Here is a 71,787-nt window from a genome sequence, read left to right as displayed (position 1 = left end):
CGGAGCGAACATCCATCCCCCGAAGTTCGACGGAGACTTCGCCACATGGAAGTGCAAAATGGAGGTATTTTTTAAAACTGAATTTGATATTCTTTTAATAATGAAATATGGATATGCAGTTCCAAAAGATAAGGAGGAAAATACTTAAACAAAAATGGAGCAAGCAGATTTCGTCGCCAACGGAAAGGCTGAGTTCCACCTACTCAGCGTTCTATCGCCGCAAGAGGTAAATTGGATCAGAAGCTACGACTCCGCGAAAGATCTCTGGGAAAAATTCCTGGAGCTTCACGAAGGTACCTCCGAAGCGAAGCCAGCGAAGCGCGACATCTTCCGGAACCAGTTGATGAACCTCCGGATGAACCAAGGCGAGAAGGTAGCGCAACTCCAAGCGAGAATCAAGGAGCTGATAACGCAACTAACGAACCTTGGAGAAGAGGTAACCAACCGGGATTCTATCCGATACGCGCTCAATGCCTTCCCGAGAACTCCAGGGTGAGCCTCCTTAGTAGATGCGTACTACATCTCTAAGGACCTCGAGGTAAGTACTTTAGAACAATTATTTTCCACTTTTGAACTTCACGAATCTCGAGTTTCAGAGCCCAATGGAATAGAGAAGATCAGTCAGAACATTGCCTTAAAGGCAAAAATGAACAGTTCTGACTCCGAAGCATCAGTCGACGAATCCGAAGCGGCACTACTGGTAAGACGCTTCAATAAGTTTTTCAGTACTAATAATTTTAAATCGCAGAGGCATCATCGAAAGAAGAGGACGGTTCGTTGCTACAACTGCAACGAAGAAGGGCATATCAAGGATGACTGCCCAAAGCTAAAGAGAAAGGAGAAAGAAAGGGAAAAGTCAAAATACAAGAAACCAGAACCCTCCAAGTACAAGAACCTGAAGGCTACTTAGTCAGATTCATCATCCTCTGAGTCAGACATTGAAGAATTCTCGGGGTTAGCGCTAATGGCGAACCATCAGCCGGAAGAAGACTCAAGCTCATATATGAGCATGGATAAAGGGGGAGGAACATCAGAAGAAGAAAGCAACAGTGAAGGGGGAGCGTCACTAGATCAGGTAAGTAAGGTACGCAATCTAACCCCGAATCAATCTTTTAAATTTATCAAAGCTCTTTCTAAAGAATTAGATAAATTAGAAAAAGAAAATGAAAATTCGAAATCAGAAAATGAAAGTTTAAAATTAGAAATTGAAAAACTAAAATCTGTTGCATGCTTAAATCAATTTCCAAACTTAAAATTAAGAATTTATAGAAAATTGAACTGGTACATTAGAAACCATCAGGGTCAACTTAGAAAAGTGCCTAAAATTTATGTACCCCCTAAATATCTGATTAATCCAGTAGGAAGGAACCTTTATTGGGTTCCAAAATCTATGCTAAATTAATTACTTTTAAGTCAAAAGCTTTACAGTGAGAAAATTAAACATTGAAATTCTTTATGGAAGCTTTGTCTAAGGAAGTGGTTGTTGCTCCAATAACCAAGAAGGCCTAGTGCCTCGCCACAACCTGGAAGCTAAAATATTGAAAGAAAATGTTTAATTAACTTTCTGAAAAAGCATTAAAAATAAGAATTAAATAATGCTTTGAAAGTTTATCAAACATTTTTTCTCTTAGAAATTTTTCTTGAAAATTCTAACTTATAAATTTTTTTAGTTAGAAATTCTTCCTAGAGAAATTCTAAATAACTTCATTTAACTTAGAAATCTTTTTGGAACATTCAAAAAGTTAGTTTACTTAGTTTTTTTTTAATTAATTGACTTAGAAATTTTTTTTTAAAATTCAGTTTAACTTAGAATTTTGTTTTAAATTTCTAAAAATTCATTTTTTTCTAAAAGTTCAATTTAACTTAGAAATTTTTTAAAAAAATTTATTTTTGCTCAGAATTTTTTTTCCTACCTTATTAATTTGCTTAATATTCTCTTATTGGTACCCTATTTTTGCTGTGTGATCAAAGGGGGAGAGAAAGGTACAAGTTTAGGGGGAGTTTAGGGGAGTTAGGAAAATTAAAATTTTACCAATTTTTTGAAAATGTGTTGCAATTTTAATTATTGCAAATTTATGCTTAATATGTTAGTTTAGTAATTTCCTTTAAAATTACTATTTATGTCTATTTGTAAACCCTAACTTGAACTTGGGTTGATGCACATCAAAAAGGGGGAGATTGTTGGACCCCGTGGTAGTTTTGTTGTGATCAACCAAGTTGGTTAGGTCCTGCTGTGTTTAATCCCTGTGTCTGAGTGTGCAGGAGCTTAGGAGCACAGGAAGTCGAGCGGAAGACGCAGTTAGCGAGAAGGACGGCACGGGAAGGGAGCCGACGGGCTCGGTGCGTCCGAAGGACGAGAGAGCTGCGGAAGAGTACTCCGGTGGGCGTGAAGAGCGTGCGCGGCGTTCGAGGGATGTTAAGCCGGGACGGAAGGCTGCTCGAGGAGAAGGCCGGGAGTTGGGTTCGGGTGAGCCCTATTCCGGTTGGCCGCAATCACCCAAAAGAACGGAGCGTCGGAAGCTGAAGAAAGCAAGTTGGAAATGGAGCTGCCAGCTTGGAGGTGCCTCCATCAGGCTTGGAGGCGCCTTCAACCTTGTTGAAAGCGCCTTCAACAGGTCAAAGTGACCGTTTCAAGCTACGGATAAAGTTTTATCCACTCACCTCTTGGAGGCGCCTTGGACCCTCGAGATCAGATTTCCAGAGGCTATTTAAAGGCCCCTGGAGCTAGGAATTCACAACAACTCAAGCATCCAACTTGTAATCAATTCCTAGCAACTAAGTGAGCGTTCTAAGTGTAAAAAGGCTTCTCCGCCTACAATAAAGGAGATTTTTGTTAGTGCACTTTTTCATCGCCTTTGATTAACAACCCTCTTGGTTGTAACCAGGTTAAATTCTGTTCCTGTTTCTTTTTCTATCTCCTTAATTTAGTTGCTGTTATTTTACTGCTTATTTTATTTCTGAGTTGAAATCCGAGAAGGGTATAGTTTATTTTTGATTTCAGCAATTCACCCCCCCCTCTTGCCGGCCTCCGCGACACCTACACCCTTGACCTGCTCGGACTCCCTCGCCAAGTATTTGGTCAATCCCTTTGACCCACTTGGACTTTTCTCCTTTTGCCAAGTATCCGGTCAATCCCTTTGACCTACTTGGACTTTCCAACACCAGATGTCTGATCAGCCTTGATCCATCTGGATTTCTCCCGTGCCTGGCTTCACTCACCAGGACTTCCCTTCTGCCTAGCTTCACTCACTAGGACTTCTCTTCTGCCTGGCTTCACTCACCAGTTCTTTCACCTAGCTTCACTCACTAGGATTTTCACCTGGCTTCACTCACCAGGATTTTCCTCTGCCTGGCTTCACTCACCAGGACTTCCAAACTACCTAGCTTCACTCACTAGGACTTTCAAGCTGCCTAGCTTCACTCACTAGGTCTTTCACCTGGCTTCACTCACCAGGATTTTCCTTCTACCTAACATCCCAGTTAAGACTTCCCAGTCAAGTATCTGGTCAACCTTGACCTACTTGACTCTTCTTCACAATCTTCCCACATGAATAATTACACCTGCAATCTTCATGTGTTGTCTACAAGTACTGTCAAACATCGAAACCCAATCATCAAGACTCGAGCTTGACTCACTTCAAGCCCAGTCAAACAGGTCAACCTTGACCTAGGGAATATTGCACCAACAATCTCCCCCTTAATGAGAGCTCTATTTTTCTTATCATTTAATTTGAATTAGTATTTTGAATTTGTCCTACTCTCCCCCTTTGCCATATATCAAAAATCCTTTGTAGGAAGAAAGAGACAAGATGAAAGGTCTAAGTTTTTAAAACCAATAAATTACGTTTTCAACCAAAAAGTTTTACTTAAAACAACATTTCTTGTAGCTTTTAATTTAAAATTACTTTAGTTTTGAAGAACTCTTTTTACTTAGCCAAAATTTGTGCAAACTTAGGTTAAATTTTGAAAAATTGAAACAAACGATTTTTGAAAGGCAAGTTTTGAAAATAGTTGGCTAAGTTTTGCAATTAAAAAGATTTTGAAAGACTTTGTTGAAAAAATATTTCATTAAATTCGTAAAGCCTTTTAACAGCCATTAATTTCGAACAGCTTTTTTTTTTAATAATTTTAAAAACTTCTAAAAAGTTGGGTTAACTTGACACCTTAATTGTAAAAAAAAGTCTTTTGATATGACTTAGTTAATTTTATAGAAGTCAAAATTTTAAAATTTTTAAGAATTTGAAAATCCTTAAAGGCAACAGAGGAGCAATAAACTTAAAACCCTAATGTCCAAGCATGAGTTGAGTTAAAAAGATTGTAAATTAATCAATTTCCTTTAGCAAGGTATCAGAGCCCTAAAGTGCAAGCTGAGTCAATTTGAATTTTTAATATCCTTAACCAACTGTCTAACCTTTAGCTACTGGCTGAATACCTAGAGGGCAACAGTTTTCACTTGGTTAGTCAAGTTAAGTTAGTAATCCAGTTAGATTTGACTAGGGCTGGATCATTTAACTTAATTAATGTAAAGTTAATTTTTAACGTCCATACTCACTATGATGCACAGAGATAAGTATTCTGGAGTTCAGGTTGTACCCTATGCATCTCACGTCGTTCTAAGTTTCTTTCAAACACAAACAAGTTATGTCTAGTGTGTTTGTGAGATGCTCTGGCTGAAGCTAGGGGAACATGATGTCTAATGGGAAGATCCTAGGCTAAGTCCAAATTTTGAAAAACTAAAAAGATTGGGATTTTGAAAATATTATTTTTCCTAGAATTTTGAAAGATAATTTTAAGATGAAGCAATTTTGAAGATAAAAAAAATTTAAAATTAGATGTAAGAAATTGGTTTGAAAGTCAAGATCTATTCTACCCAACACATTTCTATGTGTGCAGAATTAAGCAAAAAGAACATAAAAAACTAGTAAGCAGAAATAAGCAGAATAACTAAATTCTACTAAGCACAAGTACAACTAGACCAGGAAATGAAAATGTCTGTGTCCAAAAATCCAAGGTACAATGCATGAAATGATAGCGTCAAAGAGTAGGATCATCAGCTAGAGGGTCGTCAGCTGGAGGTGGTGCAAGGGGTTGCTCGGGTGCAGGTTGTCCCTGCCGACGTATCTCATCCCGGAGAGAGGCAAATCCGGCAACTATCTCGGATCGGAGGGATCGGAGGGAGCGATGGCTATCTAGAACAACTCGTCGCGTCTGAATGGACTGAACCTCGAGACGAGCGAGTCTGTCCTTGATGGAGAGTGGTGCCGAAGTCAAAGGCCCGGCTGAAGTGGAAGGCTCGGAGGAGGTGGAAGGTAATGGATCTCTGAAAAACTCTTCGGCTAAGAAGTCGTGTCACTCCTCTCCCTCGCCCGGGACAATGTCGGGAGGTGCATCCTCGGCCTCTGGATCAATCGGAGCAATGGCTGGCTATGGTCGACCCCTCCAGGCTAGAATCCCCTTATCGGTGATGTGAACACGGGTTAATCTTGTTGGTGCGGTTAGCACTAACGGTCTAACTCAGGTTTTGATGAATGACAAATCAAGTTAAGTTAGGTGTGTTGTTGTCTGACACCTTTATCAAGTGTGCAGGAAAAGTCCAGCTAGGTCGACGGGCTGACCGGATAGCTGGCGAGAAGTCCAGCTAGGTCGACGAGCTGACCGGATAGCTGGCGAGAAGTCCAAGCGGGTCGACGGGCTGACCGGACGCTTGGCGAGAAGTCCAGACGGGTCGACGGGCTGACCGGACGTCTGGCAGGTAAGTGAGGTAAGTCACTGGAGGGGAGTGACTGCGAGAACGCGTTCCCGGGTAGGGAACATTAGGCGTCGATCCGGCTTAGATCCATTTTGGATGTCTAAGTCGAGATCGTGACTAGATTCCGGTCTCGGAAAGACGGAATCTAAGTCATACTTTGCTCATCTATAAAACTGTGCTAACATTCTTTTGCTGCAGGGTACATTTGCCTCGGACTAACCTTTTCTTGCAGGAGAAGGACTTTCTGGAAGAGGGGTCCTGGCACCCGGAAGGCATCCGGGCGCCGGGAGTTGGTCCGGACGCCCGGAATCGATTCGGGCGCCCGAAGGCAAAACTCTATCCTGTCATCAACGAGAAGCCGCTGATTGGCCGGACCTATACTCTGCTGCTCTGTGCTCGCGACGCTAACAAAGCTCCGACAAAGTGCTTCTTGCTTTTTAATTTTCTTTTCTGTCGGTACATTTGTTTCATTAAGCATTTCTGTATTCATTCCGTAATTATATTCGAATTGCTAGTGATTGCCCAACGAAGTGGTCAAGGACCACGGGCCTTCGAGTAGGAGTCACCAGCTTCGAACGAAGTAAAAACAACTGTGTCTACTTTACTTTTTCAGCGCTAATACTCTATATTTTCGAATCGATATTCACCCCCTCTATCGAACCTATCGGTCTTACAAGTGGTATCGGAGCGCCTCGATTTGGTGCAACCACCAATCGACAGGGGTGAAATATTTTTAATTCCAAACGATATTATTATCTTTTGGAAGATTTTTTTCGTTACACTTAGAATTTCTATTTTTTCCCGCACTGCTAATCCAAGACGAAGTCTTGGAATTTTTTTCTAGTTAATTTAGTGTGTGCAGGATAAGATGTCTCAACAAGAAGGCTTCAGCACAGTTCGTCCTCCCCTATTCAACGGGGATGATTTTTCGTACTGGAAGAGAAGAATGGAGGTCTACATGAAGACAGACTACGACCAATGGATGAGCGTCACAAAGGCTTATAAAATTCCAGTAGACAACTCCGGGAAAATAATAGACCCTGAAGAATGGACAAATGATTTAAAGAAAAAGGCATCAATGGAGAACAAAGCCATCAACACTCTACACTGCGGACTAACACGAGAAGAACTGAACCGGGGACCGCATGAAAACGCTAAGGAGCTCTGGGATAAACTGATCGAGCTGCACGAAGGAACAAGCGACGCGAAGGTAACAAAAAGAGATTTGCTGTTAAATAAAATTTTTAATATAAAAATGCAGGAAGGAGAAACGGCAAGTCAGCTCCACGCGAGAATCAAAGATATCCTCAACGGTCTCCACGCGATAGGACACCAAATGGAGAACCGAGACTTAATAAGGTACGCGTTAAATGCTTTTCCGCGAAATAATTTGTGGGCATCAATTGTAGATGCTTACAAAATTTCAAAAAATCTATCTAAATTAAAATTGGATGAACTCTTTTGTGAATTAGAACTTCATGAGCAAACTAACGCCGGGGTCGAGAAAGGTGTAGCTTTAATTGCAGGTTCCTCTAAAGAAAAGAAGAACAAGCCCGAATCTGAAGAAGATTCCGATCAAGACTCTGAGGACGAAGAACACCTGGTGAACCTGGTAAGGAAGATGTTCACCAGGAAAAAGAGAAGCTTCAACAAACAGGATCTTCAGAAGATCAGTTCGCCAGCCGACTCAAGAAATGTCACATGTTTCGGATGTAACAAAAAGGGGCACTACAAGAACGAATGCCCAAGATTGAAACTTGACAAACCAAAGTCAACAAAGAAGAAAGCCCTCAAAGCAACATGGGACGATTCCTCCTCAGACGAATCGGAGGGAGAAAGGCAAAAGCACCAAAGTCACCTCGCGCTGATGGCTCGCGAAGCTGAAACGGAAGACGGGTCCGAACCCGAATCGAGCCACGAGTCCGCACTCGTTTCCGAAGGTTTCGAAGAGGTATACCTAAACTTAAATCGTAAATTCTTTAGAATTATCTCGTGTTTAAATAAAAAATTAGTTAAATTGGAAAATGAAAATAAATCGCTTCTTGAGGAAAATCAAAACCTCAAGGAACAATTAAAAAATTCGAATCCAACTCAGGACCGAACACTTGAGGAGGAGAATATATCATTAAAAAGTGAAATTGATAAGTTAAAAGAATTGTTGGAAAAATTCACAACAAGATCTAAAAATTTAGATTTAATTCTAAATAACCAAAAGGCATGCTATAATAAAACCGGACTTGGATATAAGTCAAAATCAAACAAAACCTTTAAATCATTATTAACCCAACACAAAGCAACTAAACAAGCTTGGGTTCCGAAAGCGTGCTTAACCACGCAAGTAGGACTTAATCAATTCTATATACCTAAAGATAAAATACATTATATAAACTTGAATAAATCAGATCAAAAACTAAAAAATAAATTTAACTTAAAATCAAAATTCAAAACTCAACAAAATTTAGACTATCACCAAGTTGATTATAACTATAAAAAGAATCGACACAAACCCAAAATCTAAATTAATGGCCAATAATTCAGGGGGAGGCTCCAGAATAGCTGGCACCTCCAAAACTAACATACCCGACAGGGTAACCCAAAACAAACTAACCCGACAGGGTAATCAGGATTAGTTAAAAAGAGACCGAGGTTAACCTGACTCATGGTACTGGTGAAGTTTTTGGATGATAGTACGTTAGGGAAGCTTGGGCATCGCATGTCTAGAAAGATATGGCTTCGATCTGGTGCATTTGGCCAAGTGGAACTGACCGAAGCTACCCTTAAACGAATCCTAACCAGTTAGACCAAGATTTAGTACTAAGTTCCGTGGATAGGACTATTCGGAAAACTTCGAAAGGTTGGTTACTTCTAATGATGTCCCTGTGACTCACCAAGCTTAGAAGTTTATCCGAAGAATGCCTATTTGTGGAAACCAAAACTAAATCTGAATCTAACACAAGTTAAACCAAAAGTCTGTAATCAAACCAATTTCATCTCACAAAATCATAGGATTCCCTGATTGATAATATAGATCGGGTGAGATGAATAAGGCTTAACTTAAGTTTAAATTTTCAAAAATTTTAATTTTAAACTTAAAAATTATTTTCAAAATTTTAAACTTAAAAATTATTTTCAAAATTTTAAACTTAAAAATTATTTTCAAAAATTTTAATTTTAAAATTAAAAATTATTTTCAAAATTTTAATTTTAAAACTTAAAAATTATTTTCAAAAATTTTAATTTTAAACTTAAAAATTATTTTCAAAATTTTAATTTTAAACTTAAAAATTATTTTCAAAATTTTAATTTTAAACTTAAAAATTATTTTCAAAATTTTAATTTTAAACTTAAAAATTATTTTCAAAATTTTAAACTTAAAAATTATTTTCAAAAATTTTAATTTTAAACTTAAAAATTATTTTCAAAATTTTAATTTTAAAACTTAAAAATTATTTTCAAAATTTTAAACTTAAAAATTATTTTCAAAAATTTTAATTTTAAACTTAAAAATTATTTTCAAAATTTTAATTTTAAAACTTAAAAATTATTTTCAAAAATTTTAATTTTAAACTTAAAAATTATTTTCAAAATTTTAATTTTAAAACTTAAAAATTATTTTCAAAATTTTAAACTTAAAAATTATTTTCAAAATTTTAAAACTTAAAAATTATTTTCAAAAATTTTAATTTTAAACTTAAAAATTATTTTCAAAAATTTTAATTTTAAACTTAAAAATTATTTTCAAAATTTTAATTTTAAAACTTAAAAATTATTTTCAAAAATTTTAATTTTAAACTTAAAAATTATTTTCAAAAATTTTAATTTTAAACTTAAAAATTATTTTCAAAATTTTAAACTTAAAAATTATTTTCAAAATTTTAAACTTAAAAATTATTTTCAAAATTTTAAACTTAAAAATTATTTTCAACTTAAAAATTATTTTCAAGATTTTAAACTTAAAAATTAATTTCAAAAATTTTAATTTTAAACTTAAAAATTAATTTCAAAATTTTAATTTTAAACTTAAAAATTTATTTTAAAAATTTTAAAACTTAAAAATTATTTTCAAAAATTTTAATTTTAAACTTAAAAATTAATTTTAATTTTAAACTTAAAAATTAGTTTTAAAAATTTTAAACTTAAAAATTAATTTCAAAATTTTAATTTTAAACTTAAAAATTAATTTTAATTTTAAACTTAAAAATTAATTTCAAAAATTTTAGTTTTAAACTTAAAAATTAATTTCAAAAATTTTAATTTTAAACTTAATATATATTCTTTATATACAGTAAGAAACGAACAAATACTGGTGCTGGACCCTCCAATGCTAGTACAGACCCTAGGTTTCCCACAGACGAACTTAGGATTAAATTTGAGTCCACCATCTATAAGGCCATTAGGACTACCTGCATAGATAGAGCGTTCTTCCTAAGGTCATGTCCCTCTGCCTTAGAGGTTATAGGCCACTACAATTTAAGGAACCTTGTAGAGTGTATCAGTCCAATAAACATAAGTCTATGTGCCGAATTTTGCAATAACTTAGTAAAAGTAGATGACTTCACCTATACCACTAGGGCAGCAGGCACTGATATCGTATTTTCCCCTACGACTATCAGAGAGTTTTTAGAGTTGCGTCCTTCTACTTGCCCTTTTTTGTGCTATCCTCCGAGGGATCTACCGTTCGACGATCCCTACTCACATATTACTCTCGATACGATGTATTCGTATTTTTTTGGGGGAGAGAGAGATCCCACTGTGACATAGTTTAGGTCAGTAGAACTTAGAGTCCAGGACTACGCTCTTTATAGGGTTGTAGTTCTTTGCATTTTACCACTGACCACTCGGGACATCGCTGTGATGCGCCCATTCCATTCATTCCTACTTTATGCCCTGATTCATAGGTTGGAGATTGACATTAGCCTACATATCTTCTCCACCATCATTTACGCAGCCGGATACATGACTGACAGTCGAGTCCATATGCCATTTGGTCACATTCTGACAGCCTATATGTCCTCACTGCACATTGATGTCACTAGAGGAGACGTGGCCCATATGACCGAGTTCGATGTTATATCCTCTCGGAACTTTTCCCTAGCCGGCATCCAGGTAGATAGAGATGACGGGACTATGACTTGGCGGAGGGGGGCACAGCACCAGCCCGATCCAGACGCACAGATGGACGAGTTCATGCTCGCACTATTTCCGGAGGAAGCCGCACCGGCTCCACCACCACCCCCAGCTCGAGCACCACGACACGCTCCCCGCACTCTAGCCGACCGTATGACCGGACTAGAGAGAGCCATGGCGAGTCTCCAGCAGGAGAACTCCGATTTTCATCGGGACATACGGCGAGAGGTTGCCGAGTTACGAGCTGTCGGGGACACCCGCCACACTGAGCTGATGACACTTCTTCGATCCTTGGGATCTGGACCACCCCCTTCATCATCTCAGTAGCTTTAGTGATGACCTACTTCTGTAGCTACGCTATTTGTAAAATATTTTGGATTTATCTAGTGACATTTCAAACTTACATTGAATATGTTCTTGCTCAATAGACTAGGATCCTTCATAAATACTTTCAAAACTGAGTTTATCAACTTATAGGCTAAACTTGTTTGTTTTCAAAATTTCCATTTTTAGACTTTCAAAAACAGTTTTGGCCTTAGACTAGGTTTACATCCTTAGAAAGCATGTACCCATAGGACTAGTTTTTGAGCATCTCACCAACACCTTAGGTTTACCTTGCTTGTGTTTGACAAACATAGAAAGGGGTGAGATGCATAGGCCATCTGTCTGGACTTAAGATGCTTATTTCAGTGCATCAGTATAAGTCTGGACGTTAAATACAATTCAAATATTAATCAGATTAAAGTTCATCAGTCAAGTCAAACACTGACTGATTATAATTAACTTAATCTGACTAACCAAGTGAAAGCTACTATTTTCTAATAGTTAGTTAGTACCTAATTGGTTAGACAGCTGGTTAAAGTTAGATATCAAATTTAGGGGGAGAAATAAACTACTTTAGTTTTCCAAATTGAATTTTAAACTTAATTTTGAAAATCAGAGTTTAAAAATAATTTGTTTAAAATTGTGAAATTTTTAAACTCACAAACTCTTTACCTATTCTTTGAAAACTGAACTTTTCAAGTATTTTAAACCATGGTTTTGAATCTAATACTTTTAAACTTTGAAAAATTTGATTTTGAAAAACAAATTTCATCTTACGTTTACCAAGACTCCTTTGAAAACTAAAAGTAAAGATTTAAACTTAATTTTACTTTGAAAATTGTCCTGAGTCTACTTCTTAAAAATTTGACTTTACTTAATTTTGACAATTTAATTTGAAGGATAAATTTTACAAAATAAGCTTCTCAAAGTTATTTTCCTTGTTTTGAAAATTAAATCTTGTACATTTAGTGTTGAAAAATAAATTTCAATTAGTTTTGAAAAATAGACTTTTCAAACTTAGCTTTGGGATTTTGGTTTTGAAAACTTATGTTTAAGTAGCATTTCAAAGTTGAAACTTGTTTTGAAAATTTTTTAGACCTTATACACTTATGTTTGAAAATTAACCTATCTAAACTTAGCATTTTTTTCTAAAAGCTAAAAGCTAATGCTTTAAACAAATTTTCAAAACTTTATACTCCCCCAAGTCAATTTGATCTTCTCTTGGATTTAAAAACTCAGTTATTGTTCAAGGTATTATTGTTTTCGGTATTTCTCACTGTGATTGTTTACCCTTGTTTTTTGATGAATGCCAAAGGGGGAGGGTTAGGTTGGTTAAGTTAGAGCAACTAAATGCAAACAAAAACTAACTAACTTAAACCTTAAAAACCTCAAAAATCATGCCTATTTTTGCATATTTTTATAACTAACTTAACCAGGTTGTCATTCCATCAAAAAGGGGGAGATTGTTGGTGCGGTTAGCACTAACGGTCTAACTCAGGTTTTGATGAATGACAAATCAGGTTAAGTTAGGTGTGTTGTTGTCTGACACCTTTATCAAGTGTGCAGGAAAAGTCCAGCTAGGTCGACGGGCTGACCGGATAGCTGGCGAGAAGTCCAGCTAGGTCGACGGGCTGACCGGATAGCTGGCGAGAAGTCCAAGCGGGTCGACGGGCTGACCGGACGCTTGGCGAGAAGTCCAGACGGGTCGACGGGCTGACCGGACGTCTGGCAGGTAAGTGAGGTAAGTCACTGGAGGGGAGTGACTGCGAGGACGCGTTCCCGGGTAGGGAACATTAGGCGTCGATCCGCTTAGATCCATTTCGGATGTCTAAGTCGAGATCGTGACTAGATTCCGGTCTCGGAAGTGCTAAGTCATACTGCTCATCTATAAAACGTGCTAACATTCTTTTTTGTAGGGTACATTTGCCTCGGACTAACCTTTTCTTGCAGGAGAAGGACTTTCTGGAAGAAGGAGGTCAGGGCGCCCGGAAGGGATCCGGGCGCCCGGAAGGCAAATTTCATCCAGCCGAGTCGTCGCCACGTGGAGCATCATGGTTTGTGCAGCTACGTCACATTCCAGGCGCCCGGAAGGGATTCAGGCGCCCGGGACAGCATATAAAAGAAGCCCCAGGCAGGAGCTTCAGAATCAATCATCAACTAAGAACTTTCGACTGCTGGTCCCACTGCTCTACGTTCCTGCGACGCTAACAAAGCTCCGACAAAGTGCTTCTTCGTTTTTGGTTAATTTTCTTGTCGGTATTACTTTGTTTCATTAAGCATTTCCTGTATTCATTCTGTAATTATATTCGAATTGCTAGTGATTGCCCAACGAAAGTGGTCAAGGACCACGGGCCTTCGAGTAGGAGTCTTCACAGGCTCCGAACGAAGTAAAAAACAACTGTGTCTACTTTACTTTTCCGCTGCGCTAATACTCTATATTTTCGAATCGATATTCACCCCCCCCCCTCTATCGAACCTATCGGTCTTACAAATCTAAGATTGTGCTGTCCAAACTCGTCATATAGGGTAAGAGGGATCACTGTCCCTCTGGTCGTGTCTATCCTAAGGGTCGAAAAGATGTAGGTCAAAACATAATAGTAGGGCATATGGACTACATGGGATGTGACTGTACTAGATGCATAAATAATGTTCTGAAACATATGTAATGCTATGTCTATGTCTAAACGGTGACTCAAGGCATACAAAAGGAATGAATGCCATGGTCGCATCTTCCGGACGTCCCGAGATGAGATCGGCAAGATACAGGCTGTCAGGACTCTATACATCACATAGTCTTGAACCCTAAGAGAGATTGACTTGAACTCAGTCAAGCCAAGTGGTCTCTCCTCCCCGAAAAAGTACATATAGATGGTATCTAATGTAATATGGGAGTAGGGATTGCCAAATGGCAGATCCCTACTAGGGTAGCATAGAAAGGGACATGTAGATGCCCTAAGCTTTAAACTAGTGCGGATGAGTGAGGGGGTAAACTGGATGTCTGTCCCACCAACTCTGGTAGAATAGGTACTATCATCAACCCTCTCGAGGTTGTGATAGAACTGTACACATAAATCATGATTTACTGCATTACTGCAGTAAACTAGTCTACCTAGTTGGTAGTACTCTATCATCTGGACTGATGGGTGACAAAACTGATCAAAAAATGACCTTCTTAGATACCAAGGTTTGATGGTTTCAAATGTGTATCTAGCAAAGTTAATCTTATGTTGTTCTGAGAGGAATCTGGGATCCGTGGATGGGATTCTTGCCGGAGTAGGATCAACATTGCGACGTTTCCTATTTTTGGCAACATATAACTAGGAAAAAGTGCATAAAAATAACATATAAGGACAATAGGATGGTTTAAGATATACCTAGGAGGCATTGCAGGATAATTGAAGGAGTTTAGACGGGGAGAATCCGCATGAAGGCGCCTTGGATCGAAGAGATTTGGTGAAAAAATGACGAACAAAAAGTGTTCTGTTCGCTGGATATTTCGGCATTGAAGGTGCCTTCAAGCCCTTTTAGGGCGCCTTCAATACCGTGTTTAAGGCGCCTTAAACTTGGTCTGAGACACCTTGAGGTTTTCGGCGGGAATTTTCCCTCCGAGTGTCGAGGGCGCCTCCGATGGTATATTTGAGTTTTCTCCTTTTTTTTCTTCTTTTTTTAACTTTAATTTTGAGAGATGAACTTTCAGTTAATTTATTTTAAAAAATATTAAGTTAATTAAATTTGAAAAATATTAAGTTAATTAAATTTTGAAAAATATTAAATTAATTAAATTTGAAAAATATTAAGTTAATTAAATTTCAAAAATATTAAGTTAATTAAATTAAAAGGAATATTAATTTAACCGATTTTCAATTTAATTGAATTGAATTAATTTATTTTCAATTTAATTTAATTTAATCGAATTTCAATTTAATTTCAATTCTAATTCTTAATCATCTCACCCGATCTAAGTTTTTCAATCAGAGGATCCTATAATTTTGTGAGATGAATTAGGTTCAATTATAGGGTTTGGTTTAACTTTATGTTAGATTCAGGTTTAGCTTTGGACTCAACAAATAGGCATTCTTTGGATAAACTTTTGGGCTATGGTGAATCACTTGGACATCATTAAAGTAACCATGCCTTCGAGGTTTTTCAAATAGTCCTATCCACTGAACTTAGTACAAAACCTTAGTCTAACTAGTTAGGATTCATAAAGGGTAGCTTCGGTCAGTTCCACTTAGCCAAATGCACCAGGTCGAAGCCATATCTTCCTAGACATACATAGACTAAGCTTCCCTAATGTACTATCATCCAATACTTTACCAGTACCATGGGTCAAGTTAAACTTAGTCCTTTTTATTCTAGTCCTAATTACCCTGTCGGGTAGGTTGCGTTTAGTTACCCTGTTTGGAGGTGCCAGCTATTCTGGAGCCTCCATTTTTCCTTTTAACTTGTTTTTAAAGTTTTAATTATATTCCTTTTAATTTTATTTGTTAAGATAATTTTTATTTATTAATTTGTTAAGATAATTTTTTATTTATTAATTTGTTAAGATAATTTTTCTTTTTGCTCTCCCTATATCATAGCCTCGATAAGGTCTATCAAGGTAATGTACTTGATCCTTGGGAACCCAATACTTACCAAGTCCAACTTGATTGACCAAGTTGGACTTGGGTACCCATGTTTGGACTAGTTTACTATTTGGTCTATTGACTAAGGATAGATAGGATCGATATTTCTTCTTGGTTTTGAAACCTAGTCCAGTTCTATTGTAAACAGCTCTTTGTGTCCCAAGAATTAGGTCAAGGTTCTTGGACTGCAAAGAAAACCGTTCTAACGTCTTCTCCAAATCCTTAACCTGAGTTTTCATACTAGAATTTTCTTCCTCAAGTTTTTGGACTTGAGTTGAATTTTCAGTCTGAACTGGGTCAGGTAAGGTTATGGAGTTAGTTGCTTCTTTAAGGGAAGTTACTTCCTTTAGAAGCGACTTGATCCGAATTTTGGATTTAGCTACTTTATGCATTAAGTAATTAATTAAACTGTATAAACGGCATTTACTTACAGAGGAGTTTAGCCCTTCAGAAACAGATGCGGATCCGCGGCTTCTCTCAGACTCTGCTTCTGATTCGACCTCGCTTTCGGATTCGTTGGTGTAGTCCCTGGCCGTCAATGCGTGAAAGCTTGCCTGCTCGACTTCTTTGTCGTTAGATTCCTCGGAAGATGACTCATCCCAAGTTGCCTTCACGGCCTTTTTCCTCCTTGGTTTCTTTGGATCCTTTTGGTTCGGGCAGTTCGCCTTGATGTGCCCCTTCTGATTGCACCCATAGCAAGTCACCTCGAATTTGACCTTTGAGTTTGGTTGGGCTTCTTTGGACTGGATGACCTTTCTGACATCCTTTTTGTTGAAGCCCTTCTTTTTGTAGAGTTTCTTTACCAGGTTGACTATTTCGGTTGTGAGCTCGTCATCGTCGTCCGAATCTGTTTCTTCTTCTGACTCTGGTTCAATTCTGTGTTTTGTTCTTGATTCGCGCGCTCTGCCTATACCTGCAACCAAAGCCAACACTTTCTCGGCAGGGCGTGCATTAATCTGCTCATGAAGTTCAAATTCTGCAAAAAGTTCATCTAATTTAATGGTAGATAGATCCTTGGATACCTTGTAAGCGTCTACCGTTGATGCCCATAAGGTATTCCTCGGAAAGGCATTTAGAGAATACCTGATGATGTCCCGGTTATCTACCTTCTGTCCAATTGCATGAAGCCCGTTGAGTAGATCTTGTATCCGGGCGTGGAGTTGGGCAACCGTCTCACATTCCTGTAATTTAATATTAAATAATTTATTGAATATTAGGTCTCGTTTACTTACTTTGGTGTCGGACGTTCCTTCGTGAAGTTCGATGAGCTTCTCCCACAACTCCTTGGCACTGGTGAAGGGGCCGATGCGGTTAAGTTCTTCTTTTGATAGGCCACACTGGAGGGTGCAGGTCGCCTTGGCATTTGCTTCCACCTTCTTAATCAGTGACGTGTCTCAGTCCTCGTATAGTAGTGGCTTGCCAGCGCCATCAGTTGGTAGTTGGAGCCTGGTTTTGATGATCATCCAGACTTCAAAATGAGTCTGGAGATACGCCTCCATCCGACCCTTCCAGTAACCGAAGTCGTCTCCGGTGAATAGCGGGGGGCGAGCTGTACCGTAGCCTTCTTGAAGGGTCATTTTAGATCTAGTATGTAGAAGATAAACAACAAGAAAATTCCAGGACTTGATCCTGGATTAGTAATGCGGGAAGTATATGAAATGAAAAACGAACTCGGGTGGTGTTTCACCAACCTTGAGCAAGAAATCCGATTACGAAATAAACGGATTGGAAAACGGCAAGAATACCGATTCCGATCGACTCCAAAAAAAACATAAAATACCACGAAAGATGCTTGATTGGTGGTTGCACCAAATCAAAGCTACCCCGCTCTGATACCAATTGTTGGATCGACTCAACGCCTATTGTTCCCTCTACGGGGAGTGCGTCCTCACCTACTCCCCTAAGGAGAGATTACCTGGTGCCAGTCCGGTCCTCCATGTTGGTGCAACCTTAGGTCAAGGTTGACTTGGTTGACCTGACTCGAGTTGGTCAAGGGTGACCTGACTCGAGTTGTATTTTGATGTTTGACAATGTTTGACGAGAGTAGAAAAGTTGTATTCTGATGTGTTGACAAGAATACAAACTTGGTAGATTGTTGGTGCAACCGTAGGTCAAGGTTGATCTGGTTGACCTGAAAAGTCCAAGCAAGGAGCTTGGCACTGGAAAAGTCCAAGCAGGGAGCTTGGCACGCGAAAAGTCCAAGTATGGAGACTTGGCACGGGAAAAGTCCAAGTATGGAGACTTGGCACTGGAAAAGTCCTGGTGAGTGAAGTCAGGCAGTGGGAAAGTCCTAACTGGGATGTTAGGCAGTTGGAAAGTCCTGGTGAGTGAAGCCAGGTAGTGAGAAAGTCCTAACTGGGATGTTAGGCAGTTGGAAAGTCCTGGTGAGTGAAGGCAGGCAGTGAGAAAGTCCTAACTGGGATGTTAGGCAGTGTGGAAATCCTGGTGAGTGAAGCCGGGGAAGTCCTGAGTGTAGATTAGGAGAAAGTCCTAACTGGATGTTAGGCGGTTGGAAAGTCCCGGTGAGTGAAGCAAGGAGAAAGTCCTAACTGGATGTTAGGCAATGTGGAAATCCTGGTGAAGGTGAAAGTCCCGTGAGTGAAGCTGGGCAAGGAAAATCCAGATGGATCGGGATGATCGAACAGTGGAGAAGAGAAAGTCCAAGTGGGTCAAAGGGATTGACCGGACACTTGGTGGAGAGTCTTAGCGGTCAAGGGACTGACCGGATGCTAGCATGATGTACCAACAGTCAAAGTTGACCGGATGTTGGTTTAGGAGACTTGGGACTTGGTTTGGGCAAAACCAAGCTCGGATCGGTCCGCAGATCGATCCGATACGTTAGGTATCCGATCGATCCGGTGACCGATCGATAACAAAAAGGGTTCATGAGACATCCGATCGGTGCGAGACCGATCGGAAGAGTTGAGCAGAGATACGCCCACCTCTCGAGAGGTGGGATCGTCCGGGACCGATCGATCGGGCCCGATCGGTCCCCATGATCGATCAGCAGGCTGATCGGTCCACGGACCGATCAGTATGCACTCAGAGTGCTGCAACTGTCGATTCTGATCGGTCCGGGACCGATCAGCATAGAGCCTGATCGGTCCTCACGACCGATCAGACCCGCATCGATCGTGGTGATGCCGATCGGTCCACACCAGCCGCCGACACAACGGCTAGATTCTCGTCTTCTTTGCAGTGCGGTATAAGACCTCTACGGAGATGAAGAAGAAAATAACTCTCTTCCTCACGACATCGCGATTTGAGCTTTCGAGCTCCTCTTTCGAAGCTTCGCGTGAGCTTCGTGCTGGTTTTCTAGCTGCTGGCATCCGTGAAGCTGCTGCTTCATCAACGGACTCCAGACGAGAAGGCAAACTTGTTTGTTTTACATTCATATTGTTCTTACTCTTCTTTGTATCTCCTGTATTGCTTTTGCAAAAGATTGTGGCGAGGTTTCTCCACCCATAAGGAGTTCTTGTTAGCCGGTTTTCCGGGGACTCATCCACCGACGGATTGATAGGCTTCGTCCACCTTACGGACACGCCGAGGAGTAGGAGTTCATCTCCGAACCTCGTTATATGATTTGTCTTTCTTCTCCTATTTTCTTTCTACGTTGTATTTCCGCTGCACTAACCTAATCGTAGGAAGAAACGAGAAAGATTGGGGTCGGCTATTCACACCCCCCTCTCTAGCCGTACGAAGGATCCTAACAAGTGGTATCAGAACGAGGTCGCTTTTCATCGGATCAACACCCGTGGGAGCAAAGCTAGAGAATGGATCTCTATGGAGAAGACATCACCATTCCACCCTTCTACGAATGCGGTGACTTCGCGTATTGGAAGGTAAGGATGAAGTACTTTCTTATGACTAACATAATGAATTGGTTTTGTGTACAAGAAGGTTTTATTCCTCCGGTGGATAAGGAAGGAAAACCACTTGAGAAGAAGGAGTGGACAAGAGAACAAATTCACAAATCCGAAATCAATGAATAGGTAACGAGAATAATTGAATTTTCATTGCCTTCTAACATCTTGTGTAAGATAGGTTACAACAATGCCAAGGAATTATGGGATAACTTGGCCAAGTTCCATGAGGGAAGCTCGAATTCAAGCCATGAAGAGGAGCTAAGTGAGCCAAGTAGCTCACATCATGGAGGAGAGGAATTAGAAGTTGAGGGTTACTCAACATCTAAGGACGAAGAGGAGGAGAGTTCTTCTTCAAGTTCGGAGCAAGAAGAAGAAGCTTCTACCTCCGAAAGGGATGAAGAAGAGAGCTCGCATCCACCCTCAACCCTAGGTAACTCAAGCAATTTAAGTTCAATTAAATTACACATTATGTGCTTTGAGTGTAGGGAACATGGACATTACAAGAGTAAGTGTCCGAAGAGGGTAAGAAAGACTCCACCGGCACCAAAGGTCAAGGAAGCCGGAGTCCCAACACGCAAGGGCAAGGAGCACGTGGTGTGCTTCCAATGCAAGCGAAGGGGACATTATCGGAGCCAATGTCCGAGAGGGAGGCAATCTCACAAGGACAAGAGATCGAGCACATGTATAGGGGGAGCTAGGGCAAACCCTAAGGTAATCTCTAAGGCACATTCTTGCAATTCTAGTAGGATGCATGCTAGTAGCCTTATTGCTATTGTCAAGAATGATAAGCATGTTAATTATAGAAATCGATACACATGCTTAGGTGCCAAACATGTGAGCCTAGATAAGGATAACACTAGGAAAGCCAACCCTAGAATTAACTCATCTAAGGCTAAGGAAAATCTAGGTAGAAATCCCAAATCATCTAGACATATGCCTAGGAATACCTCAAAGAAAAATGACAAATTAACACTTGAGGTATTAGAGAGGGAAAATCAAGTCTTGAGGTCAAGACTTGATAATTTAGAAAAGGCTCTTAAAAACATGGAGAAGTCATCTCTAGGGTTTAAGAGTCAAAACCCAAGTCCAAGGACAAGAAAGGTTTGGGTCACAAACCTAAGTCCCAAGTGGTCAAGCCCACTTATCATAGTGTTCCATTCGATTATGGAACAAAACCTAGGGCTAGGAAGACCATTACCAAGGTCACAAGGGAAGTCACCCCTATAGTTGACCTTGATGAGACCCAAATGACCAAGGCTTTAAAGCCTAAGAGGGTCATTAGGAGGGTTGCTAGGGAAGTTATCCCTAGTGAATATTTAGTGAACCCAATGAGCTCTAATAGGTATTGGGTTCCTAGGAGCATCTTCTCTACCCCATAAATGGGTTAGAGAGTGTCAACTCCAATAAGAAGGGTAGTTAACCCAACTTTGAGGAATTGACACTCAAGGAGCATTTTCAAGGTTTTGTGAACCTTTGAAAATGAAATGGAATTATCATTTACTCCTTGGAAGAGTAAAATGTGCCATTATGGAAAAGAATGATTTTAATTGGCACAATTTGGGAAAATCTAGAGAACTCTCGAGGAAAAATGAAACATGCCAAGTTTTGAGGATAAATTTGATCTTTAAGTGGCATGAATTAATCTAGAGTTCAAGAAGTGTCAAAATTAGGATTTTGGCATTTTAGGGCAATCAAGGGTTAAATTCTAGGTTAGCAAAGTGGTTAAGGATACTTAGATAGGTAATCTAGGTATATTTATTTGTGCTAACTTGCCATGATTGGTTGCCATATGCCATGCCATGACATCATATTTATTTTATTATCATTTGAAATGTCATGATAATACTTAGGCTAGTTTATATGTCATGCTTTATTTAAGTTTTCAAACTTTATGCCATGACATCATGACATTGGCACATGTTATTATGTATGACATCATTATATGCCATGTCATCATCTTGCGCATTAATGATCAATGAAATTGATTTAAGGATGAAAAACATATTTTGATATTGAGATCAAATTTGTGTTTAGAAAATGCATGAGAACTTAGCCTAAGTTGACCTTAATCCATATCTCACATCAAATTGACTTGAATGTGGTTTGATACACCTTAGATGTGTGTGAGATATTAGGATCATGAGTTAGGATCAAGGTGCATAGTCCTTGTACCTAGATGACCCTAATTCAAGAAATTGAGGATCATAGGGAAAGCTTGTGTACAAGTCATGTACATCTAGCCCTAAGATTATGGTCCCAAATTCAAATGGTTTTAAAAGTATTTTAAAATTGATTTGAAAAACCTAGATGAAGTTTTCCTAGTGATAGCATTCATCATTGAACATTGTGATACAAAGTTGAGTTAAACTTGAACTATTTCAAAGTTTTTGAACTTTGTATCAAAATTGAAAAATGGAAGTTATTTTCATAGAAAACTATTTTTCCATGATAGTATATGCTATGAGGAATGTATCCTCAAAATTTCACAATTTTTCGAATTTTCTGGAATTTTCTAGGAGTTTCTGAATTTCGGGAAGGAAATTTCAGAAATCTGCCTATCAGAGTCTGGATCGGTCTGGGGACCGATCCAGGTAAGTCCTGATCGGTCTGTGGACCGATCCAGTGAAGCATGGATCGGTCTGCAGACCGATCCAGTGAGATCCAGAAAGCGTGGATCGGTCTGGGGACCGATCAGTGCGTGCCAGTTTCTGATTTTCAGCTGTTGGTCTGAAATTTCAGCTGGAAGTTGGGTTTTGTGGATTTCTAAAGTTTTGAAACTCTCCAAGACATTGTTGGTGCAATGGTCAAGGGGGAGTTTTACCTAATTGTCAAGGGGGAGTTGACTTTTAGGGGGAGTTTTTACTCCAAAATACTTTTGAGGATTAGTGATATGGGATTATCACTAAGTTGATTGTTGAGTTTAGTATCAAGGGGGAAATTAAGAGTTTCAATGAAAGGTATGGGACTTTCATTAGGAAGAAACTCTTGACCTTGATACCCTCCTTTTTCTTTTTGATGTGTGTCAAAAAGGGGAGAGCGTTCATTGGAGAATTATTGGAGAACCCAAGTTAGGTTATCGGGTTAACCTAAGCTAGGGGAAGAATGTTCAAGGAAGAACATTGGAATTCTTTTTGATGTGTGTCAAAAAGGGGGAGAATTATTGGAGAACCCAAGTTAGGTTATCGGGTTAACCTAAGGGGAGAATGTCCAGAGAATGTTCAAGGAAAGAACATTGGACATTGGAAGATGGTTGGAAAACCTAAGTTAGGTTATCGGGTTAACCTAACTTGATTTTGGATTTTGTCAAACATCAAAAAGGGGGAGATTGTTGGTGCAACCTTAGGTCAAGGTTGACTTGGTTGACCTGACTCGAGTTGGTCAAGGGTGACCTGAGTCGAGTTGTATTTTGATGTTTGACAATGTTTGACGAGAGTAGAAAAGTTGTATTCTGATGTGTTGACAAGAATACAAACTTGGGAGATTGTTGGTGCAACCGTAGGTCAAGGTTGATCTGGTTGACCTGAAAAGTCCAAGCAGGGAGCTTGGCACTGGAAAAGTCCAAGCAGGGAGCTTGGCACGCGAAAAGTCCAAGTATGGAGACTTGGCACGGGAAAAGTCCAAGTATGGAGACTTGGCACTGGAAAAGTCCTGGTGAGTGAAGCCAGGCAGTGGGAAAGTCCTAACTGGGATGTTAGGCAGTTGGAAAGTCCTGGTGAGTGAAGCCAGGCAGTGAGAAAGTCCTAACTGGGATGTTAGGCAGTTGGAAAGTCCTGGTGAGTGAAGCCAGGCAGTGAGAAAGTCCTAACTGGGATGTTAGGCGTGTGGAAATCCTGAGTGAGGCAGGTGAAAGTCCCGTGAGTGAAGCCGGGTAGGAGAAAGTCCTAACTGGATGTTAGGCGGTTGGAAAGTCCCGTGAGTGAAGCCAAGGAGAAAGTCCTAACTGGGATGTTAGGCAATGTGGAAATCCTGGTGAGTGAAGCCAGGTGAAAGTCCTGGTGAGTGAAGCCAGGCAAGGGAAAATCCAGATGGATCAGGGATGATCGGACATCTGGTGTAGAGAAAAGTCCAAGTGGGTCAAAGGAATTGACCGGACACTTGGTGGAGAGTCTTAGCAGGTCAAGGGACTGACCGGATGCTAAGCATGATGTACCAACAGGTCAAGGTTGACCGGATGTTGGTTTAGGAGACTTGGGACTTGGTTTAGGCAAAAACCAAGCTCTGGATCAGTCTGCAGATCGATCCAGCGATACGTTTGTGTATCTGATCGATCTGGTGACAGATCAGATAACAAACAGAAGGGTTCTGTGAGACATCTGATCGGTCTGGAGACCGATCAGAAGAGTTGAGCAGAGACACAGCCACCTCTCGTACAGAGAGGTGGGATCGGTCCGGGGACCGATCAGACTGGGGCCTGATCGGTCCCCATGACCGATCAGCAGGAAGCCTGATCGGTCCACGGGACCGATCAGGGTACGCACAGAGAGTTGGGAAACTCTCTGTGCTCTATTCTGATCGGTCCTCACGACCGATCAGACCAGTCCCAGACCGATCAGGGTGATGCCTGATCGGTCCACACACTAGCCGTTGCGACACAACGGCTAGATTCTGTGTCTTCTGTGTCTTCTTCGCAGGTGCAGGTATAAGACCTCTACAGGAGACGAAGAAGAAAATAACTCTCTTCCTCACGACACTGCGATTTGAGCTTTGCTGAGCTCCTCTTTGCTGAAGCTTCGCGTGAGCTTCGTGCTGTTTTTCTAGCTGCTGGCATCCGTGAAGCTGCTGCTTCATCAACGGACTCCAGACGAGAAGGCAAACTTGTTTGTTTTACATTCATATTGTTCTTGCTCTTCTTTGTATCTCCTGTATTGCTTTTGCAAAAGATTGTGGCGAGGTTTCTCCACCCATAAGGAGTTCTTGTTAGCCGGTTTTCCGGGGACTCATCCACCGACGGATTGATAGGCTTCGTCCACCTTACGGACACGCCGAGGAGTAGGAGTTCATCTCCGAACCTCGTTATATGGTTTGTCTTTCTTCTCCTGTTTTCTTTCTACGTTGTATTTCCGCTGCACTAACCTAATCGTAGGAAGAAACGAGAAAGATTGGGGTCGGCTATTCACACCCCCCTCTCTAGCCGTACGAAGGATCCTAACACTCCAGACCGACTGGACTTTCTGTCTAGAGTTACCACCCCCTATGACCTAGGGTTACCGCCCCTAGGGTTTTTCTCCACCTAAGGTTACCACCCCTAGGACCTAGGGTTACCGCACCCTAGGGTTTTCCTCCACCTAGAGTTACCTCCCCCTAGGACCTAAGGTTACCGCCCCTTAGGTTTTTTCACCTGCCTAACCGCAGTTAGGACTTTCCTGAAACCTCATTTAAGCACATTAGATAACAAGGAATCTTAACTTTGAATCCCTTTGCCATTATCAAAACTTAGGTTCGATCGTCGGATGCTTCCCGCACCAACACCAAGGCACTAGGCCTTCTTGGTTATTGGATCATCAACTACTTCTAGACAAATTCGTTTAATGAATTTAAACATTTAATCTACTATCTGAAAGCCTAACGGAAATCTTAACTCAAATATTCTTTAGGAGTCCAATATAGGTTCCTTTCTACTGGGTTAATTAAAAATTTACGGGGAACATAACTTTTCAGAATTTTTCTAATTTGACTTTTATGAAATCTAAGACACCAGTTCAGATTTCTATATTTCCTAATATTTTCAGTGTATGAACATGCATGATTTTTTAGATTTTCTATTTCTGTTTTTAATTTATCATTTTCTATTTGCAGATTATCATATAAATCTAATGGGCATGCTTTGGACAATTGTATTTTCATATCTATGTTTTCTTTTTCTAACTTACAACATTCTTTAGTTAATAACTTCACAAATTTAAACAATTTGTCAGGTGGGAGAGATCGTACCTTACTTACCTTGTCTATCTCGTTGTCAGTAGCTCCCCCTGAACTGCTACTTTCTTCTGTTGACGCTCCCCCCTTCATCGATGCTCTCGATGCTCATTTCGGACAAGCTTGCTTCGTGTTCGTCTTCTTAGTAACTTGCCATCAACACAAGTCCGGTGAAATCTTTGACCTCTGATTCGGACGATGTTTCGTCCCACGTCGCCTTTAGGGTCTTGTGTTTGTTTGTTTGAACGGGCTTCTTGTCTTTGCCTTTGTCCTTCTTCTTCAATTTAGAGCAGTTATCTTTTACATGCCCTTCTTCATCGCAATGGTAGTATTTTATTTTCCTTCTTCTTCTACCCTGCACTTGGTTAAATTGTTTAGATTTAAATAATTTTTTAAATTTACGTACCATCAGCGTTGTTTCATCATCATCGAAGGAGGATTCTGACTCTTGTTCATCCATTTTTTCTTTAAGAGCAATATTGTGTTTTGACTCATTCTTTGAATCTGCACATCTTATTTCATAAACTTCAAAAGTAGAGAATAATTCATCTAAAGTAACAGATTCAAGGTCCTTAGAGATATAATAGGCATCCACTAATGATGCTCATTCTTTATTTCTAGGGAAAGCATTAAGTGCGTACCTTAGCGAATCTCGGTTGCTTACCTTTTCTCCGAGATTCGAAAGACCGGTGATTAGTTCCTTGATCCTTGAGTGAAGATGTGCTACAGTCTCATCTTCTTCTAATTGGAGGTCGCTGATCTGATTGCGAAGTAAGTCCCGTTTCGCAAGTTTTGCCTCCAAGGTTCCTTCGTGAAGTTTCAGGAATTTTTCCCAGAGCTCCTTGGCGGAATCGTAAGCTCCGATCCGGTTGACTTCTTGTAGCGGTAGGACACTCAGCAGATGAAATTCTGCTTTACCATTTGCCACAAAATCGACTTGTTCCTTCTTTGTCCAGTGGAATTTATCTTTACCTTCGGGTGTTGAAAAACCAACCTCCATTATCAAAAATAAATCAAAATCAGTCTTGAAAAATATCTCCATCTTCTTTTTACAGTTGGCAAAGCCCCCTTCAAACTTTGGTGGGTGAATGCTTGATCCAGCCATATCGTGTGTTTCGTTCGGCGGTTAATCCTCCTGAAGCGAACTTGGCTCTGATACCAATTGTATGTCCGGGTAGGCCAGCTAGAAGGGGGGTTGAGTAGCCTGAAAATAAATCAAGACCTTTCTCGAACTTTGGACTCGGGTTAGCAGCAATAGTATAACAAAAATAAACAATAAAAGAACTGAAAGAAGACACTCAGAATTTTACTTGGTTACAACCAGGGTAGTTGTTAATCCAAGACAATGACAGCACTAGAAAAACTCCTTCGTGTAGGCGGAGAAGCCTCTTACAATCTTTGAACGCTCAGACTATTGCTAGGAAGTTGATACAAGAGTTGATTGATTATTTCCTAGTTCTAGGGGTCTTTTTATAGCTCCTAAAAATTATATCTATAGCTTGAGGGCGCCTCCCAAGGGTATGGAGGGCACCTCCAGTGAGACGGTACGGATAAAACTTTATCTACTGCAAACGGTCACTTTGGCCAGGTCAAGGGCGCCCTCAATGCATGGAGGGCGCCCTCTACCTGCGGCGTATAAATAGCTCCAGCTTTCCTTTTGATCTTCCGCTGCTCTGTTCGCTTAGGTGATTGCGGTCAATCGAAATAGAGCTCATCCGACCCTAATTTTTGGCTTTCTCCTCGAGCAGGCTTCCGCTCCGACTTCTCGTCCCTCGAACATCGTGTACGTTCTTCTCGTCCACCAGTGTACTCTTTCGTGACATCTCGTCCCTCAAACACACTGAGCTCATTGGCTCTCTCTCATGTTGTCCTTCTCGCTAGCCGCGTTTTCTGCTCGACTTTCTGTGCTCCTAAGTTTCTACACACTTAGACACAGGGATTAAACTAAAACAGGACATAACCTAACTTAGTTGATCACACCAAAAACAACCTTAGGAATCCAACAGATCCAACAACAAATAATAGAAGTATTGAGTTGTTTAATGTTCGATCTTTTATTTAGATATCATATAAAGTAAAAAAAATATATAAACATATATGTAAATACATAGTATATATTGGATGCTTGTTCTTTTTTTATTATTATTCGGTAATCGGCCTAATCTTTTTTTTAGGAAAAGGCTGGGCCAACTTTAATTGGGACTTAACTCTCCACTTCTTATGGGTACTACTCCCAACATAAACTCAATTGACCCCGGATCCAATCGGATATCCGGGACTCAACTCGCCACTTCTCACGGACATAACTCCCAATAAAAACATGATCTATCCCAGAGCCGGTTAGATCTCCAGGGCTCAGCTCTCCACTCTCAAGGGCATGGCACCCAGCAAAAATCTAATCTACCCTAGAGTCGGTCAGATCTCCGGGACTTTGCTCTCCAATTCTCATAGTCATGGCTCCCATCATAAACTCGATCAGCGTAGAGTCGATTGAATCTCCGAGGCTTAAGTTCCCATTTCTCATGGACTTAACTCCCAACATAAACTCGATCAACCTAAGAGTTGATCGAATCTCTGGGGCTCAGTTCCCTATTTATCATGTGCATAACTCCCAACATAAATCCGGTCGGCCCCAAAACTGGTCGGATCTCCTGAGCTAGCTCTCCATTTCTCATGGGCATGACTCCTAGCATAAACCCGATCGGCCCCAAAGTCGATCGGATCTCCGGGGCTCAGTTCCTCACTTCTTATGGACATGACTCTCAACAGAAACTTGATCAACCTACGTCGATCAAACTTCAACGGGGCTTGACTCCCCACCTCACATCGGCACGGCTCGCAACTTAAATATGGTTGACTCCAAGCCGATCAGACTCTCTCTAGGAGACAATATTGTCAGAGAATCGTAATCATCTGTCAAAGAATAACGACTACTCATCAGAGAATATTCCATTACTCTAACATATACATGCAACGAAATTTTCCTCGACCTAAGGGAAGGTTGTTGTACATCCTACACTACCCGACATATTCTAAAATTAGAGATTTTTTTACGCATTATTATTACGGAAGTTACAAGGAATGATAAAAAAAGAAGTTCTCTCTGTTGGTCAGGTACGCAAACGCATCTATAGTATTATTCTACTATTCATTTTCTTCATTTTTCTCAGAGGCTACGGTTATGATTTAAGCATCGGAATACATGCGTCAGGGACCCTCCCTTATTCTCACTCTAATATCTATTTGCTCTTTTTATGGTATACATAGGTCCGTAGTTTTTAACTTAGATCTTTCCTCCACAAACACTCGTACCTTTTCATCAGCAGCTCATCTATTCAATTTCAGACAGAATCAATTAATATGGAAACTGTAGGGAAGAAGAATAAAATAGAATGGAGCGTTGAGGATGAAGACAATGTTAAACTGTTTTACCTACTATATATTTCTGTAAAGGAAACACAAAATCTTAATCACTTTTATCTGTTAGCGTACAAAAGATCATGTAAAAGTGCAATTACTCGTCGACATGAGTGGCCATTAGACATGGATTACTCGCTGCTGCATTCCCGCCTGGTGCGCCGCCTCCTCTTGGCGTGGCCATGCACTTCATGCTCGAGTGGCAGCTGGTTCATGTATGCAATCGATCGAGGGAGGACTAAGTCAGTTGTATCCTTGGTAGATGGGCGGAGGTGGGGATGCGTAGCTATATCCACCCACTGGCGGAAGGAAGTCGTTGTTCCATTGTGGTGGTGGAGGAGAGGAGACAGGTGGCGGCGGTGGAGAGTGGACTGGTGGTGGAGGAGAGAAGATTGGCGGTGGCGGTGGAGGAGAGGAGACAGGCGGTGGTGGTGGTGGTGGTGAAGCTTTTGGTGTTGGCGGCGGAGAGTAAACTGGTGGTGGAGGTGAGAAAACGGGTGGTGGTGGTGGTGGGGAAGCTTTTGGTGGTGGCGGTGGAGATGAGAATACGGGCGGCGGTGGAGGAGAATAGACCGGAGGAGGTGGCGGTGAGTGTAGAGGAGAAGGAGGTGGAGAGTAAACCGGTGGAGGAGGCGGAGATTGAACTGGCAGGGGTGGTGGTGAATGGACAGGCGGCGGCGGCGAGGAAACCGGTGGTGGTGGAGAGTGAACCATCGTTACCGGAGACACTTTATATGGTGATGGCGGAGATTGCAAAGGTGTTGCTGGAGGAGGCGGTGAGTGGACACGCTTTTCCGGAGACGAGTCATATGGCGCCGGTGGCGAGAGTTTTGATCGCGGTGGCGGCGGTGGCTTTACAGGGCGGCTCACCACCGGCGATGGAGTCGATGGATATCCGCACTCGAAGCGACTACAATTCACTGGACGATTCACCACCGGTGAGCATAAGCTTGGCGATTTTTGCTCTGCTCTGTTCGGCAGGCAATTATTCGAGTCGTCATATGCCACGTCGGACTTCCCCGATGGCAGGCACTCTTCCGCCTCCCCCTTGAAGAAGTTGTACCCGAAGTTGAAGCTGGCGAGCCTCGGTAATTTGCAGATCGCCGCTGGCACAATGCCGGTGAGATTGTTGTGCGATAAGTCCAACTCCTCCACCATGCTTAATCCCTCAAAGCTCTTCGATGTCAGCACTCCAGTGAGAGAATTCCGACTCACGTCCACCACCGTCGAATTGCCCAACATCCCGATCTCCAACGGCAAGCACCCGGTGAGGCCATTATTGAGGAGGACGAGCTCGTTTAGCGTGGCTCCCATCTTTCCGATGCTCCTCGGAATGCATCCGCCGAGCTTGTTGTTGGCCAGAACCACGACAGAAGCCTTAGACTCGCCGAAATTTTCGGGAATGTGAGAGGTGAAGCGGTTGTCGTTCAAGAATATCGCGTCGAGGTCCATCTCGAAGAGGGCCGACGGCAAAGGACCCTCGAAGTCATTGAACCGAAGGTCGATGTACTTGAGCGAGGGCAGTCGGAGGAGGACGTCCGGGAATGGGCCGACGAACCGGTTGTTGCTCGCATCGAACTCATGGAGGAGCTTAAGATCGGAGAAACTCTGAGGGATGACACCGCAGAAGCGGTTGGAGTTAATGTGGAAGAGCGCTGCTTCGGTCAGCAGGCCAAGCTCGGCAGGAAGGTACCCAGCAATGTCGCCGCCGTTGAGGTCCGCCCCGGCCACGACGTTGGTGGAGGGGTCGTCGGGGGCTGGCGCGCAAACAATGCCATTGTAGTTGCATATGTCGGGGCCCACCCAGTTGCCGGTGAAATTGTTGGGGTCAGAGTAGATGGCGTCCTTCCAGGCCTGGAGGGCCACGTAGGCACGACGGAGGCGGGGGTTGGCTATTTTGACGTCAATCTTGATATCGAACTCGAAGTCCTTGGTAAGCTCTTCGTTCTCGGAAAGGGCTATGAGCTGGCGGCGAGTGATGGCAGCAGCTTCAATGTCTGTAAGGCCGTCGGAGAAGGGGAAGTAGCAGAGGATTAGGCATAGGAGGAGGAGGAGGAGGAGGAGGCAGCGGCCAACGGCGGCCTCCATCTCCACCATCTCCATTTTGTGGAGAGTTGCACCGCCCAAATGGAGAGCCTTCTGGAAGTGCAATGTTGGAAAAGGGTTGAGGATGTTATAGGGTTAGAGAGTAAGCCAATTAATTGGACGAGGCTCGGGAACGTGTTTGCCTCGTTGATTTTGATGGTGGAGAGTGGAAATTGCTCCTCTTAATCTTGGCCATTTAAATTAATTAAAATTATTAAGACTGTGCTTGATTTAGTCCGATAATAATTGGAGAGTGGCTATAGCGGAGCCTTTCATCGCGATTTCTAAAATAAGGTGAGTTGTGCACACCATCTTTAGCAAGGTTACTTATTTTATTTTTATTGTCTACAATATTGAATTTGAGTTTTTTTTCTTCTAAAAAATGAATTATAAGTATTTATTATCAGGTACGCTCCAATCCGATCTTTCTCGTTCCCCTTCCCATAAAAGTTTTGACTTTCGGCCACTCCATCTCAGAGTCACGTTCAAGTAACAATTGATGCAACGGATTATCAACTCGGGCGGGCGCTAGGTCCTAAATTGAAATCGAAGAACGAATGCACACAAGATGAAGAAAGAATTTGATCAATTGAATTCTAACACACAGTGGGATCGTGTGACTATTGAATCACGCGAAGCCCCCTTTTACGCTAGTTTTACCCTAAACAAATTACTTGCAGGATTTTTGAACTCATTGATCAAATACCACAAGCTTAAAGTCGGTCTATCATCAGGTCATACTGGAAAGTTGGTGATCTTAAGTTAAAAAGAACACTACAGTATAGTAAGTCACATGAAACAAATAATTACTTCATACTGTCCTTGCCAACATCTAGAACTTCAATCCGATCGACTAAAAGAGAGAGACTGGTATCTGACCCCAAATAACATCATCTTGTAGATACAATCTCAATCTGCAGCAGCTGCCGCTGCCAAGGATTCTATCAGAAACTGGTAACCATCTGGAATAGGCAATTGCTTCTGCACACACTCACCGAGTGCCGGTATATCAGCATTGACATCTAAGTACCTTGCGAGTAGAAATAGTAGATGAAAGTCGGAGATGCGTTTCACAAATGGAAGATGCTTTGTGTGATCTAGGTGAGTCTTCAAAGCCTTTGGTGATGCAGTGATGATACGATTCTCTATTGGAAAGCTAGAAGATAATGGCCCCTGCACACACAGATTGAACATAAGAGGATATTGAATTGATTGATAGGCTGCATTGTAGACAACTGCCAGTATTAGATGATAGATGACTGTGGGATCTAACAAAGGCACCTAAAGATCTGTGTATCTTATTTCAGATTCATTCGAGGAACAAGAGGATAGTGAAAGTAGGAAGACACCTAAACATCATCCCTCTAGGATGATGATGCTTTTCATAATCTCATACAGAAAGGTAATCATCAATCACATGACTTTTTAACAGATATTTGGAACCTTGAGAACTTATGGAGCCTAAAATAATCACTTACTAAATAGAAAACAAAAAAACAAAAAACTGCATGAAGCCAGAGTTTTAAACAATATATTATCAATCTGGCTACTCAAGAGCCCAGCGTCTAATAAATAGCTTTAAAAGATACATATCCAAAGGAATATTGCAAAGTTAGTGAAATAGTAACTAAATAGAAAAGAACCAAAAACTGCATGAAGCGATGGAATTTTAATCATGATATTATCAATCTGGCTACTCTAGAGACAAGATGGCTAAATAAATAGATTTAAAATATACACATCCGAAGGAATATTGAGCTGTCATATGAAATAGTCACTTCATAAATCGAAAAGAACCAAAAAATGCACAAAGCGATAGAGTTTTAATCATAATATTATCAATCTGACAAATCAAGAGATAACACCACAGACCCCATATAAGGTAAATACTAACCCTAGTTGTGAACACCACACCCTAATAGATATAACTAAATAAACAACTTTAAGCCCATAATTAAAGTATACAACTTTTTTAAAATTAAATTAGAAATATTTGAATAATTAATTAATGATAAACTGGCAGTTGAACTATTCTCTCGCACCAAGTAATGTTCTAGACTTAAATGATCCCCATGGCTGAAGATTCAACATGTCATTTTTTTTCAAACAGTAGTTTTTCTCTTTTTAATTAAAAAAACTTCTGTTTTCTTCTTTCATTCAGCAGGATGAAAGCCTTTTGATAGAATTCTGACTTTCCATAATAAATACTAGCATGATTAGTTCTATCCAAAAAAAAAAACAATTTATTGAGGATTTACCTCCCTGCATATTGTATTTATTTAAAAGTTTCCCTTGAAAGTATTACAAAGATTTCCAAGATGGCACACTGAAATTTTAAGAAATATTCCACATAGTATTCTATTAGCTACAGTGAATTTATTTCTTAATCCTCCTCCATAAATTTTTTGGAGACCACCAATCTAATTATAAACTTCTGATAGTCTAAATGTTGAATAATTCATTTTTTGTTGAAATTAAGTACTTCATACATATTGATTACCTCTTACAAGTAAAGAATATGATGGTTAATCAAACAGTGGCATAAAAAAGTGCAATCAAATTCCAAGCAGAAGAGAGTGACTTTCACTTTGCAAAATAGGACTCGTTCATGGAAATTAATTGAAATAGTTAAGTGAAAGGGAGAATCACTAAAAGATCAAGATCTACTAATTATGTTATAAGGATTGTAGCTGACTAAGATCCAAGTTTGCATTTTGAGCACATCAATGATGGGCATACACAATATACACTTGGAAGAGAATGTTCATATATGGCTTAATCCAACATGGGGATCACAAGTTAATCAAAGATTCTCCTCCCTAATACTAAAATTATTTAACAGCTATAACATATTTAAGAGAAAAGTAACCAGTTAGACACACAAATCTGCATCTAGATGACAAATGCACTTCAAGCAAAATAATTAAGCAAAGATGGCAAATGATATTGGTATTCTCCAGCAGTGTTTGATAGTAAAATTAGAAATCCGGAAGCAGAGTAGGATCCAACAAATTTACCCTTGAGTTCACCAAAGATGCAAATAGACAGAATGAGAATGGAAAAGGATTGAACTTTTGTAGTATTAACTGACCTGGTGATCTGAGATCTTGACGGGTACCAAGAAGAAATCGTTGTCGACCTCCTTCATGTCCTTGCCCCCGACCACGACATCCTTCTTCATCCTTGAAACTCTAGGGTCGTCGTCCTCACCAAATTCTGTCACAAACCATTCCTCTTTAAAGAGGCGGACGCACATATCGCTCATCTGGAAGGCTTCAAAGTGCACATCGGAGGCGCCATCCTCTGCTACCTCAAGCTTTACCACGGCAGTGACCCACTCAGAGATTCCACCTTCAGCTTGCATCTCTACAGCCTGAAGGACCTCGCGACCGGACATGGTGTATTCGGCGGTTCCGGCCTTGCGTCCAACAGCCTGGGTGAAGATGAATCCCACGCGCCGCATTCCAAGGCTAGCAGCAATGACCTCGACCAAGGTCTCCTCATCGGGGTTGCGGAAGAGGGCGGCCACGTCCTCAGAGCCCTGTTGGGGTGGCTCGTAGATGAAATCCACCGCGACGGAGTGGTCCTCCTCGTCGACGCGGCCGTAGAGGAATCCCGCGCGCTTGACGGAGAAGGCGAGGGTGTCGGCGGCGTAGAGCTGGAAGGCGTTAGCGGCATCGCGATCGAAGGAGGCAGTGGAGCAGTGGGGAGACTCCTGGCGAGCCACCCGGACCTGACGCGCGATGAGATCGTCGATGGTCATCTTTTTTCGGCCGAAAGAACCGGCGGGGGTGAAGAGAGGGGGCGTTGGGGTGGCGGCGGCGGCTCGGCGGAGGTCGGAAGGGTAGGAGAGGTAGAGGATGGAACCGTGGGAGACGGGGAGGGTGGAAAGGGGCGCGGAGGGGTCGATCGCTGGGGCGGCCGAAGACTTGGACTGGAGGAGGAGGCTGGGGTCAAGGGAGAGGGTTTGGGCATCGGTCGGGACGCCCAGATGCGATTCGATGAGGGAACGGATGGTTGCGACTGTGGCGGAGGAGGGATCCGGCACCGTGATGCGCTCCAAGCCGTCGCGGCTACGGATCCGGAGGATCATCATCGAGGTATCCGTTGCTTCCGACGACGACGAGCGAGAGAGAGAGAGAGGAGATGAGAAAGGAAAAGGGAAGCGGAGGAAATCTATCCGTGAGATGAGAGAACTTGTTTGCTCTGCAAGTAAATATAAAGAGGGAGTAAAACAGAAGTTAGAGAAAAGTTCGGGGAGATTCGATTTATTGTAATTATTTATTATAAATTATGTGAAATTGTCAAGGAATTTTTTTTTTAAGTTTGGTTTTAAAAATTTCTAGTTTATAAAATTTGATTCCATAAATAGATTTGTGCCCTCGACAGCTTTTAACTTATTGACCAAATTAAACACAAAAAAATCTAAGCGATCTGGTTTAAATATTTTTGGAATATAAAGATCTTGTTTAAGAATTTATCGTGAGCCATATTCGAGTAACTAATCGTTATTTCCCTCATACAATATACAAAATCAGACATGTGAATTATTAAAGAGTAATACGATATTAATTTGTTAAAAAATATCTTTAAGACTGAAATTTTCACGATTATTTGCAAGTAATGTAACTTTTTTTTTTGTCATCAATTCTTAGAAGGACTTAGCGTTTTAAAAAAAAAAAAAAGAATTAAATTTATTTTATTTTATTTTATTTGTTTGCATTTTAAATATTTTAATTACAAATTTCAGATTCAACAGGTCAAGGCCCATGTTGTGCATGAAACGGTTCGGGTCTCGTACTGGGCTGGAGCCGTTGAAACAAACGAGCCTAATCAGTGTTGATCAGATTCGATCCACTCACTCATGCGTCGAACTTCGGTAGCCACGCAGCCCATCACCGCCTAATACCACCACGCCTTATCATCGTCGCATCCCGCGACGGCACAACGAGGAATCGAAGCGAAAGGGGATCGACAAAGAAAGAAAGAGACATCTGTGAGATAAATCACGGAGAGGTATCGTAATCATGCCATCCTCCCCAGTGTCGATATCATGTCCTCTATGCTTTATTTTGTGATAATCTATTGTAGTTGGTGATTGAATACGATTTTCTCTGATCTGACGTGCAGATCTTCGAATTTGGGCCTGACAGGCGTTCTATTGCTTTTTTTTTACTTTCTTTGTTGAGATTGTAGGTGGTTTTCTAGGAAGATAGGAAATTACCAACATAGATATTAGAGAAGATAGATAGTTTAATCTAATATTATATTCTCTAGCGGGGAGCGTCAGTTAGAAAAGAAGATGTTTGGTGGGAAGAGATCGGAGAGGAGAGTACGGTGCGGTGCTTATTTTGGGAAGAAGTTATTTGGTGAGAAGAGGCTGCGGGCGATCAATCGTTGTGTGGCAAACGACGGTGCTACTAAGTATTTATCTAATTTTCAGTAGAAAAACAGTGTATTTGTTATCTAAATCTCAAATCTGTCTCTCCAATTTTTTTTTCTCCCTTTCACTTTCTCTCCGAGGTGACAGATCAACTTACACATCTCTCAATTTTCTCCCTATTTTTTCCTCCTCTCCAACTTCCTCTCCTGATAAACATGAGTATGTTTCTAGTTATACTGGCTTTAGTCTGATTGGGTATTCCTTTCATTTCTCATACTTTATTTAACTATCACTTCCTGTTCAAATTTCCGTGGTTTGGAATGTAAGATTTCATGCTCTATAATTGTCCAGGGATCTTAGATATGATTAAAATGTTAGGATCCTAAAAATACAAAATTTTCTTGAATCATGGATGCAAATCTCTACTTTTCCTCCTGGAGCTTTCCAATTTTAACATTCTTAATCTAACCAGAGGATTCCTTTCTAAAATTATTTCTTATCAATTAATTGATTGCAAAACCAACCTTCTCATTTAAAACTCTTCATAATAACTCAACCATCAATCTATGTTCTCCTTATTCCTGTTACATGTGCAGTAAAAGAAAGCAAATGCATTTTTTCAGGTCCATCCATGGGTGAACGGGAATTTGTTGATAAGGATAAGTTGATTCTAAGAGGCTTAAAGTTTCATGGTTTTCATGGAGTGAAACCAGAGGAAAAGAAGCTAGGGCAAAAGTTTGTTATTGATGTGGATGCCTGGTTAGACTTGAATGATGCTGGTAAATCTGATGATATTTCCGATACAGTCAGTTATACTGACATATACCGGTAGGTGTTGCTTTTCCCATATATCTTCTTAACTACAACAGTCAGTGGTTTCTCTTTTATCTTTATTTTAAGTTCTATCATGCATGGAAATAGCTCTCAACAGTTACCAAATGAAAGGGTTCAGTTGCATTGTATTTACTATTGATATCGAGAAAATTGTTCATCTTAATAAGTTGTTTATTTCCAAGTGCTTGTTTCTATTGGAGAGACAGCTTTGATTGTACCCTTGTTATTGTAATTGAACTAGTTGGCCCCTTAACATTATAATCTGATCCTATAGAGGGAGGCAAACAAACAAAAAACAACCTCTGAATTTCAAGTCTTTGGTTTAGCCTCTATCAAGTATTTGTGAGACATTCTATACTATGACAAAGATGATTCAGTATCTTTGGATTGCATCTTTATGAAGATCTGTCGGTTGTATTGTTGGAAGTACCTATTGTTCTCTCCAACTGTTTTACATATCTAAGGTTTCTGCTATGCCTATAGGGGAATCATTTAGTGCAAACTGAAATATTGCAAACCAACTTGGCTTAATTTGAGCCAAACTTGTTATTGATAAGCAATCAGCACTGGGTTGATTGATGGACCTTATTTTGAGCCCTATGGGCCTATTGATTGAGGGTAAAATTACTCATTAATAACATTGACTGTCAAAAGTGTGGTATGCGTGCTGAAAAAGTAGCAGTATGAACAGCGTCTAATCTGTGTGGGATGGTGTCAGTCAAAGGGAATTTGAGAACCTCTCATTAGCCTGGAGAGACCATTAGAAGAAACTAGCTATTGGCACAGGGAGCTCTCTGGTACTTAGCATCCTCCTATGTCTTGTCACTTATTTTGAGTCCTATAAAGCAAGCCCAAGGCTACATGGAAGGGGATTAGGGGGAAACAGGTTACTGAGCTACTGAAACAATCAAGAGCTTTGACTTGGGAAGTTAAAAACCCCACCTCTGAAAAATGATTGATTGAAAATCAGATTCCCGATTATTCAGCTTGATTGAAAAATGATACTGAAACTCTATCTTAATCCAACCATAGCCCATGCCCCACCTTTTCCACTTCTAGCAAATTATATCTTTGATCAGACCATCCAAACCTTGACGGGCCCCTATCAATTTGTGCAAATCAGATTCCCAATTATTCAGCTTGACTGAATTCCAACCACCCCAAGCTGACTCCAGTCAATTGCCTAAAGCTGGAATTTGAGCTTAGGTTCGAGGATCTAGCAAATACCCTATCTCAAGGATTTTCTCATAACATTAAGGGCATGTTTGGTTGAAGGTTGATAACCTTGGTTATCTACCTAAGGTTATGTTATTTAATCCTGGTTCAAGTAATGAGTGATTCCCATGTAATGGAGTATGCCCACCATGTCAGCAAATGGGGGGATATAACTCGGAATATGATTACTTTGGAAGTGTGAGGTTTTACTTGATTCCGGGGTTAACAAAGAAAATTTCTCAAAAAAAAAATTTCCCAAAATGAGTATCCCCAAAAAAAAAAAATTCAAATTGTTTTCCCAAAATGAGTATTCCAAAGGTTGAACCAAACAAATGTTTTATTCTCCATAACCTTACTTATATGATTACCCTTGGTTATGTGATTATTTGGTAATCACATAACCAAGGTTATGCATGATAACTTGAATCAAACACCCCCTTAATAGTAATATCAAGTCAATATTGACATATTTCAATGGTTACATAGGCACATGAACAAGCTGCATATCGAAATAGGACTCAATATTTTATGTTCAAATATGCTGCTTCTTGAAGTAGTAATAAATTCGACTCATTTATCAAATTTTAAAACTCGGGAAAAGGTTATGTATTAACCAATATTCCATTTTGTTTTGAAATTATTATGTTTAAAGAACTTTTTTCTTAGTTTTTTCTCCCCGAATAAAATTATTTTGTTTGTGTGGATTCCAATATTTGCTTGCTATGTTAGATTTAACTCCTCTCACTTGCTTTGTATCTTCAGTATAGTTAAGGAAGTTGTGGAGGGTCCATCTCAAAACCTTTTGGAGTCAGTAGCTCACTTGATTGCAAATACAACACTGCTCAAACATCCTCAGATATCTGCTGTCAGAGTGAAGGTCGGCAAACCTCATGTGGCTGTTCATGGCACCATCGACTACTTAGGCGTCGAAATACTCCGATACAAAAAAAACTGATATAAAAAGAAGCATGAGCCCTTGGTATGAGGCTATGTTAAGTATCACTTTTTTTTCCGATGCCTACACAATTAGCACATCGCTAATTTGAGGCATAGAAATCTCATCGTCGAACAGCTTCGGTTGTAGTGATTTAAAAATCAGATGGTTCCCCTTGCTCTTTCTTTCTTTCTTTGTAGAACTTTTAATCTTATGGAAATAACAAGCTTGACTTATTTTAGATTGTTTATGGTATTCTAAGTCAAGTTCTAAAATTCATGCTTTACATGTAAATGAACTCGCACACAACATTTGAACACAATGAAGAAAATCAACAAGCATTTAAACACGGAAGAAAAACGACCTGTTGAGAGCAACAGAATACATATATATGTTGATTGCTCAAATGCACAAAATGCTTTCATAAGTTGATTGTTGAGGTGTTTTGGTTGTTTATAAGTTTTTCAGGACGGATTAAGTTCCAAAATTTATATTTAAAGTGAATGAAATCACACAGTGTGTTCCTAAAATGAGCTAATAAATTGATTTTAAAATTAACTTCTTCAACAAATTATAAAAAGAATAAAATAAAATTGGATGTGATTTAATAAATCTAAAAGATCCAATCGAAACCCAAAATAAAGGATGAGATTTAATAAATTGTTCGTTTTCATGTTGCCACTCCTAAATAGAGTTTAACATTTATATCCTATTAAACTTTATAAAATTATCAATATGCCATTATAGAAAAATATTGGTCTGTTTTTTTTTAATTAATTATGAATAAAAGCTGATGGAGATTAGGAATCAAGTATATACTAATAAAATATTATTTAGCTTGAAAAAGAACGGTAAATTATTTTAAAATCCTTAATCAAAACTTAAACTTTAAATGTAGTTCCCATATTAAAAAAAAAAATTATTTTATTTTATTTCAGGTAAACATCGTTATGTAATTACCTCTCAATTTTTAGGTTAAAAAGTTTAAAATAAAATATAATTTCTTTTAAACTTAAATCGAGTATATTCTCTATTAAATTGGATATGATTTAATATAATTCTTCTTAAATTTATTAATTTAACATCATTTAAAAATAATCTAATATATTTTCTATTCAATTGAGCATTATTTAAAAAGAATCTAGTATATTTTTCATCTAATTAAGCAGAACTTTTTTTTCATCTAATCAACTAATCGATTGACTTAGGCTTAATTAATTGACTCAATCGATTCAGCCTGAGTCAATTGATTGGTATGAGCTCCCAATTGATTGGTCGGATGAAAAAAGAGTCGTGATCAATTTGATAAAAAAAATATACTAAATTCTAGTTTAATATGCTAAATTTAGAAGGAACTATATCTCATTTTAGACTTAAAAAATGAGAGGAAATTAAGTAAATTGGTGTCCATTATATTTAATTAAAATAATTTTTTTTTTTGACATAAGAGTTGCATGTAAATTTTAAATTGTGATTGAGAATTTTAAGACCATTTCCCCTAAAAGAAATCATAGCAAATTGTCTTGTGCAAGGCTAAGCAAGTAATTTCAAAAATACTAAGGATGATTAGAACAAGGGGAAATTGTGTTAAAATCTTCTATCACAACTTAAACTTTATGGTTACGTTTGGTAAGATGTAATCTATCTTGTAATATAATCAGGATTACATTACAAGGCTGATTATTTTGTTTGATTTAACTTTAAACTTGTAATGTAATGTAATCTCGATTACAAAAGGTAATCAAGTTTTGTAATCTGGATTACAAAGTAAATACTATGTAATCCGATTACATTACGAGGTCACTGTTTAATCAAAATTTGAATGCTGAATATACCCCTAGTTAGCTGTCGCTTGCCAACCGCCCGTCGTCGCCGGCCGTGAGCTCCGACAGAGGTGTGGCGGCCGTCGATAGAAGTCGCAGGATATTTTTGTCATTTTATAATAATACGAATTACATTCCTTATAAAAAATAATGGATACCAAATAAAAGAATGTAATCATCCTTGTAATCAAAGAATACATACATTATATTACCAAAAATAGTAATGTAATCAAGATTACATTATATGACATTATAAATTTGATTACATTACAAGCTCTATTACATTACACCCAACCAAACATAGTCAATATGTAGTCCTTATATCAAAAAAAAATTATTTTCATTCTGTAACCAAATATAATGAATACTAATTTACCTAATTGTCCCTCATTTTTTAGTTTAAAAAGTTCAAAAATGAAATATAATTCCTCTCCTAAATTTAGTACATTAAACTAAAATCTAATATATTTTCTATCAAATCGAGCATGACTTTTTTTCACTTAACCATCGATTGGGAGTTCATATCAATCGATTAACTTTGGCTAAATAGATTGGGTCAATCGATTAAGTCTAAGTCAATCGATTGGTTGGTCAAGTGAAAAAAGAGTCATGTTTAATTGGATAAAAAATATACTAGATTTTCTTTAAATAGTGCTTAATTAAATAAAAAAAGTACTAGAATCTGTGCTAAATTTAGGAGAAATTATATTAAACAAAAAAAAATTATGCTCAATTTAATAGGAAATCTACTCATTCAAATTTAAATGTGCTAAATTTAAAAGGAAATATACTTTATTTGAGATTTTATTTATAAAAAAATAAGGGACAATTAGGTCATATAGAAAATAATTTTGTATGAAACGAAAATAAAATTTTTTTTGATATAAGATTACCTGCAAAGTTTAAATTTTAATGGAGGATTTTAAGATAATTTACCGTTAGAGCAAATATCATGAGGTTGAAAAAAAAAGAGTATATAATAGAAGAGAGATATAATATCGGACGTACTTCCTCGGAGAAATTTTTTTTGGGTCGGCTATGAGACAGCAAGTTACCTCTTTACTAATCGCAATCGGTTGCGAACAAAAAAACAATGGCCTTATCCGATGTCCACGTCATCTTCACATTGCCTTTGAGATCTGTGCTCACGAAATTTACAGCGAACAGGGCATTCGAGATCACGCCCATATTGACGGCCCTTTGACTCCTCTCCGTCACCTTCGTCCGCCGGCGAGGAAAAAGGGCCGATTCTCCTCTCTCCATTCACTGCAGTCGAACGAGGAGGACTCCGTGGCCGATATCGATCCCGAGGCATTCGTATTCTCAGAGAGAAGTACCCCAAAGGGAAGACAAGTAAGTTTTCTTTTTCCAGTAGATTGCAATTCGTTCGTGTTCTACATCACATTCGAATAAGGATTTATATGCAGTTGATCTCGCTCCAAATCTTTAAGCCCGTTCTTTTTCGGAATCTATCAGGCGATATTCCGCGCATTCAGGAACTTGATACGCAGAGTGAAGTGGAGTCTGCAGAAGGGTAAGTTTTTTTTTTTTGTCTGTAGATTCTTATTCGTTTGTGTTGATAAAGGCTTTTAGTTTTACAGTAGTTGATTCTCAAAATTCTTCCTTTTCCGTTTCCACCCAGCGATCTTTCTCGCGACCGTCTCGATGCAATACAGCAATGGCTCCGCTGCTGGTTCCAGCTCCGCATCGGGGGGCGCATCGGCTACAACGAGGAATTCCAAGCGCCCCAAGTGTAACCCCTTATACAAAAATTGTTCCTTTTGGTTCTTCGATACTTCTTCCTCTTCCCTCTTGTTGATTGGTTTTTCTAAAATTTCTTCCTTTTTTTTTTTTTAAATCTACTTGATTTTTAATTGGTTCATTAAATTGATCTTTGTTCCTAATGCATGAAGTCTTGAATATTATTCACTGGAGCTAATTATTTCACTCTTGCAAATTCAGATTCAAGATTTACACAGCAAGAGCTTCCAGCATGCAAACCTATTCTCACTCCAAGATGGGTAAAGATTTAAGCTTTTCCCTTGTAGATATTAAAGTTGTGCTAACATAAAAAATGAAGCAGATATTTCTTACTCTTGTGACATCATCTTTTATAGGTAATCTCTGTATTTACTCTCATCGGTGTCATCTTTGTCCCAATTGGCATTGCAGCACTAAAGGCTTCCAGTAAGGTATGGTAAAATCTACCTTTATATTATAATGACAGATCCATGGATTTAGGAGTTAATGATTTCACAAGTGCAATTCCTTGTTTCCTTGTACAGGTTGTCGAGATTGCGTATCGCTATGATGATGATTGCGTCCCACCAAACATGGCTAGCATGAAGGTTGCATACATTCAGAACGATACAATAAACAAAACCTGCACTAGAACTCTCAAGGTATTTATTATTCCCTTTTATTAGAGCATAGCTTAAAGATACAAAATAAGTGGCACTGAGTGTTAGTCTTAACTTATAGAACGACATATTGTTGGTTACAGGTGCCAAAACACATGAGTCAGCCTATTTATGTGTACTATCAACTTGATAACTTCTACCAGAACCATAGGAGGTATATACTGAGACATCCTCTAAATATAAAAATGTCATGGGATTCGGAAGGAATTACTAGTCATTGTTAGTTCTTGTGAATCATGATATGTTTGCAAGCTTCACTTATTATCTAAATAAAAGTGCAGGTATGTGAAGAGCCGAAATGATGCACAATTAAGGAAAGGTAGTGAGGCAAATGAAACCAGTGGCTGTGATCCAGAAAGGACAGCAAATGGTGCTCCAATTGTTCCGTGTGGTCTCATAGCTTGGAGTTTGTTCAATGATACATATAGCTTTTCCATTAGAAACAGAAATTTGACTGTAAACAAGAAAGACATTTCTTGGAAGAGTGAAAGGAATCACAAGTTTGGAAAAGATGTCTATCCAAGGAATTTCCAGAACAGCACTCTCATAGGTGGTGCAAAACTTGACCCAGCATAACCAGTGAGAATCTTCTCTTCACAATTTTTGCAAAACCAATGAGATGTCATCTAAGTATTGTGCTTTTAAACAGACACAATTGATTTTCTATTTACTTCATGTGTACAGTTGAGTGAACAGGAAGATTTAATTGTTTGGATGCGTACTGCTGCACTTCCGACATTCCGGAAGTTGTATGGGAGGATTGAGCAGGATCTCAATACGAATGATGTCATTTCTGTTCAGCTGCAAAATAACTACAACACCTACAGTTTCAGTGGCAAGAAAACTTTGGTGCTATCAACATCAAGTTGGCTTGGTGGGAAGAATGATTTTCTGGGCACTGCTTACCTGACTGTTGGAGGTTTATGCTTCTTTTTAGCCGTTGCCTTCACCATTGTATACTTGGTAAAACCAAGGTGAGTATGGATAATGTGTTATCTAGTAACACAAGGTACAATGACTTGGCTAGATCAACATATTTGAAGTAGTTTTACTTTCCTAGCAGAAACTAAAAGAACTAGTTTAAGCAAATTAGGCTGTGATCTGTGCTGACTTGACCATGGTATTTACTCCCAAATTAAACAGTAGCATATTTTCTTCCTACTAGTGAAAGCAAGAGTAAATAATAGCATGATTTCTTCCAACTAGTGAAAACAAGAGTAAATAATAGCATGTTTTCTTCCAAGTAGTGAAAATAAGAGTAGTGTTCTATTGTGGTTCCCATATTGTCACCTCCATAGCCGTATATTCAACTCTTTGAATTATATTCATTTGTTATTTATGCGGAAACTGTGCATCTAAAGATCTTTCTCAAAAGCAAATTATAAATACTACTTCAATAGTTATATTTTCATTAGTTTTACTTGATGACGTGTATTTTGTAAGTCATTTATCTTTAATAGGAGCATTAAATTATAGTATTCTTAATTTGATTGATTATCCAGAATTGTTAATCCATCATTAACCTTTGATATTTATCCTCTAATCACGTTCTTCATATTGCAACAATTCTAAAATAATTTGATTATTTTCTCTCTTCATAAATCATACTTCTCTAGCTATTGATTATTTTCTCTCTTCATAAATCATACGTCTTCAGCTGTACTTGAAAAGAGCTGGTGAGCCTGTGGAAAGGCAATCCACAAAATTGATTGCGTGAGAAATTAGTTGAACCTTTATTTTTTGAAAAAGTTAAATTTTGCAACCATTGATTGCATTTTTTTTGTTGCACTAAATCTTTTATTTTAATATTAGATAAGGCAATGTAGTTGGCCCATTAAATATGAATTTAATTATCCTTGAAATGTTTCACAGGTCAAATGTTCCTTGAAATATGGAACTCGTATCATTTTATTATTTTATTTGTCATCACCAAGGGTGCGAATAGAAAATCGGACCGGTTGATTGAACCGTGAATCGGTTCTTGATCCAGTCCGGTCCACCATTAAAGTCGAAAAAATAAAAAAATCGGTCAAAATCGTTTGAAATCGGTTAAAATCACAAATTTAATCAGGATTGAAACATGATTTTTAATTATTGAAGTATATATATATATAACGGTTGAATCATCGGTTCAACCGGTCAAATCTTAAAAATCTCGATCCGATCATCACACCGGTTCAATGACCGGTCTGGTTTTCAAACCATTGATGCGAATTTGTTGTGTCTGAGTCCCTAGTTCAAGTTGTCGATCTGGCATAGTCGGGTCTGAGTTTGCCTTGGGCTACATTGGCTTGGCTCGAGTTTCCTAGGGTGTGCTAAAACAACTGTTTTTTAAATTAAATATTCTTTAAGTTTTGGTTATTGATTACAGTTCTCTTACCATTTGTCTTTTATTTTCCGAGTATCATTCAACCACTTTGAAAGAATTTATTAGTTTCATTTAGATACTTTGCCCTTAATACATAAATTATAGGAGAATATTTAGTAATATTACTAAAAATTTTAAAGGGTCCTTCCATAGAACAGCAAGTACATTTTCAGTGGCAAACAGTAGAATTCTCTCTTCTAAGTAAATTTTACAAAAGAATTACACGCGATATTGTTCGTCTATTTACTACACATTTATTCTCCATCTAAATAGCTGCCATGGCATCAGCACCATCTTTTATTATTATTATTTGGAGAAATTAAATGCAAATCCACTAAATATGATCTTTATTTCGGTAAATGTCCCCTCTCTTTGTTTTCTTTTTAAGAAAAACAACACGATTCTCGATGGTATGGCTTTAATCCTTCTGGGGATGTAAATAAGTCGAAGTCGAAAATTTATTTGATACGATAATCAAATTAAGTCAAATTTAAAATAAATTAAATTATTTGGTTCATTTAAATATTTGTTTCTAGAAGATATATATTTAAATGGTTTAACTTTATCTAATTATTCGTCATTTAATTTTAATAATTAGCAACCCTCACATATTTTAAGAAATTAAATATTGCTTTTCAGTCCCATAAAAATACTTTTCAAATAACTAATGATATTTAGTAAACTTTAGAGATGCTGGATTATAATATTTAGCGAATTTACTCCTTAAATTTTAAAAATAGGTGCGAAGTTAGATGAATAAATCAATAAATGGTAAGAGCATTCACTTTAACTGACATCTGATACTTGATCTAACCGTCAAACTATCTAGAAACTTTTGTTGCCATTTTTTTTTTTTGTTTAAACTTTGGGCCCCTCTAACGTTGATAGTATTTTGATTAATTTGAATGAGTCTACAATTTATCTGACTGACACATTCCCAAAGTCTTCCTGTTCGTCCGAAGCCATCATTTTGACACCCAAAAAGTCAAAATAATCTTTAAAAATGTTAAGAAAGTAATTCAATTGCTCAACACAAAAAGAATAAAAGACCAAATCAGAGTCAACAGTCCAAACCTCGGGAGCCCGGACGTAGACCGGTTCACCGCTGATCGCGCGCGGCCCATCTCCCTAATTGATCTACCGGACCCGGTTCAACCACGTACCGCTACAATTCAACGACCAGTCAAAGGAGCTTACTTTGACCCCTCCCCATTTGACGTCATCCATAGCATCAGCAAGTCGTCCACTTCCCACCACCGCGGGCTCCACCGTTTCCGCTGCCCCTTCGCTCTTCCTTCTGGTTAACGTGCCCCACTTTGACACCGTCACACAAATCCTTCTCTTTTATTTAATAATAATAATTATTATAATAAAACTAATTTTGATTTGTTAAAGTTAATAGTTTTCGAAATGGCGTTCCATAAAATGATTTTATAATGATTATATCTAATATGCTAATAATAATAATAAAATAGATTCACAATTTAAAATTTTTAAAAATAAATGGTAAACTCTGTTATAAGATAAATGTTAAAGTAAGTTGTTGCTCGAAGAAATTGGAAACACAAGTTTCCAAGTTGGAGTTTGTTGTGGCAAAGGATAATTAATAAAAATAAGTGAGGTCGATGTGATTTGATGCGTGTTAGGAATTTTGAAACTCGTGCAAATTGGTGACCTATCATATCTTTTTTTGTAGATACAATTAGTGAGCACGATTTGACCGGTCCACATATTGCCATTTTTTTAAAATTAATATTCACGGTTATTTTTTTAGTTACAAATAAATAATATTTGCTTGTTCTTGAAGCGAAAAAAAAAAAAAAAAAGGAAAAAGCAAACTTAATCCACCCAGCAAGTCTATTGCGCTCGGGTCAAAACGAAGCTTCCTCGAATCCACAAACCTTCATCTAGAAGCCATGGGGCCGAGCAAATCCTGCCCTCGGTTGTGTGATTCATCATCGTCCACGATGAAATCTGACGGCCAAGATTCATCTGGGACATCCTCGAATCCCTATATAAATCCACCGCCGAGCATCACAACCATACCCTTCTTACACTAGTACTACTACATGTGCCATCTCGATCTGCACTGCCAATTAATTAATTCAATTGTATCATCCATGGCTACGAGCGACACCACCTCCGGTCCGACCCAATGGTCTCCACTTGGCCTTTGGACTCAATCGTCATCGTCCCCGCCCACCGCCGATGCATCAGACTCGATCATTGTGACGGCCGCATCGACGAGTCCAACAATCAATGGCCAAGCAGCGAAGGCCAACATCGAAGGGCGAGTAGGCAAGTCAGGTCGAAGGAGAAGCAGAGCCTCACGACGAGCCCCGACCACGATGCTGAACACCGACACGGCCAACTTTCGATCCATGGTCCAACAATTCACGGGCATCATGTCGGGGCCGTACCCATATCCAATCCTGGATACAGTTCACTCTATCAGGGGCTACAATTTCAATGAGCCAATTATATCGTCGTCGTCGTCTTCGTCGTCGGTTCATCGACCGAGCGCGATGCCCATGGAGCTCCAACAGCAATACCAATACTATGCACCAAGTCACCATGGCCAACATGCGCGAGAGCAGCAACAGGCTTCGCAAAATGAAATTAGCTTATTTGTTCCGGAGTCGAACAACTCAAGCGCAAACTTAGATCAGTTGGGTGATGATTTTTTCGCCGATGCCATGTACGCCCAATGGATGCCAGCAAGTAGGCCAACCTCCAACCCTAATATTAAGGTCGACGATGACTTCTACTTTTAAGAATTATAGATAAGGATAGAATTAATTATTATATATATATTAATCAATGGCATGTACATACATATTATTATATATCATATCATATGCTATAAGATGTAGATTGATTAAACTACTCATGGAATATTTCTAGAAGATGATCGATATACTTTATACAAGATGGCCACATATTATTTTTTATAAAGTCCAAGGAGAATTATTGAGTGTAAAAGAGGCAAAGGAGGAACTACCACACAAATGGGTAAGACGAACGCACAAGTCATTGAATGAGTGGATCGGATGTGTTAATTTATATATGTCCCCATCAATTACTAGTTCATTATTTTTTGTTTTAAATAAAATATATATTAATATTGATAAAATTATCAGGTTGAACTTTTGAAGTGTCGAGATTGTAGTGCTCATTAATTAGCATGGCTTTAGATAATTAGGTCGTCATCAATTATATTGTTGGAGATTCAACCATATTGAATAAAAAATAATTAAACTATACTGTAAAATTTTAATAATCAGAATCTCTTAATATATTATCAGTGACAATGACTGAAGTTATACAAAAATTCTATAATAAATAAAATTCTAAAAAGAGGTGGTTTTTATTTTTACATTGTGTATCGCGAATCATTTCATTTTCATACAGGAAATTCTACTATTTGATAATACAAAATAAAATATAAATATTTACATTGAATGAAATGGGAGGAAGATGCTTTGAGTCGTCGTCTATCCATTTGTGACGACTGACGATTCTATAAGCCTATTGGTAGCTTTTGTGATAATTAATGAGGAATACAAAATTACGAATTCAGATCGAGAGGCAAATAATTAATTACATGCATGGAGTATTGTTTTAATCTATACGAATGGGTCAGACCCATTGAAGTGTTCTTGTGAGCCAGATAAGTGGTCCGAGTCATTATCATTATCGAGTCAAATATGACGATGATTTTGAAGGAGTCAAAGAGTCAAAAGGTAATGGGTAAAGTCATTCCGCATGTGCCTTACGTATACCTATGAGAAGGCAAACAACAAACGAAGACCGGACTCAAAGAGTCAATCAAAATGGCATGATCCAAATGCAAAAACTGAAGTAAGTCGAAAATAAATCCAGTAAAATTGAATTGAAATTGAAATGATGTTTTCCATATATAGTTTGAAATTCAAATATGCACCTAGCTCGATATATAGTGAACAGTGTTTACACCCTTAATTAAATAATATTAATATGATCAATATCAATAAATTAAAGCAAAAGATGAGAGTCAAAAGGCTGCAGCCACTGCTCTCCGCCAATGAATGAAATGTTCAGAAATTGTACGACTTCACTCTCATTCAGCTTCATTGCATAAGCCACTCTCATAGCCCCACTGGCACCAGCACCGCTGCACTCGTACTCACCATAAAACACAGTCCTGAAAGATTGCAAATTCCCCATCCCAAAAAATATTTTGTTTAAAAAAAAAATCAATTATATGTTATATAATTGATTAATTACTTAAAATGTTATATATAGTCGACAGATCATCGAGCTAGAACTAGTTACCGGTCTCGGTTGGGGTCGTCGAAGTCATTCCATCCTTCCGGAGCCACCACGTCGGACATGAAGGTGTTGATGAAGACGACCCGGGAGAAGGGCCTCCACGCCCGGCCCAGCCAGATCCGGCCGGTGCCGCCAATGCTGCAGTTGACGAAGGAGAAGCCGGTGCTGTCGTTGGCCGATGTGCGCCCATGGGCGGTGACTGCGCCGTTAATGAAGTTTAGTCCGGTGGGTACCGGAGCTGAGATAGATAGCATTTCACAGTTCTGAGGAGGAGAAGAATTAATTACATAAGTGCAGTCGATATATCGGAATAGATATATATATATATATATATATATATGAAGTAAGAAAAATGTTAAAGACAAGCTAAGGTTGAAGATATATATATATACATGCGTTCAAGATGCATAATTATATTCTACCTACATCAAATTAAAGCCCCCTTCATGTAAATGTTATAAGTTAAAAATTGTATGAAAATTAAGATTACCGTACGTCGCGTAAGTTAATTTCATCGATGAATTGGAGTCGCCTAATTTCAAGTCTGTCCTAACTCCTAAGAAATTAAGAATTGTGCAAAATTAAAGGTTGCATTGTGGCCGACAATGCATGGGAATTCGAAGTGGCTTATTTCATACTTAATTAATTAGGCCTTAATTAGGAATCAGGACATGCATGTTAACGGTTTTCAGGGAGGCTACCGGCCACCCATGTATGTGTCAGGCACGCTTTATTTCTTCGCAAGCAAACTTCTAATCACTTTAATAAGTAGAAATCTCGTCCTCTATTTAAGAAATATTCTCAACCATTATGTAAATTATTTCATTAAAGAGTTTATTAAATAAAAACATTAATACTATGTCTCTAACTAAAGTTTAATGAATTTGAGTTGAAAATTAATGTTCAGTTTTTTTTTATAATAAAAAAACATGTAATTTTTACTCCATCCAATCATTAATTTGGTAACCTAGCTAGCTACTAAGGAGGAAATCAGCCGTTTGTTTGTTTGTCATATATCTATATATAATTAATTAATAAATTAATTACCTGGTACAAGGATGTTGCATCACCAAAAATGAAATCGATGGAGCCCTGAAGAAAACATTCCTTGTAGAAATGGCGACCTCTGTCGTCGTGCAGCGTGTCCTGCGCCCCGAAGAAGCCACAACCCCAGAAGGCCGCTTGGTCGCCTCCCACCCGTATCGCCACCGCCTGCGCTCCCATGTCGCCCGGCTTCGGAATGGGCGAAACATTCTACGATACGTACGTACGCGTATATATATGTTAATATTTAATATTAATAAATAGAATTAATTAATTACCATGAAACTTATGTTCTTGGCAATGAAATTGACTCCGTAGACTGCGACGGACGCGCTATAAAACGTGCCACCGGTGGAGTTGGCGGTGTCGTTCCAGGCAATGGCGGTCGTGTACATGCCTTGCCCTTGGAACGTGATGTTTGCCTTTGTCTTCGGTATCGTCACCTTCTCACTAATTAATTAATTAATTAATTCGATTAACCCAAAAAAATTTTAAAAAAATTAAACTCTTAAAATTAAGGAAATTAATATCAAAATTAAGCTAGAGCTTTTTTTCTTCTTTTTATTCTTCCACTGCTCGATCGTTTGTAATAGAATTTCAATTATAATTATTACTCGTATGTATCCACGTACGTACTAGTAGACGCCGTGGTTGATCCAGATGATGCTCCTCTTCCGACCAAACTCACCGACGGCATCCACGGCCGCCTGCACGGTGGTGAAGTTGCAGCAACCGTTGCTGTCGACGCAGAGGAACGTGGCAGTTTCGGTGTCCGGTGGAGGAAAGTCCGGCGGAAAGTCGTCACAAGGAGACTCAAAGCGGTGATGGTGATGATGGTGCTTGCAATGCTGGAGATGGAAATTTTTGTGGAAATTCAAAGTGAAAAAGGAATTGAAGGGAGGCGGTTCTTCGACGAAAGCGAGGAGGAGCACGGCGAGGATAGCGACGACGACGGAGAAGAAGGAGGCAAGAGAAATACTGGCCATGAGATTAAGGAATTAGCTAGCTAGCTAGGGGACAAGGCTTAATTTGAAGGTGTGCATATGTGCGTGTTTATATATATATATATATATATGCATGACTGGAGGATGCATGTGTGTGCGCTTAATTCTCCTGTTTCTTCAAGGTATAGGCATGTCAGTAGCCTACCATGCTTAGTTGTAATGTTTTTCATTTTATAATTTATCTTTATATATATATATATACACTATTAAAAAATCATGCTCATGGGAGTTTTTTGAGTGAGGAATTTTCCAGATTAATTAATTCCATAATTAAAAAGAAATTTGTATCAATGTGACTAAAAACTTAGATCTGTGTAAAGGTCCATCACAGTCACAGAGTTCTGTTTTGTAGACACCATTATATATATTGCAGTCGATTGTAGGGTATCAGGGAGTTAGTCGTCTGTGATATCATCGTCCTAATTTCTAAATGTGACTTCTTCAATCCTCTACGTATGATTGTTCGCGCAAATTGAACTGAGAATTAAGATCTGTTTTTTTTTAATGTTTCTAATTAAAAAGGTTAAATTTTCGGCATTGTAAATTTTAAGATAAAACAAATATAGCTAGTACCGACATCTCAACTAATCTACCGGAAAATACAAGAAGAAGAAAACATCAAATTAAATCCATGTACTCCCCCCACCCCAAAAAAAAAAAACAAAAAAAAAAAAACAAAGAAAATTACTGAACCACATGTACATCTCGCTGCTTATCACAAGAACTCCAAGCAGATGCAGCAGCAGGGGCGAACCTCGAGGAGAAAGTGTGATTAAAATGCTGAAAATCATCGTCCAATTGATCGAAAGTCGGCTCAAAGTTCTTGGAGTAGCTCAAAGGATCATACTGGCGTTGGAAGGCAGCAGGCCTCGTCGTCGTGGTCATGCACAGCACATGACTCTTTCTCTTCACTTTCCTCATCAGCTTCCTCGTCAGCTTCCTCATCAGCTTCTGGACGATGGCCGGGGCGATCGCTCCGCCGCAGCGAAAATTTATGAACCTAACTAACATAAATGTGTCGAAATGCCAAATCAGAGCTGTTCTTTTTTTTTAATTAAGAAAAAGATTTTTTTAATTATTTGAGTGTATAAGATAAAAATAATATAAAATGTGTATTTATTTAAGAAAAATATAAGGATAAAATTGATTACATTGTATTATAACCAATTATTACTTTTAAAAAAATAAAAATGAATATTTCTTTATATAATCGGGGTCATATATAATGCGAGTGATTTGAATGGTGGGACAGAATTCATAACAATTATGCTGGGGGGAAAATCCAAAATTAATCGCTAGAAGGAGGGCTTGAACCTCCGACCTTGTGGTTAACAGCCACACGCTCTAACCAACTGAGCTATTCCAGCTTGTTATTAAAATATATGTTTCCTTCCTATCTTCATTAGATTTATTATTAGTAGAACAGTTCATTTACTTTTTTACTTTCGACGTACTGTGGATTTAGGGTTAAACTAACTAGCGATCCAGATTTCAGAACATTAATTAAAATCATTCACCGATCACACGTGGTAAAAGGTGATTTGTTCCCCTATAACACTGATCACATTTTCCTTTATTTTATTTCTGACTTAGTAAATAAACAATAAATGAATTAATTATGTGACTCCAACACCAAGTAAAAGTCCAATTAAATATAAATTAAATCACATGCTGGAACTACGGCACAGTGCCCTACTGTACACGTACAGCATATCCGATTTTTTTTCAATTACTTTTTTTAAGATTTTAATTAAAAAAATTAATATTTCTATATATAAATCCTTAATATATACATAGATCCCCTAAATACATTATAATATTTCATAAATACTTAAGTTTATTTCATTTTTAATTTTTATTTTTACTAAATATTATAACCTAATTGGGAAGCCTAAACCCTAGGATAAAATCTTTAAAAAAAATAAGTTAAAAATTATAATTCAATTGGGAAGCCTAAACCATAAAATAAAATCTTAAAAAATATTTTAATTAATTTTTTATTTAAAATTTTAAAAAATAATAATAATAAAAATAATTGAAGAAATCTATTATTTTTTAGATTTTAAATTTTAAAAAATCAATATTTCCTTATATAAATCCCTAATTCATGAATATATCCACTAAACACATTACAATACTCCGTAAATAATTAAAATTTTTTCATTTTTTACTCCGCCCATGATGACCGGTCATGGCCGGTCCCAAGCCCGGATAAAGGAGGAGGGTTGCCAGCCAGCGTCAAACTATGACAAATATTCAATGAATGAATCTATTAAACTATTGTGCTAATACTAGGTTGTTCCCCGGAAGGAACGCATTGCAGGGTCCGACTGTAACGTCTCGGCAAGGACCGCTACATCTCCAGAACTCGGGTGTAGTGATAAATATGCAAGAGTTCGCGTTACAGGGTCCGACTGTAACGTCTCAGCAAGGACCGCTACATCTCCATGAGAACTTGGGTGTAGTGTTAAATAGGCAAAAGTTCTCACACCATAGGTTAGATAAGAACAAATATGATAAGAAAACTAATAATCTAAGATTTGGAACATGGAATATAGGAACTCTCACTGGTAAATCAATGGAGGTAGTAAATATGATGATTAGGAGAAAAATTAGTATTTTGTGTGTACAAGAGACAAAATGGATAGGCGAGATGGCAAAGATGATAGAGAACTCGGGTTTTAAGTTATGGTACACTGGAAAGAGTAAAGCAAAAAATGGAGTAGGTATCATTGTAGATAGTTTGTTAAAGGATGAAGTTGTAGGAGTAGTTAGAAAAGGGGATAGAATTATAGCCCTTAAGATAATAGTGGCGAAAGAAACTATGAACATAATTAGCGTATATGCATCACAAGTAGGATTAGATGAAACTACCAAATTAAGGTTTTGGGAGGACTTAGATGAAATATTATAAAATATCCCACCAAATGAAATGATTTTAATAGGAGGCGATCTAAATGGGCATGTCGGAGTGAAAAATGAGGAATATGAGAGAGTATATAGAAGTTATGAATTTGAAACGAGGAATGAGGAAGGGAAAACTATATTAGATTTTGCGATAGCATATGACCTTATATTAGCTAATACGTTTTTTAAGAAAAGAGAAGAACACTTAGTCACATTCAAAAGTGGGAATAATAAATCGCAAATTGACTTTCTTATGGTTAGGAAGAAGGATAGAAAGATTTGTAAAGATTGTAAAGTCATCCCTGGAGAAAGCTTAACTACCCAACATAGGGTAGTAGTATTGGATATACGCCTCAAACATAGTATCAATAGAAAAAAAATATATACAATTCATAGAATTAAGTGGTGGAAGTTAAAGGATGGGAAACAAAATATATTTAAGGAGAAGGAAGCAGTACAAGCATTAGGTGAAATATACGATGACTCTAATATAACATGAGATAAGATGATATCAAAGTTGAAAATAGTAGCTAAGAGTGTACTCGGTGAGTCAAAGGGACATGCACCACTAAATAAAGAATCTTGGTGGTGGAATGAGAAAGTACAAGAGAAAGTAAAGGAAAAACGAATAGCTTATAAGGAATTATATATTTGTAAGAACGAGGAAAACTTAAAAAAATATACAATAGCCAAGAAAGAAGTTAAGAAAGTAGTGAGTGAAGCAAAAAATGAAACTTTTGAACGCTTATATCAAAAATTGGATACAAAAGAAGGGGAAAGAGACATTTATAGAATAGCTAAAGTGAGAGAAAGGAAAACAAGAGATCTTAGCCAAATAAAATGTATTAAAGATGAATATAATAGGATATTAGTAAATGATGGAGAAATAAAAGAGCGCTGGAAGAAGTATTTTCATCAACTTTTTAATGAAGGTTTAGGTGACCAACTTAACTTAGGTAATTTAATTAGGTCAAATGAGCATAGAAATTTTAATTTTTATCGTAGAATTCAAACTTCAGAAGTAAAACAAACTTTAAATAAGATGCACAATGGAAAAGCCGTTAGACCAGATGATATTCCGATAGAGGTATGGAAGTGCTTAGGAAAATAAGGTATTGAATGACTTACAAAATTATTTAACATGATATTGAAAACGAAAAGAATGTATGATCAATGGAGGATAAGTACTCTAGTTCCCTTATATAAGAACAAGGGAGACATAGAAAATTGTGCAAATTATAGGGGTATTAAACTAATGAGTCATACTATGAAATTTTGGGAAAAAGTAATAGAAAAAAGATTAAGGAAGGAGACCACAGTGACAGAAAATCAATTTGGGTTCATGCCTGGAAGGTCGACAATAGAAGCTATACATCTCCTTAGACAATTAATTGAAAAATATCGGGAGCAAAAACAAGATCTACACATGGTATTCATTGACTTAGAAAAAGCTTATGATAGAGTCCCAAGAGAAATTATATGGAGAATTTTAGAAAATAGAAGTGTTAGCGTAACATATATTGAACTAATTAAGGATATGTATAAGGATGTAATGACCAGAATAAAGATTTCAGGAGGAGTAACTGAAGCATTTCCAATAAAGATAGGGTTACATCAAGGATCAACCCTGAGTCCCTATCTTTTTACACTAATTATGGATGAACTCACTGCACACATTCAAGACACAGTACCGTGGTGCATATTGTTTGCAGATGATATTATTTTGGTAGATGAGACACGTGAAGGAGTAAATGCTAAGTTTGAATCTTGGAGGGAAACACTAGAAGGGAAAGATTTTAAGCTTAGTAGATTAAAGACAGAATATATGGAATTTAAGTTTAGCAATATTAGAAGTAATGAAACAATTGTTAAGATAGGAGAGGACGAGTTGCCCGGAATCGAGAGATTTAAATATTTAGGATCATTTTTACAAAATGATGGAGGGATTGAGAGAGATGTCTTACATAGAATACAAGTAGGATGGGTGAAATGGAGGGGAGCGTCGGGTGTTTTATGTGACCGTAAAGTATCTCTTAAACTTAAAGGTAAGTTCTATAAAACCGCAGTTAGACCTGCTATGTTATATGGAGCTGAATGTTGGGCTATGACTCGAGCACATGAGCATAAGATGAGAGTTGCAGAGATGAGGATGTTAAGGTGGATGTGTGGACATACGAAGATGGACAAAATAAGGAATGAGAGCATTAGAGAGAAAGTCGGAGTTGCATCTATTGAGGACAAACTCCAAGAGACACGTTTAAGATGGTACGAATATGTACTTAGACGACCAATAAATGCTCCAGTTAGGCGATGTGAAACCATGATAAACATGCATATCAAACGAGGAAGAGGACTACCAAAAAAGACTTGGTTAGCAACAATAAAATAAGATAAAATTTATTTAAATATAGATGATAATATAATAGGAGATAGGGCTCAATGGCGTAAAAGGATTCATACAGTCGACACCACCTAGTGGGAAAAGGCTTGGTTGTTGTTGTTGTTGTTGTTATTGTTTATTTTTTTTTTACTAAATACTACAACCCAATTAGGAAGTCTAAACCCTAAATCTTAAAAAAATAGCTTATAAATTATAACCCAATTGGGAACCATGAATCCTAGAAATAAAATCTTAAAAAATATTTTAATTATTTTTTTAATTCAAAATTTTAAAAATAGTTAAAATAAAAAAAAACAAAACGGACGCGCACAATGCGGATGTCAGATTCGTGGAATTTAAATATTATCTTAACATATTAATTTATGCTTTTATAGCGTAAACAAACAATACGATTTAAACCAAGGATATTATTTACCTTTTTAAATAGTTTTATAAAATTTATCAACTAATAATTTATAGAAATAACTGATGAATTGATTAAAAAAATACTTCGGTATTTTTTTTTAAAAAAAAATAGCACCCAAATGTATTTTGATTGGAAACTTATTAAAATTTTTATTGATCATTATTTTTTTAAAAAAAAATCATCAGTTAAATATATTTTTTATTATTTTTTTAAAAAAATTAATTTTGGTCTTGTTTGGTCGATTTTTTAAAACATACTGGTCAAATCTTGTGAATTTTTTTTTGATAATCTCTCTGCAACAGATGCACCCAAATAGTTTACATGTTTGCCATATTTATTTGAGTAAATCAGATTCTCTAAAATATTAATTGAAATTATCTTTAATTTTTTTTTAGTTCTATCAACTATACTACCATAACAATTAATATTTCATCGATGGGAAACAATTGTTACAGTTATTTCCTTTAACCACAAGCGAAGACAAGGAAATTCTATGCCGATTTTCTAGCATGCCACTTGAGCCAAAAGTTCTTAGTATAATAAGATATAGTGCCAATGTTTTTTTGGTAATTCAATTTGGTTATATTAATCATAGAAATAATTGGTCTGATTCCATAAAAATTTGTCATCGGCGACAAAGTAAATTATAAAAATACAAATATCTCCTCATACCTAAGTGAGATTACAATCCTCATTACTCATTAAATTTTAGTACGATGGAAGTAAGTAATAGTAAATTTCACTATCAAAATGTACAATTCAATTCCACACATGAACTAATGCATAGAAATACAACCACCACCACAATCAAACGCAAAGAATATGAAGAACAAAACTTTTACCACCACCATCAAAAGAATGATGATGTTGAGACAGTCCACTTTTGTTCGATGGTCTTGTTGATCTTCTAGAGCAAATGCAGTATACCAAGTACACTCTGTGCCTGTGATGACAGTGGAGACAGTCATACACCGACCAAATTGGGGTGAACCTCGATACGAGAGGGAATCAATCAAACGCAAAGAACACAAAGAGTATAACTTTTACCTGGGGCATTCATTCATTGTTGATCCCCCCCAAAAATCTTGTATTCCCCTTTGAGCTCATGGGTTCCTTGGTTTGGTCCTCTCTTGTTGTACACGCAAATCTCGCGCAACATCTCTTTCAAAAATTGCTGCTCAAAAATAAAATAAAAATAATTAAACTTGAGAAAAACAAATCACCGAGAACAGCAAAATTCAGGCTATCTAGTTAGCATACTAAATAACTTTGAGCGAGGTATAAGGCAAGCGATAGACATTAGCTATCGATTCATTTGTAGGTCTAGACAGTTTGAAGTAGTAGTTAGTACCTGAGGTTGGTCAGTCTCTAGGACCAGTTGCTTCAGCCTCCAATTGGGTTGCCTTTCGAAGAGTCTAAAGAGAATGTTCAACATTTCTCCTTTGTCCATTCGTACTCGTTTGGCATCCTGCCGTTTAGACTGGGTTAATTTTCTCTTCTCCTGTCAAAACAAGAGTTTTGAAGATAAAAACTAGAGGATCTAACAATTGCAGTGCAAATGTGTGGCAATGCAATAAAGGAATAACGATCGATGTATTATACAAAAGAAAATGCTACCTTCGAACTAGATGGAAGTTGGCCGGGCATTGGCGTCATGAACATGCCATGATCATTCTCGAGAACCTAAAATTGTGTAAGGAAAAATTAAAACAAATAAACAAACAAGGGTTTAGCTTTTCAACAAAAAAAAACAAAGGAATAATAAAATGAGTCGACAAAGTAAAAATAAAATAAAATGTATCGACCTGGACTTTTCTGGTCTTGACCGCAGCCTTGTTCGTTCTGTCGCGGCATAAATTACTATAAGCCCTTAAATTTTGAGGTTCCATGTCAAAGTTACACTCAAACTTCCCCTCCACCGAGATCTTTTCTGCATTAGGAATTACTTTTGTGATCAGACTTAACCCCGTTGAAAAGCAAGCAATGATTTTATATGGGACAATAATAAATATTATGAGTTAGGGTTTAGATTTAAGGTATGCTCGAAAAGAAATGAAAGTAAATGCTTACCTTGGTTAGATTTGGAAAAAACACACATTGGTGCGACATCTTTTGACATGTTCAACTTGTAACTCCTGGGTGTATTAGGATTAGTTTGAATCGTTTCCAGTGTAAACTGCGAATCAAGAAACATAATGTTATTAATTAAACAACTTAAAAATATAATCAAATTGAAACATGTTAATTGATTTCAAATTACACCAAACAGAAGAAATCCTAATTTCAAACGGTGAACTAAGCAATTACACCAAGATGAAAAATAAAAAGAAGGGATATATAAAGAGAAAAATTGTATTTACTTGTTCAGAGGAGGGATCGTCAGGATGGAGGAGATCAACAGTATGGACAATTTTGGCAATGACCAGACTAGTTGCGGAGAAGGAGTTAGAGGCGACCGATTGAAACACCCTCGAGATGACCAACGGGCACTTCAATAGTCACACCGGTGGATGCGCTCTAGTTGTATCTAGAAAAATTCTATCATCTTCTATTTATCTGTCTTGCCAATTGATAGGAAGTCTTGTCAAAAAAATGATAACAAAGATGAAATTGTATCTATCATGTTAATTTATAGCTTTATAGCATAAACGCCAAAATCGGGGAAAAATAAACAGATTAGTTAGTTAGAAAAATTATGATAAATTTAGTAACAAATTCTAAAAGGAATATGAGTGGGTCTATCCGAAAACCATATCAACTGAAATTAATATTATCTCAACATATTAAAATCTATGTTTTTATGGAATAAAAAATATATCACATTTATATTAAAAAAATTGATATGGAATTAAAATATTATCTTAACATATTAATTTATGCTTTTATAGCATAAACAAACAATATGATTTAAACCAACATGGATATTATTTGCCTTTTTGAAACATTTCACCCGTTTTATTATGTTTTAAGTGTTCGTTGGAAATTTCAACTTAAACATATAATTTATTTATTAACAGAAGTCCTTCGTGGAATTTGGAATGATATATTTTTTCCTATGATTTTTATTTTACTTTATCGGACTGTTAGATAAGTTCAACGATCTAGATTTCATCGGAGAGCTTCGTCACGTGACATCTAAGGCTGCTGATGAATGGAGTTTTGTTTGTTATTTTCGAATCGATTCTAAAATTATTTAATTCGTATTAAAAAATTTTTAGTCGAATTTAAATTTATAATATTTTATTTAATTATTCACGGATAAGCAAAACTTACTCTATTTATTTTTCATAATTTTAAAAAAATATATTCAAATTAAAATTTAAATAACACAAATTTAAATTATTTCAAATTATAATTGCTTTGTCGAACTCAAATTTCATTCGACCTAAGCTATAGTCATAATCATAAATTCTAAGATTATATATATTTTTCCAACTCAAAATCAAATATTAATATTTTTGCAAGCAGTCCCGGTCCTTCGACTCAGGAGGCCCTGGGCAAAAGAATAAAATGAGATCCCAAATAAATTTCTAATAATATATCATTTATCTATAATAACTTCTTCTAGTGTTTCTATTTGCAAAATCTTCTATAATATTATCAGTTTCAAGATTTTCCAAGATGTCTTTCTCAATACTTAAAATTGTCAATCCATTTAATCTTTCTTGAGACATTGACGATCTCATATATATTTTTAATAATTTAAATTTTAAAAAACTTCTTTCAGCCGATGCTACTGTAACAAGCATAGTCAACAAAATTCTATAAGCAATTGCTACATTTGGATAACAATCTACACTTTGAATAAATTCCAGAATATCAATTGCAGACATTATCATATTTGGTAAAGTCGTTTGTAATATTTTTAATTCAGTAAATAAATCATCTAACTCAACATAAGTTGTCATGAGTTAAAGTAGATTTTAAATTGACACAATATTTTCTCAATTCATCATCATCCAAAGTTCTTAATGTTTTTAAATCAAATAAAAAGTCAAATATATTTTCAAAGGTTTTCATTTGCTCAAATCTACATTTTATAGAAGCAATTGTCATTGTTGCAAATATTGGCTCTATATTCATATCTAATGCAAGACTCTTAGTAATAGTCAAACTTGCAGCATAACCATCATTCCTATACTTTTCAAAAAATGAGATTACACCTTCTAATTATTTCATGGCAGAGTCAAAGCACATAGGTTTTGATTGTAATTTCTTATTCACCATGTTTATAGCAAATAAGATATCATACCAAATGATCATACCAAGTAAAAATTCAAAATTTTCGATTGAATTAACTAAACTTACAGCTTCACTTATTGACTCTGCATCATCACAAATATTATTTAATTCAAGTAAAGCTGCTCTCACTTCCACAATTTGAAATATAATAGCTTGAACACTTTTAATACGACTTTCCCAACGAGTATTCGACAAAGATTTGAGAATTAATCCCTTCACATTATTAAGTAAAATTTTTCATCTCTTAGGAGAACTTGAAAATAATGTATATATGCGTTGCACTACTCCAAAAAAAGAAACAACTTTAACACAGGAATGTGTCATATCATTAAGAGTTAGATTAAGACTATGACAAACACATGGCATATTCAACGCTCTTGGATTTATTTTAAGTAACCTCTTTTGAACTCCTTGGTGTTTTCCTTTCATATTGGAACCATTATCATAACCTTGACATCTAATATTTTCGATACTAAGATCAAGTGATTTTAACACATTTTGTAATTCGTTAAAGAGTCCTAAACCAGATGTATCATCTACTTTTAGAAACTTTAAAAAGTAGTCCACTATTTTCACTTTATTACCTGACATATTAACATATCGTACTATAAAAGTTATTTGTTCTTGATGACTTATATCTGGGATACAATCAAGAATTATTGAAAAATATTTTGCTTTTTTAATTTTATTAATGATAACACTTTTAACATTATTAGCTAAAATATAAATCAACTCATTTTGAATTTTATGACTTAAGTAATGATAATGAATTTCATTACTTTGAATACGTCTAATATGATCTTGCATCACATAATCAAAAGCAATTATTGTCATAGTCTTAATCTTGCAATCAACCCCAAAAAATTTCCATTATTGTCTTGATAAAGTTTTTCATTACATCCTCGAAAAGTCAAACAATGTTTAGAAAAACATTTTACAGTTGCTATTATTCTTGTTATAACTTGTCTCCAACGCTCTTTTTCTTTGTAAATTTCTTGTTGTAAGTCTTTATCAATTGTTAGATTTTTATCTAATCACATTTTTAATTCATTCCAAGTGTTCATATTAGTTATATGTTCAATATTATTTTCATGTTCTTTAAGTCGTTCACTAAGATGTTTCCAATCTCTAAATCCATCCTTTGCTAATGAACTTCTATTGTTTTCAGATTTAAACAACTTACAACAAAAGCAATAAACATTATCGACATATTTACGGTAAACCAACCACTTTCGGTCTCTTATTTCTCAATTACTTAAATGTCTAGAATAATGAGCACAAGAAAAATGCCTAGAAGTATCATCAAAAGGATATACAATATTCATTTCTCTTATAGGCTCTTTTTCAACTAAAATATCACGTGCATTATTATCAAGATTATCCCAATTTCTTGGATCATATATATCAAATGAAGAAATAAATTGTTCATCAATGTCAATATTCTCATTATCTACCCTATTTATAACATTTTCATGCTCACTCAAATTTTCCCTTTCTTCATTAACATCGTGAATCTCATTATACTCATCTACATCATTCACAATCATAGTTGAATTTTGTGCATTTTCATAAGAATTTTTAATAAAGAATTTATTAATAGCACCTCTTTGTGATTCAGTCAATTGTTCTATTTTTTTTTCCTTTTTTTCCTTTTCTCACATCCAGAAAGTTGTTTTTTAGGCAACATATTATAATGTACAAAACCATAAAAATTATAAAAAAACCAAATTATTCAAATTATTTCACTAGTAAAAGAATAATAGCACCTGGAATATGATAGTTTTCAATATTAATGGAAATGTCCTAGGTCGTTAAGTTAAGCATCTCATTAGACAACACCTGTTAAAAGAAAATTAAATCATTATCAAATTAAAACTAATTAGTAAAATTATGGTACTTAAAGAAACAACAATACTAACTATACCAACACAAGTAGATTTTTTTCATGACTATTTCGTCGAAGCATATTGATGATAGTAGTTGATCCGGCGATAAGAACAGGGGACCCTCGTCGTAAGGGGTCAACGCCACGTGGAAGTTAAAGAGCCGGGCGGTCCATCGAAGAAGGTCGGATCAGCTAGGCTGACCGATCGGACGGCCAGATTGGACGACCGGAGAAAGGGGCTGACCGTCCGGGCGGCCGGACTGGAGAAAGGGGCTGACCATCCAGGCGGCCACCCAGTGTTTAGCTAGGTAAAAGGCACCCCTATGGAAGGGGTTCCGACGCTCATTGGGTAAGATCGTAGGGCCGAGCGTACAACACGCTCAGCCGAAGACATTAAGCATACTGCTAACAGTTACCACAAAACACTACCGATAGTTTCTCAAGTGCACTATCATACACGACCGGTCGGACAAAAGATGGACATGGGCCGGCCGGACTATCGGAGGCCGTCCGGCCAAACGCTCGACGGGCGGCTGGTCGACGTCCGCTAGTTCAGGAATCGAGTGGAAAAGGACAAGGGACACCTTTTTTTGACAGCAGGTAAGTTTCACGTGTAGACCATGCTCCAAATCTTATGACAGGGGATTCCGCTGTCCCATCGAGGACATGCTGGGACTGTAGCAGTATGGGGTCAGGTAAGCTCACTGACAGGCCTTTACTATGGTATGGGCAGAGGACACGTGTACACCTCGGTATGTGTGCACCTGCTTCTCCACAGCCTTATATAAAGCCTCTCATTTTTCACCGGAGGTACGTTTTTCTACGTATTCTGAGACTTTGGGAGCCACCTTTTTCATCGTTGCTTACCTGACTTGAGCGTCGGAGGGTCGCCGCCGGGAACCCCCTTCCCGGCCCGGCTTCTGTGCAGGTTCGCCGGAGCTTCGTTCCAGCAGTTGAAGATCCACGTCAGCAGTCGAAGAGCGCCCGTGCCCAGCGTCCATTGATTCGGCCTTCGGACAGGATCAATTTGGCGCCGTCTGTGGGAACGCTCCTGCATCCGACCGGAAACAATGGAGGAGGCTGGACGACAACACACGGTGACACTTTCGACAGAAGAACTCGACGCTCTGGTCGAGATAAGGGCCGCCAAACTTGTGGAGCAAAAACAGAAAGCAACAGCCGAGCGGCCGGAGCAACAAGCAACGTCTGCGTCGGGTGGCCGAGCGGAAGCACCTCCAGCCACCGTCGCATTCCATCGAGCCCTATTCTGCACCCCTGAAGCTGCAGCAGTTCATAGAGATCGGGGATCTTCTTCGGATGAGATGCCTAGACGAGACAGCAGAAAGGGGAAAGCCCCCCGAGCGGATCAATCGCCAATTTTCGGAGGCTATTCTGCAAGACCCTCTGCCCAAGCATTACGTGCCTCCGACGATCGGCAAGTACAATGGAACAACCGACCCAGATGATCATCTGGGTAAGTTCGATAATACAGCTACGCTCCATCAATACACAGATGGAGTTAAATGCCGCGTTTTTCTCACCACTCTCTCGGGATCGGCTCAACGGTGGTTCCGGAGGCTGCCGGACGGATCCATCACAAGCTTCAAAGACTTCCGAAAGACCTTCCTCCACCATTTTGCGAGCAGCCGGCGCTATCAGAAAACCAGTGTTAACCTATTTGCCATAAAACAGGAGCCAAGAGAGCCGCTCAGAGCCTACATCCAGCGGTTCAATAAGGTGGCGATGGATATTCCAACGGCCACCTCGGAAACCATGATGAATGCCTTCACACAAGGCTTAGTGGATGGGGATTTCTTCCGATCGCTCATCCGAAAGCCGCCCCGGGGCTATGATCACATGCTACACAGGGCGAACGAATATATCAACGTGGAAGAAGCGCAAGCGGCTAGGAAAAAAGAAACTCCGGCCGAGCGGGCTCCTCAGACCGAGCGGAAACAGCACGCCGCTCATCAGCCGCCTAGAGGACCAAGGGCCGAAGCAATCCGATCCCCCCACGCCAGGTCTCATGTGCAAGAGGTAGCTGCCGCCCGGTCCAAGCCAAAGAAGAGATGGACCCCGATGTTCTGCTCTTTCCACCGGACGGATACGCACAACACCAGGGATTGTCGAAGTCTTCCCTTCGTGGCTCATCCTGTGCCCCGGAACGCCGGACGACGGTCTCCATCAGTCGACAGGCGATAGAGAACTCATGAGGCTGATCGGAACCGAGCTGGTAGGCCACAGCAGCAAACTCCCGAGCAGCATCGCTCCCCAGGGCAGGAGAATCGCCGAGCGTCTAGAGAGCGGTCTAGACCGTCCGCTCGAGAAGAGGAAAATAGAAGCAATACTTCCCGAGGCGAGATCAACGTTATTGCTGGCGGACCGACCGGAGGAGACTCCAACCGAGCTAGAAAGGCGAGCGTCCGGCAGCTCCAGATTCATGCAGTCGGTTGTAGCCTAGAGCGGGCGAACGGACCGGAAATCAGTTTCAGACCAGGGGACTTGGAAGGAGTCGAAGTACCCCATGACGATGCCCTGCTCATCAAAGCGGTAATAGCCAATTATACTATTCACCGTGTATTTGTTGACACAGGGAGCTCAGTCAACATCATATTCAAGAAGGCGTTCGATCAGCTGCAAATTGATCGAGCCGAGCTGCTGCCCATGACAACCCCGCTCTACGGGTTTACGGGCAACGAAGTTCTGCCGGTCGGACAAATCCGGCTGGCTACCTCGCTGGGAGAGGAGCCGCTCAGGAGGACAAGGACAACAAACTTCGTGGTGGTCGACTCTCCCTCGTCCTACAACATCATTTTAGGACGACCGGCTCTCAGCGAATTCCGAGCGGTCGTCTCTACCTTCTATCAGAAGATCAAGTTCCCCGTGGAGGACAAAGTGGGAGAAGTGCGGGGAGATCAGCTAGCAGCTCGGCGATGCTACATCGAGATGGTCCGAGCAGAAGCCAACTCCGCTCGGAAGGCGCCCCGGATCGAGGTAAATGCCATCACTGAAAAGCCACCCTCTTTAATTTATGAAGAAAAAGAGGAAGTGCAGATTCACCCGACCCGATCGGAGGCCATGACTTTTATTGCGTCCGATCTGGAGGAAGAGCAGAAAGAAGAACTGATCCAATGTCTCCGAAGGAATCATGATGTCTTCGTCTGGTCGACACACGAGCTGCCCGGAATTTTGCCAAGCATAGTGCAGCACGAGCTACATGTCCGACCGGACGCTCGGCCAGTGAAGCAGAGAAAAAGGGATTTCAGCGCTGAACAGAATGCCATCATCCGGGCGAAAGTAGAAAAACTTCTGAAGGCTGGCCATATACGCGAGGTGCAGTTCCCGAGCTGGTTGGCTAACGTAGTATTAGTCTCTAAGCCGGGCGGCAAGTGGAGAGTCTGCATCGATTTTCGGGACTTAAACAAAGCATGCCCCAAGGACTTTTATCCTCTGTCTCGGATAGATCAGCTGGTGGACTCTACGGTCGGCTGCGAATTAATATGTATGCTCGATGCTCATCAGGGATATCATCAAGTGCCGCTCGCCCGGGAAGATCAAGAAAAAGTAAGCTTCGTAACGGCCGACGGCACGTATTGCTATAATGTGATGCCGTTCGGATTGAAGAATGCGGGAGCCACATATCAACGCTTGATGAACAAAGTGTTCAAGGAGCAGATCGGGTGAAATCTGGAAGTTTATGTGGACGACATTCTTATCAAGTCCGTCCGAGTGGCCGATCTCTTCAAGGACATGGAAGAAACCTTCCGGACGCTGCGCAAATATGGAGTCAAGCTAAATCCCCAGAAATGCCTGTTCGGAGCAAAAGGAGGGGATTTTCTGGGGTACATAGTGACCGAGCGGGGAATCCAAGCAAATCCCAGCAAGGTGAAAGCTCTACAAGATATGCCGCCTCCAAGAAATACAAGGGAAGTGCAACGTTTGACCGATCGGATAACTGCTTTGTCCAGATTCATCTCTAAAACTGCCGACCGGAGCCTACCATTCTTCAAAATCTTGCGCAAGGCTACTAAGTTCCAGTGGGATGAATAATGCGACCTAACATTCGAAGAATTGAAGACATATCTTAATTCTCTGTCTGTACTTGCCAAGCCGATCGGGGGTGAGTCACTTTATATTTATCTGTCTTCAACTGAGCATGCTGTGGGCTCGGCACTTGTAAGGTCGAGCGGCGAGGAGCAGCCGGTGTATTTTCTGAGCCACATTTTAAAAGATGCTGAATCTCGTTACACTGGGCTCGAGAAGTTGGCCTTTGCTCTGGTTCTAGCCGCTCGGCGACTTCGACCATATTTCTTGGCTCACACCATCATTGTCCGGACGAACAGTCCACTAGGAAGAGTACTGTTGAATCCAGAAGCGTCCGGACGGCTCATCAAATGGACGACGGAATTAAGTGAATTTGACATCCAATACCAGCCCCGCTCGGCGATCAAAGCGCAATCCTTGGCCGATTTTGTAACTGAGGTGCAAAGGCCGGAGCCGGAAGCTATGTGGAGAATATATGTGGACGGGTCGTCCACTCGACTCGGAAGCGGGATTGGAATATTGTTGCTCTCCCCTCAAGAAGAAAAGATGCACTTATCCGTCAGGCTAGATTACAAGGCTACCAACAACGAAGCAGAATACGAGGCCCTCATAGCCGGCTTACAGGTCGCCCGGCATGTGGGAGCCGGTCGGGTAACGCTTCACTCGGATTCGCAGTTGGCCGCTCAGCAGCTCTCTGGTGCATTCGAAATCAATAGTGCTCGGCTCAAGCTCTACGCTGAAGCCTTCGAGAAGCTGAAAACCGATTTTAGAGAAGTTATTGTCCAGAAGATACCCAGAGCGGAAAATCAAGCAGCTGATGAGTTAGCCAAACTCGCAAGCTCAATAACGTCGGTCGCCATTCAGCAGCCAATTGAAAAAGTACTGTTGGTAGCACACGTCGACCGGATGGAAGGCCTCACATTTTCAAGCGACTGGCGGACGCCCATCATAGAGTTCCTCCGCTCGGGAGTCACACCATCCGACCGGAATGAAGCCCAGCTGCTAAGAAGAAGAGCCGGTCGATTCACACTCATTGGCGACCATCTTTACAAAAAGGCTTTCTCACGTCCGCTGTTGAAATGCGTGAGCTCGGAGGACTCGGCTTACATCCTCCAAGAAGTACATCAAGGATCGTGCGGGGGACATCCGGGCGGACGGTCATTAGCTAAGAAGATCCTGCTAGCCGGATACTTTTGGCCGACCTTACAAGCAGACGCCGCTCGGACTGTGTCGACGTGTCTTTCGTGCCAGAAGTACCATAACTTCTACCACCGACCGGCAGAGGAAATGAAGGCATCAACAGTTTCATGTTCGTTCGATCAGTGGGGAATGGATATCGTTGGTCCATTTTCTATGGCGACCGGACAACGAAAATTTTTGCTAGTGGCGGTCGATTATTTTTCCAAGTGGGTGGAGGCCGAGCCGCTAGCCAGGATCACCGAGCAGATGGTCAAAAAATTCATCTGGCAACACATCATCTGTCGGTTCGGTGTCCCTCGCCGGTTGGTCTCAGACAATGGGCGGCAATTCACAGGGAAGATGCTAGAGGATTGGTGCAAAAGCTACGGCATCGAGCAACACTTCACGTCCGTGGCTTATCCCCAAAGCAATGGTCAAGCCGTAGTAGCCAATCGGGAAATTCTTCGTATTCTGCGCGCTCGGCTCGACCATTTGGGAGGAAGCTGGCCAGATGAAGTGTCGGGCGTCTTATGGGCCATCCGAACGACTCCAAAAGAAGGGACGGGCGTCACACCTTTCCACCTGGTGTATGGCGGCGAGGCGGTCATTCCGGTTGAAGTGGGAGTTGAGTCCGCTCGGATCCAAAGCTATGATGAGGACAACGCCGAGCGGAGGAACATGGAGCTGGATCTGATTGAAGAAGAAAGAGCCAAGGCGTCCGTCCGGCTGATGGCGTCCGTCCGGCTGATGGCGTACCGGCAACGGATGAAACAAAATTACAACCGCCGAGTAATCCCCAGATCATTTCAGGTCGGCGATCTTGTCTGGAAGAAAGTCAAGCCGGTCGGCGACGTTGGCAAACTGGAGGCACCGTGGGCGGGCCCCTTCAAGGTGATTGAAAAGCTCCGCTCTGGCGCATATTATTTGGAGGATGAGGACGGTCGGCAGCTAGATAGGCCGTGTAGCGCGAACCACCTCCAGCCTTACCGGGCGGGGTGAAAGGTGCGCCAATGTAAATCATCTTGTATACTTTTTTCGACTGTATACTTGAAATGCAGAAATGAAAAGTCAGAAAAACAAATGTAAGGCATCGTCAACGAAAGCGAAGGCCCCGAGCCGTTCGGCCGGAGGTAAATTATCCGAGTCAAGCGCTCGAGGAACGATGGCCCATAGCCGTTCGGCCCGAAGGTATATTGAACGAGCTGTGCGCTCGAAAACCCTAACACCCCGGGCCGTCCGACCGAAGGAAGGAAAAATGATCCCATGGCAAACAGCTTCGCCGAACGGACGCGTCAAAATTAGCCTTGGAAGGCCGTCGAGCTCCGACGTTAAATATCGAGAGACGAGCCGGCGTCTATAAATAATCCGAGCGAAAGACCGTCGAGCTCCGACGTTAAATATCGAGAGACGAGCCGGCGTCTATAAACCTTCCGAGCGGAAGACCGTCGAGCTCCGACGTTAAATATCGAGAGACGAGCCGGCGTCTATAAATAATCCGAGCGGAAGACCGTCGAGCTCCGACGTTAAATATCGAGAGACGAGCTGGCGTCTATAAACCCTCCGAGCGGAAGACCGTCGAGCTCCGACGTTAAATATCGAGAGACGAGCCGGCGTCTATAAACCCTCCGAGCGGAAGACCGTCGAGCTCCAACGTTAAATATCGAGAGACGAGCCGGCGTCTATAAACCCTCCGAGCGGAAGACCGTCGAGCTCCGACGTTAAATATCGAGAGACGAGCCGGCGTCTATAAACCCTCCGAGCGGAAGACCGTCGAGATCCGACATTAAATATCGAGAGATGAGCCGGCGTCTATAAACCCTCCGAGCGGAAGACCGTCGAGCTCCGACATTAAATATCGAGAGACGAGCCGGCGTCTATAAATAATCCGAGCGGAAGACCGTCGAAACTGCAATTGTCCGAGTTATGGTCCGAGTCAAGCGTCTATAAATATCCTCCGATATTGTTCGACCGACTCTACGTTCTGCTCGGCTCAAGGCCCAAAGGTTATGGTCGGTTTATAGCGAGTTATCCTTGCTAGCAACACGGAATGTTACGCATCCGGAATATTTGCTCGAGCGGAAGGGCATGGCCGAGTACTTCGCAAAAATGCCTTTCGAATACCAGATGGTGTGATAATAGGCGAGCGGGCAACACACATATTAGCAAAGGGACAAAGTGCAAAGAGATAGAGTGCACGAAAGGAAAGCATTGCATTAAAATTAAAACCTTAGGCCGGGTGGCCTAAGTACAAAAGGATTCATATTTAGCCGAGTGGCCA

At 39.2% G+C, this 71,787-nt stretch overlaps 4 protein-coding genes, 1 non-coding gene and 2 pseudogenes across 7 annotated transcripts; 2 read left to right on the top strand and 5 right to left on the bottom strand.

The window, feature by feature from the left end:
• Nucleotides 1-29,267: 29,267 nt before the first annotated feature.
• LOC122045189 (pollen-specific leucine-rich repeat extensin-like protein 3) lies at nucleotides 29,268-31,127 on the bottom strand. The gene has a single exon (XM_042605298.1). The coding sequence runs from the start codon at nucleotides 31,125-31,127 to the stop codon at nucleotides 29,268-29,270; it is 1,860 nt and encodes a 619-aa protein (XP_042461232.1).
• A 720-nt stretch (nucleotides 31,128-31,847) lies between these two features.
• On the bottom strand, nucleotides 31,848-35,329 carry LOC121992185 (NPL4-like protein). The gene is made up of 2 exons (XM_042546385.1): nucleotides 34,201-35,329; nucleotides 31,848-32,282 (listed from the first exon to the last, which is right to left on the bottom strand). Exons 1-2 carry the CDS (start codon nucleotides 35,203-35,205, stop codon nucleotides 32,019-32,021), a joined length of 1,269 nt encoding a protein of 422 aa, XP_042402319.1. The 5' UTR covers nucleotides 35,206-35,329; the 3' UTR covers nucleotides 31,848-32,018.
• Nucleotides 35,330-35,970: 641 nt separating this feature from the next.
• Nucleotides 35,971-39,716, top strand: LOC121992192 (dihydroneopterin aldolase 2-like). Of its 3 annotated transcripts, XM_042546403.1 has the most exons (4): nucleotides 36,036-36,125; nucleotides 36,443-36,446; nucleotides 37,116-37,320; nucleotides 39,304-39,716. In XM_042546403.1, exons 3-4 carry the CDS (start codon nucleotides 37,124-37,126, stop codon nucleotides 39,494-39,496), a joined length of 390 nt encoding a protein of 129 aa, XP_042402337.1. In that variant the 5' UTR covers nucleotides 36,036-36,125; nucleotides 36,443-36,446; nucleotides 37,116-37,123; the 3' UTR covers nucleotides 39,497-39,716. The 3 variants fall into 3 exon arrangements, with proteins under 3 accessions (XP_042402330.1, XP_042402337.1, XP_042402344.1); XM_042546396.1 differs by lacking the exon at nucleotides 36,443-36,446 and having other exon boundaries at nucleotides 35,971-36,125; XM_042546410.1 differs by lacking the exon at nucleotides 36,036-36,125 and having other exon boundaries at nucleotides 36,443-36,533.
• Nucleotides 39,717-42,475: 2,759 nt separating this feature from the next.
• LOC121992176 lies at nucleotides 42,476-45,161 on the top strand (annotated as a pseudogene).
• Nucleotides 45,162-50,100: 4,939 nt separating this feature from the next.
• Nucleotides 50,101-52,427, bottom strand: LOC122045181 (probable pectinesterase 8). The gene is made up of 5 exons (XM_042605292.1): nucleotides 52,078-52,427; nucleotides 51,720-51,891; nucleotides 51,445-51,651; nucleotides 50,401-50,660; nucleotides 50,101-50,269 (listed from the first exon to the last, which is right to left on the bottom strand). The coding sequence occupies exons 1-5, from the start codon at nucleotides 52,425-52,427 to the stop codon at nucleotides 50,101-50,103; spliced, it is 1,158 nt and encodes a 385-aa protein (XP_042461226.1).
• Nucleotides 52,428-53,738: 1,311 nt separating this feature from the next.
• Nucleotides 53,739-53,812, bottom strand: TRNAN-GUU. Its single transcript has one exon. It is a non-coding gene; the product is annotated as a tRNA-Asn (tRNA).
• A 5,407-nt stretch (nucleotides 53,813-59,219) lies between these two features.
• Nucleotides 59,220-61,833, bottom strand: LOC122045174 (annotated as a pseudogene).
• Nucleotides 61,834-71,787: the final 9,954 nt, after the last annotated feature.

The sequence above is a fragment of the Zingiber officinale genome, chromosome 1B (genome assembly GCF_018446385.1).
Source record: "Zingiber officinale cultivar Zhangliang chromosome 1B, Zo_v1.1, whole genome shotgun sequence".
Taxonomy (NCBI): Eukaryota; Viridiplantae; Streptophyta; class Magnoliopsida; order Zingiberales; family Zingiberaceae; genus Zingiber; species Zingiber officinale.
This window is presented reverse-complemented; position numbering and strand designations above follow the sequence as displayed.

What these genes read in the sequence shown, in the direction of transcription:
- LOC122045189 (XM_042605298.1), bottom strand. Translation starts at nt 31,127, where the DNA reads ATGGAGATGGTGGAGATGGAGGCCGCCGTTGGCCGCTGCCTCCTCCTC.
- LOC121992185 (XM_042546385.1), bottom strand. Translation starts at nt 35,205, where the DNA reads ATGATGATCCTCCGGATCCGTAGCCGCGACGGCTTGGAGCGCATCACG. An exon ending in TCAAGATCTCAGATCACCAG is followed by an intron (nt 32,283 to 34,200) that starts GTCAGTTAATAC and finishes CTGTGTGTGCAG; the next exon opens with GGGCCATTATCTTCTAGCTT.
- LOC121992192 (XM_042546396.1), top strand. Translation starts at nt 37,124, where the DNA reads ATGGGTGAACGGGAATTTGTTGATAAGGATAAGTTGATTCTAAGAGGC. An exon ending in AGTTATACTGACATATACCG is followed by an intron (nt 37,321 to 39,303) that starts GTAGGTGTTGCT and finishes TTGTATCTTCAG; the next exon opens with TATAGTTAAGGAAGTTGTGG.
- LOC122045181 (XM_042605292.1), bottom strand. Translation starts at nt 52,427, where the DNA reads ATGGCCAGTATTTCTCTTGCCTCCTTCTTCTCCGTCGTCGTCGCTATC. An exon ending in ATCAACCACGGCGTCTACTA is followed by an intron (nt 51,892 to 52,077) that starts GTACGTACGTGG and finishes TTAATTAATTAG; the next exon opens with TGAGAAGGTGACGATACCGA. An exon ending in CCAAGAACATAAGTTTCATG is followed by an intron (nt 51,652 to 51,719) that starts GTAATTAATTAA and finishes TACGTATCGTAG; the next exon opens with AATGTTTCGCCCATTCCGAA.